The 71790-nt window shown below is 48.0% G+C and overlaps 1 protein-coding gene across 1 annotated transcript; it reads left to right on the top strand.

Annotated features, from left to right (window-relative positions):
• The first annotated feature begins 14116 nt into the window (after window positions 1-14116).
• Window positions 14117-70634, top strand: LMCD1 (LIM and cysteine rich domains 1). Its single transcript, XM_068982374.1, has 6 exons — window positions 14117-14238; window positions 43289-43377; window positions 49507-49762; window positions 54352-54681; window positions 67841-68056; window positions 70150-70634. The coding sequence occupies exons 1-6, from the start codon at window positions 14197-14199 to the stop codon at window positions 70306-70308; spliced, it is 1092 nt and encodes a 363-aa protein (XP_068838475.1). The 5' UTR covers window positions 14117-14196; the 3' UTR covers window positions 70309-70634.
• Window positions 70635-71790: the final 1156 nt, after the last annotated feature.

Here is a 71790-nt window from a genome sequence, read left to right as displayed (position 1 = left end):
TTTCTGCAGAAATGACTGACTCACTTTCTTTTTCTGATCATCGAAAAAGCAAGCGAGTGTGTGTAATAGAGTGTTTTACAACCAAATAAAGATGTCATGTGGGCAGTAGGTTCTTACTTCAGTTTGTATTACTCTAGCTACATTTAAAATGCATGCGTGAGCATAAGATTGATTTATTTCTGGGCTGGATTGCCTAAGGTCTTTCTGCTGTTACAAACAGCTTCCCGTAAAGACTTCTCAGGTTCTCTGGGATGCAGGAACACAGCTCACCCCAAGACGTTCTCTGACTTGGTCACCGCAAGTCCTTGCTCTTATTCTTATGGGCTGCCAGCCTCACTGAAGAACACTTGGCTCTTTGGGAGTAAGCCAGGAAGGGTCCTCTTTGCCTTGGGTTCTCTCCCTTTGTTACAGGATTCCCATTACTGGGCACAAGTAGGAAAAAAGCATCTGTGGTTAGCACCATGTGCTCTGGAAGCAGAGAGAACAGGGCTCAATCTTGGCTCTGCCACTCCACTCTCTGCAACTACAGACAAGTTGCTAATGCTTTTTGAGCCTCAGCTTCTTCATCTGTGAAATGGGGATACTTTAGAGTCCCTAACCCATAGTTATTGCAAGGATTAGCTATGACCATCTTTGTTCATCTTAGTTCAGGGCCTGACCACATATCAAAAGCTTCACAAATGTGAGCTCTAATTCTTTCTAGTGGAGGGCTGTCTGGAGTTATTTATTTAGATACCCTGGAAGTTAAGTCACGGGAATCTGATGTTTTAGATGACAGAGAACTGTAATATCCAGCCAAACTGATCATCCTTTCCCCCAGGGCCCTTGCTTTTCCTATTGCAGTGCTCCTCATTCATCACCTTTGGCTGTAATTTCTTGTTTAATGTCTGCCTTTCCCAGCAGAAGATCCTGTTAATTTTTTTTTTTAATCACTGTGGGCTGCCCCACACCCACAGAGCTCTTGATACAGAGTTCTGCAATGGCTGTTTGTTGAATGACTGAAAGACTGAAAAATCAATGGACCAATGGAATGAGACCAAATGACCAACTGAACCATAGACCAAATGATTGAATGATCCATCGATTGAATGAATTAATAGACAAATGACTGAAATTCATCATCTCCATTCAACTGGATGATCTGAAAATACTTCCCAGCATGACAAAAGACAAGACTGCTAAATACAGCATTTTAACTTGGAAAATCAGGGTCTTTGGGGATGGTACAGAAAAGCTGGTTTTGAGTATTTTAAAGAGTTCAATTCTATCCCCTCCATCAGTGATGGGACGGGTGATAATACCCTACTGGAAAACATTACTCACGTAGCCCTCAAACTGCACATCCCTCCCACCCTCCATCATAACCCAGGACCTGCTTGACAGCTTCTGGCTGTGGCATGTCTATCTGTGTCAGATGACATCATGGCCAAACCATGTGTCTTGGGCTGTGAGAACAACTGGGAAAATCAACAGAAAACCCTAGATCTTTCACTGTCTAATTTCTGACAAGGAAGACTCTTCCTTGAAAACACCCCTATCCCTTTTTTTCTAAGTGAACTCATCCCATCTTTCCAAAAAGGCCAGTCAGGGGCAAGGCCTTGCTAGACTCCCTCAGGGGGATTTAGTGTCTTCATACCTTGTTCATCAGCCACAGGACAGGCTCATCTTTCAGAAGCTCTGGAATTCTGCCCACAGACGTCTGGACATTGTGTTGCATTCTCATGGAGCCTCTTAGGACATACTCAGCCAAAGAAGATGCAAACTGTTCTTAAATGATAACCTGCCTCAAACTAAGGTACTTAACATGACCATCAGATGGTATTTTGATGATCCTATCCTCCTAAGAATCTGTGAGTATAAAGAAAATAACAGAAACACTTACTTAAGGTCACTTTCCTGTTGTAAGGGAGGAAAGGACACCCACATCCAGACTGGGCAAAATCTTAAGGGTCCCTGGGAAGACTTTCTAAGAGAACCAAACATGATAACTACCTACCTGAAACTGAACAAACAATAACTGCCTAATAATTAAATAATAATTACACAGCCACCAGGTATCAAACACCTTCTCCATTCCATGCTCTAGACTGCACGCTTTCTAGACAGCACACTTTCTAGACAGCAGAGCATTTAACCTGCATGGTAGTACTATGACATTGGTATTACTATTTCCACTTTACAGACAGGTAAACTGAGGCTTCCAGTAGGTGTCAAACACATATGTGAACCAGACCTAATTTCAAAGCTCGTGCTCCTACCCCTGCAGAGGCTGAACCACAGCCCACTGAGATAGGAGGGAAAGGTGACTGCCGACAAAGCGGAACAGAAGAGTGGAGTGTAACTTAAGAAGGATAAAGTGGAGCCTAAAATCTAAAGGGGAGAAGGTGGAGAAGACCTCGTGAACACATGACCAGTTTGCTAGCTGATCTATTGCCAACACGTGAGTAAAGGAGAGCCTTCCAAAGAGATTCCAAAGGCTGGAAAGAATAGATGAGTGACAGCCCAGAAGGCAGATGTCAGCCCAAGGTAGCAAGACACCTTGTAACAATGAGAGTTGTCCAAAACTGCTGGGTCTGGTCAGAGAATGGGCTCTCAGACACAGAAAGAGTCCTCGCAGATGGCAGCAAACATCCTGTTAGGTGCCAAAGAGGAGGGGATGGGAGATAGCTCAGAGGTCCTGTCCAACTCCCTCTGTTAGCTTTGGGGAGATGCTTAGTAACCATCTGACAAAGTTACCCTCGCAGTTATCTGCCACAGGCATGCAAGTAAAACAGCCTATGCAGAATTGGCCCATTGTGACACTTTCATCGTCCTCAGGACAGAGGAAGCAATGATGGGGAACTGTTATTCTGAATCTGCTTGTGATAAACAAAGAACAGGGTGGACATTAGAAGGGACAAAATTCTTGAGAGAGGAAGGAAACTGGGGGTATTACTGTATTGCTTGCAATGGATTGGCTACATTCCTCTATTAAAGGCAGGTATCACCCTCTCAAAGTAGGGTCATCATCATTATCTCACAGCTAGACCAATCTAAGAATTAATTTGCCCATGGCTGCACAGCTCATAATTGGTTCATACTCAGATATGCCTCATTTCAAAATCATCTCTTTTCTCCAAAGTTTTTTCTTTTTCATACTGTGCATGGGAATAACTAAAACCTTTATTAATATGGTTTCCAATAACAATGTGAAAATTGGAATTATCAATTCAATATGTGCTCAAACTACATACTGAACTCAGGGAAGGGGGGATTGGGCACAGCTCTGAAAGCACAGTTCTCAGGACAGGTAGGGTGTGATGAACAGAAAAGGAAAGATAAGGCTGCTGTGTAGAGGAAGACATGGGGAGTAGGTCAGAATGGGCTGCTCAGACAGGTCAATGTAATCACTGAAGAAAGACAAGAAACAGGAAATGGATCAAACCAGACATCACCTCCTTCACAATTCAGTCTAATTTTGGCCTTGAGACCAAGCTATACAACTGGTTCCAAACTGCCCCTCACACAGGTTCACAGACGGGACCTCAGACATTTCAATCTGAATGAAGCCTGCATATGTCAACCTTGCTCCTAAAGGTAACATATAAAAGAACAATTATCTTTTTTTTAAGAGTATGATTTCAACATGCCAAGAGAAGATATTAACAGGAAATAGGTTCACAAGGCTTTGGAAAATTAAAATGCCAATATGGCAAACTGAAAGGAAAACATGATGATGGGAAAAGATGTTAATGGCAGCTTCAACTATACTGATTTTTATCTCCTCTCTGCTCCTTAAGTTCTCCTGGGAAACTTGGGTGCTACAAGGCACCCACCCAACCTCTTGTTCATTAGAGACTTCCTGATGGGCTGAACAGGGCTGAATTTCCCCATTATCCTTAGTGTGTAAAAGTTATTCTAAAATAGATTTTAGGGACTTCCCTGGTGGTCTGGTGGCTAAAACTCTGCACTCCAAACGCAGGGGGCCTAGGTTCGATCCCTGGCCAGGGAACTAGACGCTGCATGGCACAACAAAGAGCAAAGATTCCATGTGGAATCGCAACGAGGACCCAACACAGTCAAATAAATATTTTTTTAAATGGCTAAGTCACTCTGCTGTTCACCTGAAACTATCACAGCATTGTTAATCAGCTGTCAGTTCAGTTCAGTGGCTCAGTCATGTCTGACTCTTTGCGACCCCATGAACCGCAGCACACCAGGCCTCCCTATCCATCACCAACTGCCAAAGTCTACCCAAATCCATGTCCATTGAGTCGGTGATGCCATCCAACCATCTCATCTTCTGTCATCCCCTTCTCCTGCTGCCCTCAATCCTTCCCAGCATCAGGGTCTTCTCAAAAGAGTCAGCTCTTCGTATCAGGTGGCCAAAGTACTGGAGTTTCAGCTTCAACATCAGTCCTTCCAAAGAACACCCAGGACTGATGTCCTTTAGGATGGACTGGTTGGATCTCCTTGCAGTCCAAGGGACTCTCAAGAGTCTTCTCCAGCACCACGGTTCAAAAGCATCAATTCTTCAGGGCTCAGCTTTCTTCACAGTCCAACTCTCACATCCATACATGACTACTTGAAAAACCATAGCCTTGACTAGATGGACCTTTGCTGACAAAGTAATGTCTCTGCTTTTGACTATGCTATCTAGGTTGGTCATAACTTTCCTTCCAAGGAGTAAGCATCTTTTAATTTCATGGCTGAAATCACCATCTGCAGTGATTTTGGAGCCCAGAAAAATAAAGTCTGACACTGTTTCCACTGTTTCCCCATCTATTTCCCATGAAGTGATGGGACCGGGTGCCATGATCTTCGTTTTCTGAATGTTGAGCTTTAAGCCAGCTTTTTCACTCTCCTCTTCCACTTTCATCAAGCAGCTCTTTAGTTCTTCTTCACTTTCTGCCTTAAGGGTGGTGTCATCTGCATATGTGAGGTTATTGATATTTCTCCCAGCAATCTTGATTCCAGCTTGTGCTTCCTCCAACCCAGCGTTTCTCATGATGTACTCTGCATATAAGTTAAATATGCAGGGTGACAATATACAGCCTTGATGTACTCCTTTCCCTATTTGGAATGAATCTGTTGTTCCATGTCCAGTTCTAACTGTTGCTTCCTGACCTGCATATAAGTTTCTCAAGAGGCAGGTCAGGTGGTCTGGTATTCCCATCTACTTCAGAATTTTCCACAGTTTATTGTGATCCGCATAGTCAGCTGTACTCCAGTATAAAATGAAAAGTTTTCAAAAATTTTAAAAATAGATTTTGTTCTAAACAGTCGTCATAATTAGATCATGAGGGTTACTTACAATTAGACAACCACCAGTGTTAAGTGTGTGTTGGGGGTCAGGGGGCTGAAATGCTTTTTACATCTATGCTAGGGATCGAGGCGCTACACTGCAGTTATTAAACAAGATGAAATTTAGCTTGACATATGGGGAATAGTCCAAGAAATGGTTGCTGGTTGTTGTTTTGTAGTTTCCATTCCTACCATCTTTGGAGTTTGACATACGTGCATCCAATTTAAGACTCTGCAACCAGCTACATGACCTTGGGGAAATTATATAACATCCCTGGGACTCAGTTTGCTCTTTGGTCAAAGGGTGACAAGACCAGCACCTCAGGAAAGTGTTGTGAGGATGCTGTGGAATGGCTCAGGGACAGAGTCTGGCAGAGTCTTGTTGATGGGAGCTCAAAAAGGGCACTTGGGTTCCATTATCCTGAGCACCTCCCTTGAAGCTGAGCAGCTCCTCCTTGGGTAGGCCATGGCAAACCCTCCACTGCACCCCCTCCAAGTCCACCCATCACCCAAAGATCAAAATCATTCTCAGGCTAGGAACCCGGAACTGCAGGTTTGCCTCTTCATCACATTCAACAGCCCTTCTCTGGAGTGAGTCACAGCAACACCTCCCTCTCAGTGGGCCAGGCGGAACACAAGTATTTTGCTACCACGCGGTTGCAAATTCCATCGAGGTCAGCGAATTACAAGGATTTCATCTTAGGAAGAGCGCCCAGATCCGCAAACTGCCCTGGGTTCCCCAGCGTCTCCCGAAAAGAACCTCATCTCCAAAAACTCAAGGCTAGAGTCACGTGAGCTGGGCGGGCATGGGAACAAGGCGCCTTTGGAAAGGCGGTGCAGGCCGCAGCCCCCCATCCACGGCCCACGGCCGCCGTCTTCACACACCAGGTACCGGAGGCACAGGGGAGCGAGGGACCGCGCGCGTCACTGTCACCCGCCAAAGGAGCCCTGCACGCTCAGTCTTCTCCTCAAGACTCCAGAGCGGCCGGCAGACTTCCCGGGAGAGGGCCGCCAGCTCCCTGTCCTGCTTTTCCAGCTCTCTGGGTTTCCCATCCTAATGAAGTGCCAAGCCTCAGCGCCTTTTAACTCACTCACAAGCAAAGAGCCAAAATCACGACGTGAGAAACCGCAGGGCGACGCGCATCTCCTCCAGGGGAGGAGTCCTCTCTAAAGCCCACTTTCGCTCCCGGACGCGTCAGGGTCCTGACTGGAAACACTCGAAGGAGTAACTGAAGAGAGTTTAACGAAAGGGCAGCCAAGAATGAGGAAACAGCAGCGGCCCTGAACCCACTCGGGACGGGAGGAGGACTCACCCCCGGCTAGCGACCGCGGGATTCCGGGACCCCGCCCGGCCTGAAGGGGCCGAGGGAGACAGCGGCCCCCAGGCCGACAGGAGCTGTGGCGACAGGTGGAGGAAAACGACCATCCAACGCCCAGGCCAACCGGGAGGAAGCCGGGAGATTAAAGACACCCACCTCAGGCCTCAGCCCCTGCCTCCCAGGCCCAGAGCTGGAGGGGGTCACCGGGAACATCCAGAACCATCTCTGACGGCCGGGAGTCCTGTCCCTCCGCCGTCGTCCGGGCTGAGCCCTCTTTCCAAAGCCAGCCATCTCCTGAGGGACCCCACTTGGGTGTGGATCCCAACTAGCTCTGAAGCTTGAGCAGCTCACGTTACACAGCAGAGCTTCACTTTCTCATCTGCAGATAGGATTAACAACACCTGCTACCTGGGGGTGGTCTTAAGGCTTATCCACGTGAAATGCAGACGGCACGGAGCAAATCCCGCGCACCTGTTCTAGTCTTCCCCTGCTATTCAGACATATGCGCGCATGCACGTGCGCAGAAGCGCATGTGCCTGCAGAGAAACGCACGCACGCGTCCAGAAATGCACGTGGGTGCAAACACACGCACACACCGAGGATAGCAGTAAATAGTACACCTAAAGAAATTAAATGTGGATATGGTTCAGTCCTCCAAGACAGTAACTAGACACCTGTCCACGGTAAAGGCTGCTTCCTAAAGGACTCACCCAACTCCTGTAACTTAATGCTTCAAGAAGCGCTAAGAACTGAGGGGAGAAGAAGTATTTCTTTTTGAAAAGGGATACCAAACATCTTCACCCCAAGAAATAGCAGATAAGTAAATCTTTTAAACAGATCCAAGAATGAGGATGACAGAATGTAGTTTGTCAATACACTGCATGATAAATTACCACAAGCTTAACAACTTAGAACACTCATTTATCATCCTGCCACGTGGTTGTTGGCAGAATTCACTTCCTTACAGATATCGAACTCGTGGCAGCTCACTTCCTGAAGGCTAGCGGGTCAGAGGTAGAGATTTCCTGACTGCTGGCTCCGCCTGTGAAGGGCTCACCTGATTAGGTCAGGCCCACCCAGGACCTTAATTACACCTGTAAAATCGCTTCACTTTGGTCACAATACTCAGCAAAATCACAGGAGCAGAATCCCACAATCTTTGCCACATTCTGTTGGTTAGAAGGAAGTCACGAGTACCACCCACATTCACAGGGAGGGGACTATACATGGGGCTGGGTAACCTGGCAGTAACTTAGAATTCTGCCCAGTACAGACATATATAAATGAATGTAAGGATATGCTTTGTAAGGTAAGAGGAATAAAGATGGTTAACCTCATTTTTTCAGGGACTTAGAGACTCTTACATATATTACCCAAATCATAAGCTCGCCTCTGTGACGAAGCTGAAACACACAGGGAGATCTTCTGCACCTAAAATAATGTTCTCTCTCCTCCACTTTTCAAACTGGCAAAGAAGGGAAGCTCTGTTGCACCATCAAGTGGGACACGTAGCTGATGTTCAGAGCTTATTGATCACTTGATCCCAGTAAATGATAAATGAGTTGCAAGTGGCCTTGTGCACGATGGCAGCCACATGGCTTTTAGCAGAGCTAGAATCAAATGCAGGGCTCTGGACTCCTGACTCAGTGCTCCTTCACAATGGACAGATCTTATTGTGTCTTTCACTGTCCCTGTCAAAGACAAGCTCGAAGGCAAGAGAATAGCTGGGTCCAGGAATCATGTTTTGTTCTCATCCAGATGATTTGGCCTCACAGGCAAAGCCTTTCTTGATCTAGGAGGCCATCCAAAAATCTGGAGAAAATTAGATAGTTTTTCTAAAATTAAAGTTACTGTAAGAATGGCAGGAAAGAAATAAAAAAATTCAAGTTGTGAACAATTCACATATATATTGTACAAATGATGGGCCAAGCTGATACAAAGTAGAAGGTATTCTGTGGTTCATGGTATGTTTATATCAGTTAATACATATTAAAATATACTATGTGGTTCAGGGATTATTGATATCTACCTACTCTTAAGTGTTGGTTGTTTTAAATGAAAACAGTATGCTGAGAACAATCATAACCAAATAGAAGCCATCACTCATGTTTGTGTATTAAAACAACTAAGCCACGCTTGCAACACAGTAAAATCATCATCTTCCTGAGCCATGATGATTGCTGATTTTCTAAATTGGCCTGAAACTAAGAGATCTGGGTTCAGGGTTTTGCTTGGCCGCGTATCTAGCTCTGTGATTCTGAAGGAAGCACTCTCCCCTCCCAGCTCACTGCCTGAAACACATGTAGGACACCAGACACTCAGTTGTGGGCCCCCTGCCCCTCAGCCTTACTCTCTCATAAGGAGAGGTTGTTAGTTACCAACTGGGTTTCTCTTAGAACCTCCTGGGTGTCCTTCTTGTGAGTTAACTAGTAAATCAGGTATCCGCACACCCCTGCTTAAAGCTCTGTATAACACCGTGTCACATATGGTAGCCACAGTCCACACAGAGCTATTTTTTTTCTTTTTAACACTTTTATTTTTTTTAATTTATTTATTTTAATTGGAGGCTAATTACTTTACAATATTGTAGTGGTTTTTGCCATACATTGACATGAATCAGCCGTGGGTGTATGTGTGTTCCCCATCTTGAACCCCCCTACCCACACAGAGCTATTAAGCATCTGCAGTGTGACTGACCTCAGCTGAGATGTCCTGTAAGTATAAAACACACACCAGGTTTCCAAGATGTAGCATGAAAAAAAGAATGGAAAACATCTCAATAATATTTTATAGGGGCTTCCCTGATAGCTCAGTTGGTAAAGAATCCACCTGCAATGCAGGAGATTTGATTCCTGGGTCAGGAAGATCCTCTGTAGAAGGGATAGGCTACCCACTCCAGTATTCTTGGGCTTCCCTTGTAACTCAGCTGGTAAAGAATCCACCTGCAATGTGGGTAGACCTGGGTTAGATCCCTGGGTTGGGAAGATCCCCTGGAGAAGGGAATGTTTTATCGCATGCACAGATGGATATGATACCATTTCAGATATACTGGGTTAAATAAAATATAAACAGGTTACCTTTCTGTAACTGTTTTTAATGTGACTATTAGAAACTTAAATAGTGTATGTGGCTCACATTATATCTCAGAGGGAAAGCACTAATCTACAGTTTCTCACTGTCCTCAGAAAAGAATTTAACCTGCTTAGCAGTATCCAAGGTGATTTGGTCCCCCAGGTTTCGTCACAGACTCTCCTTGTCCCTCATTATTCTCCAACTGCAGTGGCCCTATGATCCCTCAGACACATCAAGCCCATGCCCACCTTAGGGTCTTTTCATGCATGACATCGTCCTTCTGGAATGCTCTTTTCATTGTGCTCGACTCATTGCCATGCTGACTCAAATTCCCTCTTTCTATTTCATCTCACACATCACCTCAGCCAGGCCTTTCTGGACCACCTGATCTCAAGGGGTCACACAGTCAGTGACTCACTCCTCGTTTCCTGCAAGGCCCTCTCTGCCGCTCTTAGCTACCTCATACGATGATCTGTTCCCCTGCTCTATGTCAGCCTCCCCCCCAGGGAACAGCAGCTGTGTGAGGGCAGGACGCTTTCTGGCCTTACTTAGTCAGAGTTGGATCTTCAGATCAGGGCTACATCAGTTACAGTTCTCAGCTCAGTGCTTGTTGAATGCATGAATGAACAGGGAAAAGAGCATGAAACTCAGAGTCAAAAATTCCACTTAGGACAAACCCAGTGACGTGGAGGATGACACCACCATCTTGCTCCGATTGCTAACTCTTAACCTGTAATCAATCCTCTACAGTCACTATAGGAGGCGGTGTAATAATTAAAAGGACACAGTCTGGAGCTAAAAGCCCTGAGTTTCAATTTCAACTCTGCCACTTGCTGGAGTGTGACGCTGCATGAAGCCCTTGACTGTCCCAAATCTCTTTTTCTCCCAGAGGTATACTTAGAATTATTAGGAAATAATTATCATGGTTGTCTTGAAGATCAAGTAAGATAACAGCAAGACATTCTTGAAGGGGAAGGATTCTTTTATGTACGTGGGTACCCTCAGCACCTAGAACAAGGATTGGTTTAAGGCAGATGCCCCAAAACTACTTGATGGGTGAATAAAATTTCTAAAAATCCCCAGCATCACAAAGCAATGAACCTTGGGGAAATCAGATCTTTCTATTATTCCAACCTGGAAAAGATACCCTATTTTCTGATACCCCATTTTCCTCCAAACAGAAGTAAAAGGATCCTAGCCATGGAGTGAGGCTTAAGATGTAATAGGTCCTATTTCCTCCATCTTCCAGAAGAATCCCAATTACAATGGCACCCCACTCCAGTACTCTTGCCTGGAAAATTGCATGGACAGAGGAGCCTGCTAGGCTGCAGTCCATGGGATCGCTAAGAGTCGGACACAACTGAGCAAGTTCACTTCCACTTTTCACTTTCCTGCATTGGAGAAGGAAATGGCAACCTACTCCAGCATTCTTGCCTGGAGAATCCCAGGGACGGGGGAGCCTGGTGGGCTGCCGTCTATGGGGTCGCACAGAGTCGGACATGACTGAAGCGACTTAGCAGCAGCAGCAGTCCAGGTGTCCAGACAAAACTGACTATAGATCCCCTGAAACCTTTGTCTTGAGAGTAGCATTTAAAAAGTCAGAGTCAGCATCTTCAGCGGGGGACAGAACAAGTCCCAGAGGAGCAAGGAGCAGCTTTCTGCCCATGACAGGTTCTTTACTAGGAAAAAGGAAAAAAAGACAAGGCCAGAGGGCTTCACAGATAAATAATCCCCCTGTCAATGCAGGAGACATAAGAGATACAAGTTTGATTCCTGAGTCAGGAAGATCCCCTGATGGAAAGCATGGCAATCCTCTCCAGTATTCTTGCCTGGAGAATCCCATGGACAAAGGAACGTGGTGGGCTTTGGTCTATAGGGTTGCAAAGAATTGGACACGACTGAAGCGACTTAGCAGGCACGAAAGGCAAGGCCATCCAAGCAGTAGCTTTCGAATCTTACATTCTCAGAAACAGCCACAATATCTGCCTCCTTGATTGAAACTGGGGCCAACGATAAAAATAAGGAGAGGGGAAGAGGGTCTTATTTGGAGCTAATCGTTGTTAAAGCTCATAAAAGTCAAATTATTCCATGAAATGATAATTTTTCAAGATGGGGCAAGGAGTGTGGCTGGGAAGAGAGCGGGAAATGACTTCACTGGGCAGGCTTCTGCCTAGTTTGCAAAGGATAAAGCTTGCCTTTGTTGTTCTCCTGGCTTCTGTTCCCCGTAGCTCTGAAGTATAAAGGCTTCTGGCAGAACATCCCAGTTTCAACACCATTGTTCCTAGGATTTGCTACTGAAAGGGCTATTCACATGGAAACTTCTCCCAGGCCAGGCTTCCGTTGGCTACCATTTACTTACACCCTGGCTTAATCATGCAGCCCACCTAGGAAGTTTGGACAAACCAGACCAGGGATGGCACTTGGCCATCTCTCCAAGTCCCACCTTGCCAACTCACTGCTGATTAAAAGCCAGAAGCCAACCTCCATTCATTCCACTGACATGCTCTGAGCATTGCTCGTGTGCTAGGTATTGGAGCTACAGGTAGGGGCAAGTGAGACAAACATTGACGATAGCAGAAATCTATGAAAGAAGAAAAAGATCATTCTTCATGTTGCCAAAGAGGAGTCATACATAGAAAGCCCTTTCTAGAAGGTGAAAAAGGAGCCACAAGCAGGGATCATGGGATCCCAAACTCAGATTTGGGATCACTAAAGATGATGATGTGTTAAGATCCAATTAGAGGCTTCCGTGTTGGCTCAGTGGTAAAGAATTCGCCTGCCAATGCAGAAGATACAGGTTCCATCCCTGATTCGGGAAGATCCCACATGCCAATGAGCAACTAAGCCCATGAGCCACAACTATTGATAGAGCATGTGGTCTGGAATCTGGGAGCCGGAGCTGCAGAACTCCAAGTGCCCTAGAGTCTGGACTCCCCAACAAGAGAAGCCACCACAGAGAACAGCCCCTGCTCACCACAACTAGAGAAAAACCCACGCAGCAATGAAGACCCAGCACAGCCAAAAGAGAGAGAAAGAAAAAGAAAAGAACCAACGGAAGGTGTCTTTAAGGAAAGCACCTCCAAGAAGAGAAAAAGCCCTACGTAGTGACCTGCAGCCCCCCATTCCGTTCACATCAGGCCACGCCATGCATCTGAAGCCACTCTGCAGTCTCCTTACAACCCAGGGTTTAGTCCACTTGAGCCCTGGTTTCCAGCAGAGGGTGACAGGAAGAAAACTTCATGACAGAGTATTCTGTCTGTGAAAAAAGGTGAAAAGGGACTGTATTTAATCCTCTGTCTAGGCTAGGATAATGGCTCTAGGAACCCAGGTCTGTGGAACTGGCTTAATAGATGTGGGTTTATAGGAACAGTGAGTCCTAGTAGATTTTGACTTATAGGACTTGTGAGATGTTGCAAGAGACTTCATCCCAAGGATATGAGAAAACTTGCTTGTTCAGACCTGCATGACTCAATTAATCTGCAAAAAAAAATTTTAATTTCTTAGTTTATGGCTCGCTATCCTGAGCACCTTCTACCCAGGTGAAATCTCACCCTCCCTCTCCCTGGTTAAAGCCTCACTGAAAAGCCCAGCTTTGGACCAATGACCCTCTCTGATCCTATTCCCTCATCTCTTAAATGGGAGTGATCATCATCAACATTATCATGTTATAACAACACTTGTGATAATTATGAGATTGTCATGAGAAAATAGGACTCCAGGAGTGAAGATGTACATGTTGGTATTTATAAAATCAGGACAGTGTTCTCTCCCTCCCTGAATCGGGACGATTTATGCGAAAGCAAGTTATAAAAGGCCGATGAATATTTTAGAAACATTAATTTTAAAGAAATCACCACTCACTCGAATCTCACCTCCTCTCTGGTGACTGGAAAAGTTGCTCAGGTTTGGGAAAGGCTAACCAGCTGAGTCAAGCTGCCGCCTACACCACCTACCCACCCCCGCTCCCCTCGCACCCCCCAGGCGACAAGGCAGAAAGGGTGGGCAGGGGAACACAGCTCAGCATTTATTTTTGGACCCAGCTCACTAAAAATACCCCCAAGCCTCCCTGTTTGATCACTCTCCCTTTTGACCTGAATGGATCGCGGGGCCCCGGCGGCCCGCCCCACCCTCGACCCGTTGTCCTTTAAAGGAGAAGGGCGTGGGGACGGATTCCTGCCGCTCAGGGACAGATGTGCGCCACCCGGACAGGCGGGGCCGCGGCCTCACTGACGTCAGGAAAGCGCTCAATCGGCCGCAGCCTCCCGGCCGGGCCCGAACACCCGAAGGGTGGGGGGGACCCGCGAGCTGGGATTGGCTGGCCAAGTGCGAGCGCCCGCGCCGATTGGCTGGCGAGGTTTTAGAGGGAGTCCCGCTCTCCAATTAAAGGGCCCCGCCGCAACCGGCTGCGCACAGAGCTCCCCCTGGGCCAGCGATCTTAGCCATTCAAGCACAGCTGTCCCCACTGCACGCCCTCGCGCCTAAGCCTGAGCAGCCAGGCGCTGTCTGTCCACCCCAGAAGAGGATGGCAAAGGTGGCCAAGGACCTCAACCCGAGAGTTCAGAAGGTGAGCTGAGATCTGTCTGTACTTAGGCAGACTCCTTTTCCCATTTCCCTCTCCTGTTTGAAGAGGCTTTCCTAGATATATGGAGAAGAAAATTCACTGAATTCCAAGACTTTATAGAAAATAGAATCGTTGGGAATACAGGTTTGAGCCAACAGGCACATACCCCAAATGCTACTCTTAAAAGCCTTTGTGTAAAGTATTTGCAAAGGATCTTGGTTCTTTGATGATGCTAATTAAAATTTAAATAAGGTAAAAAACTTTTTTCTTAAATGTTAACTCTGTGCTTTTGGAGGAGTGGGGAAGGAACCCTACCCTCCTCCTCCAGTGATTGAGGTGAAGGTGGGAAGGGGTAATATTTACTCACAAGGAATCTACCCCCTTTGCTCTCATCCCACCATTTTCTGTTTTTCACACACACATACAAAGAAAACAGTTTCTTTAGTTGGTGGTGTTGGCAGTGGCGACAGTTTCAGCACACGGGAACTAATTTCTGTCCCCAGGGTCTTCACTTTTCCCTTTCAAGAAGGGCTGGCTGGGAGCCCAGAAGTTCATGGGTGAATGACTGCCTGAGGGGCCTGCAGCTGTGCCTTTAGCCCCAATCCCCGATGGTTACTTACCTGTAGACAGTGGGGGGCGGGGGCAGGGTGAGGAGAGGTTGTCACAGGCTAGGGCTAAGAGGACCTGTGAACTGGAAGGAAGCCCAGAGACAGCCTAGACCAGTGAAGAAACTGAGTCTCAGGGTCACAGAGAGTTGGTTCTGGGAGGCTGTGGAGCCTATGGAAAAGCCTTAGGCATGGAAACCCCAGCTGTGCCACTTTCTAGCTGCACCACAATGACCAACCACATCCATCACCTTTCTGAGCCTCAGTTCCCTTGTCTCCCATAGAGGGATGTTAGGCCCCGCCTCCCTCACAGCAGCAATAATAGCTACGGTACCCCTTAGTGTTCTCTCCCAAAGTAGTTATGTTTAAACTTAAACTCTGATTTCAGGGAAAATCAGAGTTTTGGTCTTTCAAGGCAAAGTCCCCTGTAAACATTTGCTATTACCTGGGCAAGGCGGGATGGAATGAGAGAGGGAAGGAAAAAGAAAAACTATGTCAGAATCAAAATGCAAGTCAGCCACTTAGAGGTGCAGGATTTATGCATCTGATTTACGACTGTACCACTGCAAGGCTGACCTGCCCCAGACTCCCACACAGAGTCCATCGGACCTCTGAATGTGTACACCAGGGCAGACTTCATCCAGAGAGCATCCCTCTGGAATGTTCCTGCCCCCCCCACCCCCACCCCCGCTTCACAGTTGCCAGACTGTTCGCAGAATCCAGTCATCTCTCCTTCTCTGGAATTCTCACATGTTAGACCTTGGTAAGCTACCTGTCCTGTTAATTTCTACCTACTAGTGAGTCAGGCACACACTGCTCTTTCTTTTCTACCCATCTTTCTAAATTCTCTGAGGGACAAACCTTTCTTGCTCATCTCTGTTCCGACGCAGGCTGCCATGCACAGCATGACTCAATAAACTATGAGTGAACCAGCTAAGACCATAGTGTTTGCAGACAGTACAGTTTGTGTGTTACTGTTTTCTAACTTGTGGCCGCTCCAACATATTTGTGTGTCTGAACTGCCTCCCCAGATTCAGCCAAAGGAAAAGAGTTCAGAGCGAAAGGGGCAGTGTCTCATTGTCCAGTGGCACATCAGATGATTCAGGATTGTTTTATTACAAGCTGATGGACAGTTAATGTGTGAAGGGAGACAGGAGACACGGAACCTCTCTCCTCAGCACAGCCCAGGTCCCAGCTAGGAGGAAGCCTTGTTTTTATTTTCCTTTGCATGGGAGAGTGTGATTATCCGGATTAGAGGTGGAACACAGTCTCCTACTTGTCACCCTCTAGTGCCAACTTCCTTGCCCTGCAAAGGGTTTATTTTCCATTTAGATCCAATTACAGGCTTAGTGAAAGAATGTGGTGGGTATAGATGAAAGGGCGGATATTTTTTACCCCTTGGGACTGTGACAATCAGGAGGAGGGTCACCGTATGGGTGATGAACCCAGGTCCTCCACTCAGAAAGCCGAGGTAAGGGAAGGGAATGGGGGGAAATCTCTCCTTGCTGAGGTGTGTATCGGCGGTTAAATGCTGGGTTGTATCAACAGCATGCTGCAGAGCTTTTATGGCATATTTACTTTTTAAATCTGCAACAGTGGTGGGTTTGCTAACATTTGGCTTCAGGAGGCATAGTCACACTTAGGCATTTTGAAGCAATTTCAGAGATTCTTAGAGCTGCAAGAGACCGATTTACAAAATGAGAAATGGTTTCAAATGGCCTCCACGAGGACTCCGCTGCCCTGCACCCAAAGGGAGGGGGGCCACAGGGAATCCCAAGAGCTGGAAAGTCAGAAAACAGTCTTTGAGAGAGAGAACATTAAAATCCCCAAGTTGGGGCAGCCTTTGAGATCATCTCCCCAATTCCAGGCAGACAGGGGTACTGGCCATGGGTCCCATCCTTAGTTCATGGCAGGGTATAGAAACAGTCCCTTCCCTCCTCCCATCTACACTGAGCCAAATGCTCCCATTGGCTACTCTTGAGCCCTGGTTTGTTTTTCAACTGGGAAAAAAGTTTCCTAGCATGGAGTTCTTGTTCCCTGAGAATCAGGAACTAGCCAACATTCCCTGGTAACAAAAAGCCTGGAAGATCAATTGCCATTTCTCTTGGTGGAATCAACCACTACAGTGGGTGTGTTCTTCTATGGTTTATTAAGTCATCAATATTCTTGTAACCAGACTGGGGTTTAAATCCCAACTCCACCACCTACTAGCTGTGTGCTCCTGTGTAAGCTGATTAACTTCTGAGTCTGTGCCCTCATCTGAAAACTGAGGAGACACTAAAAGAATCTCCCTCCCAGTTCAGTTCAGTTCAGTTCAGTCGCTCAGTTGTGTCCGACTCTTTGCGACCCCATGAATCGCAGCACGCCAGGCCTCCCTGTCCATCACCAACTCCTGGAGTTCACTCAGACTCACGTCCATCGAGTGGGTGATGCCATCCAGCCATCTCATCCTCTGTCGTCCCCTTCTCCTCCTGCCCCCAGTCCCTCCCAGCATCAGAGTCTTTCCCAATGAGTCAACTCTTCGCATGAGGTGGCCACAGCACTTAGCTTTCCTTCCAAGGGGCCCGTAGTCATTAAACGAGTTGCTGTATACAAAGGGCTCAGCACCTGAGGGCAAGTAGACTTGGCCATTGTTATGGTCCGTGGTGGTGGGTGTATATTTCAGTGAGCGCATGATTGCTGAAAGGAGTCTTTTGGTGAATGAGGACACACTTCTTCAGATGACTGGCCCATCTGAAGAGCAACTAATTTTCATTCAGCTGAACAGAAGCCAGCGGCATTGATAACCTAGAACAATGACCGATGACCTTGTCTTCGTTCTAGCCTAACATACAAAATCTGCTTACACAACAGAGATCATCAGTCAGTGAGCATTTCACTCTGGAGTCCTGGAATAGTTAGGCCTGGAAGGAGACATGGAGCTCTTCTCACTTGATAGATACAGAAACTGAGACCCAGAGCAGTCAAGTCCTTTCTCTGAGACTGCTAAGAAGGTGGGCCGGGGCCCGGTAGGCTCTGCAAGAATATAGGATCTTGGCTGCCAAAGAACCATTTGCAGGAATTTAGAAAGGACTAGAACAAAGAGATCTGAGAGCATGTTCACTGCTGCCTGTGTGCCTGCCAGTGGACCGGCTCCAGAGGGTTCTATTTCTCACCCCTCAGCACAATGTCCAAGGAGCATGAAAGGATGGCTCGTCCAAGTGCATTACCAGGGTCAGCTGGGCGTCTCCCTCCACCCTTCTCCACATCACGTCCCTCTTGGCTTTCCTGTCCTCCAGCTTCGCCCTCCCCCCCTGTACTCAGCCCTTCCTGCTTTCACCTCCAGTTCCTGCCGTGTGCAAAGCTGCTGGCACGCTGCCTGGGTGAGCCGATCCAATGTCAACACGGCTCCTCGAGAATTGTCCTTGGCTCCCTCCATCTTAGAAATATATTAAGCTGTCATTTAAAGACTTTAATAGCCAAATCATTGGAGACATGCCCATAGGTGTATAAGCAACTTGGCCCAAAGAGAGCCATATTAAAAAAGAAAGAAAGAAATTATCCAAGTCCTGAAAGCTCTCCCCAGACAGATGGCTGAAGCCATTACTTGTACACTGAAGATGCTTGTCATGCCGTACAGACGTATTCGAATATGTGGGGTTAGGGTTGACAATTGATTTGCACCGATACATCTGCCCCCTGAGGTGGTGGAGGGCAGGGAAAGGTATCTCGCAGATCAGCTCTAGGCTTTACTCTAGCCATCTCTGCTCCAAGACCTTCTCCTGGCCCAGAGCTGACCAACAGTTCTACAAGCAGGACATGGAGTGGCTTTGGCATTCCCCTCTGAAGATCCCACAGTTTGATCTCTCCATGTTAACTGGCCAGAGGTGACAAGGGAGAAAAAGAATGAGCTGGATTTAGCAAAGGCTGGGGACCAGGAGGAGGGGCAGATGTGCAGACTCACATGGGTATCTTCCTTTCCTTCCCCTGCCCTGGCTACTTCCGGGGAGGGTTAGATCAGGAGCAGAGAAGTCAGGGAATAGTACCTCTTGTAACCCACCCTCTAGGGTCAGCTGGGCTCCAACAGAGAGATGCCATTTGACTTTGCAAGGGAGAATCTTTCTTTTCTACTTGCACATTCAAAATAGTGTGTTTATAATAAAGTGGAAATCAGTCCTGAAAGCACAGACCTTGGCAGTTCTTATCTCCCCCATGTTCATCCAACACCACTGAAATATGTATGATAAGCAGAGTTTTCTGGCAAGGGGTCAAGCTGTCACAGTAACTGAAAGCACTTACTGGTGACTTTGGACAGGTCGCTTTTCCTCAGAAGGGGCTGACTTTGAATGACGGCTGGAAGCTTCGTTCCTCCTGCCGTCCACTGACCTTTTCTGGACCCCAGACTGTCTCCTAAATAACAAATGATTATGGGAAAACAGGACACAAACACCATTCCATTGAGAGCAGAACTGGGGAAGAGCTTTCTGAGACCTCCACAAGGAAGAGACAGCTGCTGCTCTCTAAGTGCCTTCATTTGGAAATAGCCCCCTCTTCCCTTTCATTTGCTGATTAGGAAGATTTGGCTGGCAGCTGCTGCTGTGATCTCACCAGGTGCAGGGCCACCAACCACTTCTACAGGAGACTCTCAAAGTTGTACCATTTCCTTCATTTCCCATGCAGCTTTCAGTCCTGAACCCATTCTTGGAGCTCTGTTGTTCAGTCCCTAAGTCATGTCCAATTCCTTGTGACCCCGTGAACTGCAGCACACCAGGCTTCCCTGTCCTTCACTATCTCCCTGAGTTTGCTCAAACTCATGTCCATTGAATCAGTGATGCCATCCAACCATCTCATCCTCTGTTGTCCCCTTCTCCTCTTGCCCTCAGTTTTTCCCAGCATTAGTGTTTTTTCCAGTGAGTTAGCTCTTTGCATCAGGTGGCCAAAGTATTGGAGCTTCAGCATCAGTCCTTCCAATGAATATTCAGGGTTGATTTCTTTTAGAATTGACTAGCTTGACCTCGTTGTTGTCCAAGGGACTCTCAAGCATCTTCTCCAGCACCACAGTTGGAAAGTGTCAATTCTTTGGCGCTCAGCCTTTTTTATAATCCAACTTTCACATCCATACATGACTACTGAAAAAAACCATAGCTTTGACTATACGGACCTTTGTTGGCAAAGTGATGTCTCTGCTTTTTAATACACTGTCTAGGTTTGTCATAGCTATTCTTCCAAGAAGCAAGCATCTTTAAATCTCAGAGCTTAGAGTGTATCAATGGCCCAGATCTTCAGAAGCTCCAGAAATGCCTTCTATAAAGCTTTTCAAGAAACAGTGAAATAAGAAGTCTGGTCTCCTATGTGGACCTAGACTATTTTAGTGGCCTAAACTTGTGTTTGGTATTTAGGCCTAAATATTTGATGTGGAATTTCAGTTGGGCTTTCACAAAAACAGAAATAACAGTACAATCACAAAGCTTCATAAAACCCCTAAATCAACCCTTTGTTCACTGTCTGCTCCCCTATATGAGAAGTGTTGTTACATGTTTTCCCAGGTTGTGTTGGTCTTACTTTCATCATCCATTAGGACTTTTGTCCCCCAAGGATCTGCACAAAGATTCATCTGTTCTCTGCTAGGATGGACCAGTTTGGGGAAAGGCAAGGGAAAGGAAAAAAGAGAGACATCTTTTGAGTACACTCAGGATGCCTGATGTTTTCTCTCACTTGTCTCATTTAGTCTTTAGGACTACATTGCAAACAGAATGATGTCCTTTTTACACATGAGTAAATGAAGACTGAGGGTTTCAATGACTCGCCTAAGATCATATAATGACAGATTAAGAACTCACACCCATTCTTCTCTGACTCTAAAACTGAAGCTCTTTCCACTGCAGGAAGACACCCGAAGGCTTTTGTCAGAAGTACAAGTCTGGTGGAGAAGGACTAGGGTTGCTACTACAGGCTTCACACACAGATGAAGGTCAGCCCAGTGCTGACGGTGATTCAGGGATGGCCCAGCATTTGCCAAAGGTTACCAGGAGTCTGTACCTCTCTGATACTTCTTGGCCACAACCAGGTGTATGCTGTCATCCACACCAAGTCAAAGCCATTTCCCAGGTAGAAAAGAAAGACTGCCTAGATCTGTTCCTTCCTCATTTTCTAGAAGTCTGCTAGAACTGTCTAGAGAGGAGGCTGGTAGAGAGACAATCTAAGGAATCATATAATAGTATCCAGAAATTACTGAAGAAGCAAGGACACTTGACAAAAAAAAAAAATCCTAGAGATCCAAGCTCCAGAGCTTCCAGGAAATTCTATCCTGGGGATAAGCTTGGCCTCTGGAATGCATATTCTCCACATGCCTGGTCAGCCTGACTCACGGTCTACCCAATAACCCAGGAATCAGGACCAAGCAAAACACAGCCCGAGCCCCCACTAGGACATGCTTTAAAAGGAAATAAGATTGCTGAGGGAGAAGAAACCAGAGGCTCTATTTGGCAAGTCACTCTTTTTGTAGGACAAAGTTGGCACCAGGGTCCAGCCCGTGGCAGTTGTTTTAAATCCATACGATATGTGTATGTATTGATTTTTTTCCCCTCTTCTTATTTTAAAATATGGGTTCCTTTGCAAAATAAATCTTTGGAGAAAATGCGAAGCAATCATTAGATAAAAGAGCTGAGAAGAAGCTACTGATCTGCTTGGTCAGTCCCTTCAGGTGGCAGAGGGGACATGGGGGCAATGTTATATCCAAAACTTGCATGTGACGTAGCAGAGAGGCACTGACTCATCCTGAAAGAATGAAGAAAAGGATATCTTCTCTGTTTCATCACTTCCATGCCCAGGGTCCCCTGACTTCATGTCACCCTCATAACCTCAAAGCTCAGAAGGTCAGGTGAACATTTTGGCTGTGAATGTAGCTTTGGCCACACGGTTTAAAGGCCATTTTGAGATTTTCATAGGTCTGCAACCAAGTTGCTTACTCCTCTCTGGACCTCCAGTTCCTCATCTGAGAAAGAAAGTTAATAATAATTCTATATTTAAGCAATAGTCTAATGAGAAAGTATGTAAAGCACCTGGATGCATAGTATGTTCTCAAAATAACATTTCCTCCTGCTGCTATTGGTATCCTCTTTTCATCAGCCCCAGCACAGAAATCCTATAGGAAGTTAAGTGCTAGAACGTGGAAGACCAAGTTCATCTTACTGATGTCACAGGTGGCTTCTAAGATATCAGATTGCAGGACCTCTTTGTAGCTAAACTTAGACCTGGCCATAAATAGACCCGGGTCACAGCATCTGCAAAAATCAGGACAATGGCAACAATGTGCCCCGGGTGTCCGGTGGCTACGCTTCTAAAAAGTAGTCCTCCTTTTCACGGAGACCATTCGTCAGTCCCAGCTAGGTGATTTTACCCAGGCACTTAGCCACGCCAAGCCTCGGATGTCTTGCTTTTTAAAACAGCATAGTAGTCACCATTTCTTGATTTAGCAGATATTTATTTAATACCTATTACATGCCAGGCACTCTGCTGAGCGCTCAGTACAAGACAATGAATGAGAAAGTTCTGGTCCCTGCCTTGTAGACTTGAGTCCAGGGGAATGTGTTTCACATGAAAGTATGAGAAGAGGGAAGATCCTCTGGAAAAGGACATGGTAACCCACTCCAGTATTCTTGCCTGGAGAATCCCCATGGACTGAGGAGCCTGGTGGGCTGCAGTCCATGGGCTCACAAAGAATCAGACACGACTGAAGCAACTTAGCACACGTGGGAGAGAAGAGCCAGATAATGTCAGTGTTCTATTACTCTGTGTTTTCCTTGACCTCCTCCATCTCACAGACACACAGAGACACACAGACACACCACTCTTTTTCTCCTCCTTTACTGTCTGCCCTCAGATTTGAGCATTGCACACATCTGAGCCACTCCCAACCCCAGTCATCTCTACAGTATCACAGTGATGTACATATGACAATTCTGCTCCCAGTTGTTGCATTTTAACAGGGCATTGAGTGAAGAGAAGTCTGGGAAAGGCAATAGCCACTAAACAGTGGCCCCTTCCGCCCTGTTGCATACACACGGTGATAGACCAGTTGTCTGTGCTCAGCCCATGTCCTCTGAGGCAGCTCAGCACCCCATGATGTCCTTCATGATGCTGGTGTCAGGGGCACCAAAGGGCAGGAACACAGGGTGAAAGCTCTTGGCTGACTAATGCCCCATAAGAAACCTGCCTTAGGAAGGTAGCAGCTGTTTGGGCCGTGTGACTAAGAGGCATTTCCACGTACTGATTCACGGCTGACCACCAAGGTGACTGACCCAGCTAGTCCTCTGGCTAGAAGAGTTGGAGGGGAAATGGAGCCCAGCCCTGCCCTCATCCTGGAGGAGAGCCACCCACCTGCCAAGCACACCTGTGCTCCCCACCCCACTTTGGCCCTGTGGTCACCAGTGTCCTTGTTAAGGGGTCTGGCTCTGATGGGGGTAGGGGTCAGCATTTGAGGCTTATTTTAGAGAAAGTGTGGGAGGGAGATTTTGTTTTTACTCTTATTAGTATCAACAGAGGAGAAGGTTGTTTTTTTTTTAACAGGGATCTGTGGATAGAACTGGTGATATCAAGGAACAGAAATGAAGAAAAATAGCGCATCCCTTATATACCTAACCTCTAACCAAAATGAAACATTTCTTTTTTTCCATTATAAATGAAAACAAAAGCCCTGGCAGTTTAGCATCCTCTGCGCCTTTTTTTTTTTTTAAGAAAATAAAGCTATTGAATGTGACATATAAGTTAGAAAAAGATAACTGGCTTTAGGCCCTGTGTCCTTCATACTGACGGAAATCTGATATTTTCATATCCTATTACAGCCAAGAGAGATGCTAGGCATACTGCTCATACTCATCCTTGTTCTGAAATAACAGTAATTAAATCCATGACTGGTGTTGTTAATTAATTTTAACAAAGGCATGTATGTTACTAAATTACAGATTAGCTTTTACATATTGATATTATTTCAGTAATATTCATTTTCTTTGTAATACTATATATTTTCATTTGTGCTTTTAGAACATGGTTCTGAAAAGGGACACTTTCATATCAGACAAAAGGACGCAAACAGATTAAGACTTCTGTCAAAAAAAGCTCTGACAATATTCTACATACACACACACAAATATTTGCATACATGCACATGTACTCAACCCACATAGTGAGCCTCTTGTATGGAGTAGACAAACAGTTCAAATCCCAGCTCTATCACCTGCTTCCTATTTGGGTAAATCCCATTACCTCTGAGCCTCAGTTTTTTCATCTATAAAATGGGCCTAAAAGTTGTCCTCATGACAATAACCTATAAAGTTCTTAATACAGCATTTGACAGCTCCTGAGTGTGTGTTACACATGAGTTATCATCACTATTGAAAGACCCAATGAAAGTAAAATGTGCAAACATTATTCTGGTGAAACTCATCACCTCCCTCTGATTTGGCCAACTTTAAGAATTCATTCTGTGAAAACACATATTCCATGTAATTATTATAAGTCAGGGGTTGAGCTGGGAAGCAGAGAAGTAAAAAGGAAAGAAGTCCCAGAAGCTGATAGTTTGAGAGATGGAACAGCCAGCCTGGCCACCAGAGAATCAAAGCCTTGATCAGAGGTTCAAATGAGGGAGTGAGGGAGATCAGAGAGGAAGTACTTAACCCAACCTGGGGAGGTCAGGGAACGCTCACCAAGGAGGCGACATCTGAGCTGAATGTTGAAAGACAAGGATGAATGAATATTATACTTGGGTCACAGGCCAGTGTTATCAGTTCCAAGTCTTGACACGCATGTTCTCAGTTTTACTTGACTTCTAACTTGAGAAATATCATCCATCTTCAACTACAGAGAGATACACTCCTACATATCCATCCATCCATCAGGCACATCTTGTAACTTTCTCATCCGAGAACTTGTCCCTCTCGCCTCTCAGCCAACACCCTTGGGATGATAGGATAGCACAGCCTGCCAAGCTGGCATGCTTGAGACTCCCAAGCTCAGCAGAGGAGTTACAGCAAGCTCACCCTGACTCAGTTTGAATTTTTACAGGAAGATGTAGATTTGTGTTGTGATTGAAGGGAAAAAAAAAAATAACTGAGGATATGCAACATATATGGAAAGTAAGGAACAAAAAGAGAGAGAGAAACACACACACACACACACACACACACACACACACACCCTCCCTCGGTGAAATCCAGCATGCTTTGCCTGTGAGCAGAATGTGAAAACACAATTGTGAGGACCACAGGATGGTGTGTGCACCCCAAGTTTTATCCACCTTCCAATTCTGAAGTTATTCAGCTAGTAATTAGAGGAAAAGAAATTCCACAGAGAATTCCTTGATAAACTGTGAGAAGGAAAATCAGGAAACTTGAGTAAGAATGATCCCTTGCATCAGAACAATTCCTTTAGGTTTCTGACTCAGTCTGAGACTGTGGGGCCCCTTCCTGACATGATTCTGGGCAGGTAACACAGCACAATGAAAACCACATGGTTTGTATATCGAAATGCCACTGGAATAATTGTTGGCAGTTGCTTTGGGTCAGTTGCAGATGGTATGTTAAACAGGTTGGGGGGGCGGGAAATGATAGATGATTCCCTGCCAGTTATCTGGAAAATGAAATTATGGGGACAGTCCCTGGGTTTGCAAGGATCTGACAAAGAGGTGAGGTTTGACGGAAAAGCTGGATTTCCTCGTCTGCCCTCTTTCACAGCCTATAGGCGCAAACAGCCCACTGGGAGAACTTACTCTGTAGCAAGAGTCACACTAATTAGAAGAGCTGTTGCCGCTTGCCTGGTACCTCCCTTGAACCCTACTAGGTCTCCCGGCAGGTGGGAAGTCACCTGAGAAACACATGCTCTGACCGCAATCTTGACCAACATGTAGGACTTGGACGGTGAACCAGATATGAGAAAAAAGTGGCCACTGCATCCCTGAACTAACGAACTAAGGAAACAGAACCAATGGGCGAGAGGGAGGTTAGGTTCAGAGAGAGATTTTAGCTCGAAATAAGAAAGAGCTGTCCAATAATTAAAGGAATTTTTAAAAAAAACTTGATCTTTTGACGAGGTCTCAGTGCTTATAAGTGGCTCTCACAGCATCTGGCCATGTGTTCCATCTCCCATTTAAAGTTGTGGAGGGGTACTTGGACAAAATCATTTTAAAGTCTTTCTGAATCTGAAATGCTAAGACACCCTGAGTTCTAATCCTAGCTCTTCTACCAATGAGCTCTTTCCTGGCCATTTAACTCCTATCCCATGACATCTTTCTTATGCCTACATCCTCCATTCATGAGCTCCTTGAGAGCAGAGACCAGGCCTTACTTCTCTTTTGTGTCACCCTGGAAAGCCAGGCATACAGGAAGGGCTCAAAAATATGAATGGACTGAGAAGGAAATGAGATGGAATCAGGATACAGGAGAGAGAAGAGAGGCATCAAAAGAAGTAAGAGCAAGTGGGCTTTCCTTCCTGGCAGAGACAAGGAATCCTGAGGGGTAGACAGGGAGACGGAGAGGAGCAGGGCAGAGGACACGGAGAGACATGGAATAGAGCAGGCTGGACCGTTGACCTCTGCCAGAGCCCCATACACGCTGCTTAATCTAAAACCTTCTGATTCATGGACCACAGTCAGAACTGGCAAGATGGGAAAGTAGCCCGAAGAGTGGGAGGAAGACTCTTAGAGAGTATTTAGGAAGGATCCTAAGATGAAAAGGAACTGAAAGTGAGGGGGAATCAGAAAGGCTCCCTTCCAGAGCAGCCTGAATTTTCCATGTCTGGTGCCGAATTCAAACTCATCCTCCTTCAAACTCATCTACACAAGGGTACACTTCGAGGTGGCGGATGAGCCAAGCCTTGATTTGCTTCCTGCCTTCAGACAACTAACACAGACCCCCGTCTGAACCTTGAAGCGGGCCCCCTGTTTCTGGCGGGAAGCCTCTTGAGAACAAACTCCCATGATTTCCCCGGTCCGGGGAGACAGGTTGGCTGGGATCTCTAAACAACAGCAGCCACATCTCAGAAGGGTTGGCCCTCCAGAGAGATAAGATACAGCAGGACGACTGAAAACTGGCTGAAATTTAGTCCAAACCACTCATAGCTCACATTGATATCTACTTAAAGTTTCTAGTCCTTGATGAATATTTATACCAAAATAGGGCCAGTGGAAATGTTCCATCTGTGTGGATTTTTAAGAGTTTTGCCTTCCCTCAGCCACGTTGACCAAACTCAGGAAAGTGGTGGAATCAATGCCAAGTACATGCTCTTTGAAGTGCAAGAATAATTCTGAAAAGGCCCTGGACCCATCATATTTCTTCTTATCCTGCAGACTCAGAGTTGGCACTCCCTTCTTTAAAAATGCATAATATCAACACCTCTCAGTGCTTTATAATTTCAGCCAGTCTTTGACACCCTGCTGACTATTACCACTTTTTTGAAAGAGTGGATAAGACTATTCAAAGTTCTGCTGGGTGAGATTGTTTTGTTGGTTGACATTTTCCCCATCTTTTGAAAATCTGAATGGCCCAGTTCATCACTTTAATTCTCCTTTTTACTTTGCTAGTAGAGAAATGGCCCCAGATTTTCTCCTCAGTTTTTTTTAGTCATCCCATGCTCCCCAGAACCAAAACACCAGAAACTTGAACCAGTTATGCTCTTGGTATGACGAGCAAAAATAGAAGCCTTGCTCTTATACTTGGCATATGACCTGTACTTACCACACATGGGCTATGTGTCAGGCATTGTGCTACATAGGTTTTTTTCCCCTCGTCTTTACATAAATCCCATTTTACAGATGAGTAAACTAAGGTTCAGAGGGATGAAGTAAATTGCCACTGTGACAGAGCTGATGCGATGAATGGGAAGTAAATGTAGACAGTTCAGTCCTCAGCAACCCCCTTCCCTCTAAATCATTTCTCATCTATACCAAACATGTTTATAGGGCTCCACAATGTTGGGCCATGAACTTGTTGGTCACAAGATGAATGAAGTTGGTACCCAGACATGCATTAACAGTGCTGAACCATGTTAGTCGGAATTTGTCTCCATTTTCAGTTCTCTTACCTTTTGGATTATAACCAGGAGAAAGTCTCCGCCTGGTGCTCATAGGGCTTTAACACCTACATCACTTGCCCAGTGTCACTTTGAACAGAGAGAGAGCAGTCCTCAGGTTCAGAGCTTTAAAGCAAGAGTATTAGCTGTTGGTTCATATTTACTGCATTTTTATTATTACCTCTTATTTTTTCAAAACAAGCAACTTTTTAATGAAATATAGTTGATTTATACTGTATTAGTTTTGTGTGTACAGTGGTTCAGTTATACACACATACACATATGCATGTGTGTATATATACACACACACACATATATATATACTTTTCAGATTCTTCTCCATTATAGGGTATTACCAGATATTTAATATAGTTTCTTGTGATATACAGTAGGTACTTGTTATTTATCCCTTTTTATATAATAGTGTACATGTGTTATTTTCAGACTCCTAATTTATTCCTCCCTGCCTTTGTTAACCAGAAGTTTATCTTCTATGTCTGTGGCTTACCTCCTATTTTTTCTAAATTGTAAGGAAAAAGGGTTTTTCAAGAAATATGTTTTTAAAAAGTGATTTTTTTGAAGACAAATTAAGAGTAAATAACCACAGAGATGGTATACTGAGGATAGGACTCAGGAAAGAGGAACGTAGGGCTTCATAAACATCTAATACTTGATAATCCCTGATCTCTACAGCACTTTACAGTTAAATGACCCGCACTGGATTCTTACCACAACCCCATGAAGCTGGTAGGGATTGTGATCCATTTCAAAGATGAGCCATTTAAAATATCAAGGTTCAGAGAGCAGAAACGGCTCACCATGGTCACACAGACAATGAAAAAGCACCCAGGGCTCAGGGTCAAGTCCAAGATCCATGGTGCCTCCCGCAGTGTCCCCAGCACGTCATGTCAGGGCAGGAGGGAATAAAGGGGTACTTCAAGGCAAGTAACCAAGGCCCAAAATGCCAGAGAACGTCTGTAGAACTTGATGGCTCCCTTGACTCCCTGAGTTTCATAAGTTCCCAGTGATTGTGTACATTCTATTTCATGGACAAGCCTACAGTTGCTCCATTCTAGTTTTGTTTTTTTGGTTTTTTGTTTTACTTTATTTTGCTTTACAATACTGTATTGGTTTTGCCATACATTGACATGAATCCACCATGGGTGTACATGAGTTCCCAATCCTGAACCCCTCTCCCACTTCCCACCTCGTATCATCTCTCTGGATCATCCATGTGCACCAGCCCCAAGCATCCTGTATCCTGTTTCGAACATAGACTGGCGATTCGTTTCTTACATGATAGTATACATGTTTCAATGCCATTCTAGTTTTGCTAAAGAAGCCTGACTTTCTCTTGCTAGTGACTCACTTTTTAGATGGTTCCAAAACTGGTTCTCCTGTCAGGAGAACATGTCTAACTTTCTGGGGTACACTAAGGAAGGGATGACACAAACTATAAAAGAGGAAAAGCCAGCTTCTGCCCAGGAGGAAGAACATTTCTTCCAGCAGTTGGCCAGGGTTCAGACTGCAGGGCCAGGTGACTGGATGTGCGGGGAGTCCCTAAATGTGGGACAACCAGTGGGGTTGGATGACCAAGGAGGTGAGTTGGCATTGCCATCAGTCTATCCAGGAAGAGCTTGCAGGAGCTGAACACACTCCTGAGGGTGATGCTGTGAGCCAGAGGGAAGAGTTTGAGCAGATTGATGCATAAGACAGAAGCATCCTGAGAACCAAAGGGAGACCAGAGCCCAGCACTAGAACCCAGGAAAGGGGAGGGCAGCAAGTGAGGGAAGCACACAAGGGCTGGCCAGGCAGGTGGGGTGATCAGGCGAGGCTAGAATTCTGGAAACAACAGGAAACCAAAGTCGATCTTTCTTCTTCCAACTCAAACTACAGACATCAGCTTCAGGTAGAAGATCACGATTATGTGTTAACTTTTAATGCATCAAAAAGCAGTGTGCTGTGCTTAGTCGCTCAGTCAAGTCCAACTCTTTATGACCCCACGGACTGTAGCCTGCCAGGCTCCTCTGTCCGTGGGGATTCTCCAGGCAAGAATACTGGAATGGGTTGCCATGCCCTCCTCCAGGGGATCTTCCCAACCTAGGGATTGGACCCAGGTCTCCCACATTGCAGGCAGAGTCTTTACTGTCTGAACCACCAGGGAAGCCCAAGAATACTGGAGTGGGTAGCCTATCCCTTCACCAGGGGGTCTTCCCGACCTAGGAATTGAACGAGGGTCTCCTGCATTGCTGGCAGGTTCTTTACCAGCTGAGCCACCTGGAAGCACCAAAAAGCAGTGCTCAAAGGAAAAACTGAAATTGTTGTCGAGGAAGCTATTGATCCCCATGTTTACAGAGGCAACACGAGTGCAAGGCACTGCCTTAGGCACTGGTGATGGAGCTATGACCTAGGCACACAGGGACCTTGCCCCCAGAGAACTGACAGCCCAGCAGGAAAAAATGACATCAAAGTGTATATACTCACGGGTATACCATCATTAAATAATGATAATCACAATAGATACAACAAAGAAGTGCAAGATGCAGGCTTTTCTAAGACCCTAAATACCTGCGGGACGAGTAGAAATTTGTTAGGTGAAGGGAGGAGAGAAGGAAGATGGTCCAAGCAGAGGGAAGTGCCTATGGGCTAGCTTAGAGGTATAGAGGAATTTGACATCTTTTCTAGGGCATACAGTTACATGAGTAATTCTAAATTTACCCCAGAGATAATTTGCTGGCAGGGCACTTGGCTTCTGTATCTCTAATTCTACATTTTCATTCTGTTCCATGAGCTTCAAAGGTGGGACCTGGAAAGTGAGTGACTTGCAAAATGAATGACATCTGCTAATTTCTGTTTCATAAACATGAAAAACTTGGCCTACCTCCTCTTTAAGGTGTTTTCCTTTCTCAGAATCTGTGATTTTCTTGTCTCAGGTTTTCTTAAAGGCTGCATTCAACTCTACAGAGTGTGGACAACTGGTACATTATGCAGGGTTGGAAAATCAAGGAAAGGATGAAATATTTGAAAGTGTATTGAATGTTAGTTTTAGAAACATATGATAGCAATAAAGACAGAAGAGGGAAGTCGTTTATAAAGAAGGATCTTGTTTTAAACCAAGAAAATGTCCTGTGAAAGACACCACCCTAAAACACAAGTGCTTTTTTCCATCAAGGCCCCAGTGCTGGCTGAAGGAAACGTTTGTGTCTCAACGCTTCCCTTGTCCTATACATTAACCGTGAGATTCCCAGCAGAATCACTTATATAAGTAAAGCCTTCAGACTTTTAATAACAGAGCTATACCTTTACACCACACATTTCCTTTTAAGATATTAAGATTCAGATTGGCAAGATAAAAAAATTCTCCAATATGAGTTGCTAAGTCCCCCCCCACCACCGCCACACACACACATTTCCAAAATGAACTCCAATAAAAGTGTATTATCCTTGAAAAGCTCAGTGATGCTGCCATTTCAGGATTCAGATGCACACAGTCACACACACCAAGTTACATCCTTATAGAAGGCTGTTCTTATTTATTTATATTTGGCTGCCCAAGCAGCATGAGCGAAGTTAGTTCCCCCGCCAGGGATCAAATCCATGCCCCCTGCACTGGAAGCGTGGAGTCTTAACCACTGGACTGCCTGGGAAGTCCCGGAAGCTGTTCTTAAGACACCAGGCCACTAAAATGAGAGATAATAAGTAAACATTGCCAGCCTCAAGCTTACAGTTTTATACTTGAGAAGGAGTCTTTTAAGGGTCCAAACCTGAGAACCATGTAACCAATGAGATCTTCACTTCCAAGTGTAACCTCGGGACACCAGGCTTGTTCTCCTTTAGAAGGGAGAGTTGGTAATAAATACTCTATTCAGGGACTTCATTTTCTTTGATCTTGACTCCCCAGGCTACTTGGTAAACCTCTAGATAGGATTCCCAGCAGGACAGGATAACTCCTGGTGGCTTTACTGCCATCTCCCCCAAAGCAGGCAGGGCCTTTCCAAGAAGGAAAAGAGACAACTACAAAGGGGGGGGGGAAATTGTTGGAGCTTCTGGAAACACTTAGTTGGAAAAGAAATGCCAGGTCAGCTCCTCCTGCTCTGTGGAAATCCCTTTCACAGTGGATGAAATGGTGCCCATGTTCTGGGAACCTGAGTGTCTCAGACGATCCATAAAAGTCTGGGGGTGGCAGAGCAGGAAGGCAGGAGGAATCTCTCCCCACCACACACACTGATTAAGCAGGTGAGCGAGCTGCTCAGATGATGGGCAGGATTTTCTAAAAGTGGGTGATTCTCAAAAACAGGAGAGAAGGGCTGTGCCCCCTGGGCTGTTTTGACCTCTTTGCGCTTTGCGGTGAGCTCTTCACAGTCTCCCGGGCAGGTTCTGCAGCTGGTGCAAAGTGAGCCGGTGTCAAAGGGAAATAAGAATTCAGTCCAAAACAAACACCTATCACTTGAGTCCAGGTGGGTTCCTCATACTGGATTGGCCGAAAAGTTCATTCAGTTTTTCCGTAAGATGCTACAGATGGAAAAACCCAAACGAACTTTTTGGCCAAGCTAATACAAAGACTTGTGGACCTGCTTTGGATACAACGTCAGCTATCAACAAGAAGCTGGCCGCCCAAGAGGCTGGTTTGCTTTCCTCCCGGGTCGTCATCATTGTCTCTCTGCCAACAGAATGTTAAACAAAGGAGTCAGAATCCTGGGTGGGGGCTGACAATGCCCTAGGTTTTCCGTAGCCATCAAGTAGATCCAGCTACCCAGCCATTGGTGGCTCAATTTAGGAGATGGGACTTTTTGCCCCAGTCAGTACTCCTCTTTCTCAAAATGACCCCAAGCCCCATCTCCTTTGAAAGGTAAAAGATACTCTGCAAGTATTTCGAGGCTGCCCCCTTACCAGGGCTCTGGCAGTGCCTGCTGGAGAGGAGCCCGGCCACACCAATTGTTTCATAGCATTCCTGCAGCCGTTCCTTCTAAACGGCCCTCCTGTCAGGCCCTCCCATAAGCTGCCAACCCTTGGGGAAAACGTCCTGATTTCCGTCTGGTGCTCTCAGCTGCTTTTTTGATGCAAGTGCTAAAAATACAAGAGAGTCAATGTATGGAAAAGGCAGACAGAAAGAAGGAAAAGAAAAAAGGGGTAGATAATCCGCCACCGTGGCTGTCTGAGCACTCGGTGTCCACCCTGCGCTGCCAAGTGATGATGTGGGACAGGCAGACGTTACACACAGACTCGGCCCGGCAGGCCGATAACCGGCACCCGCGACGGCAACGTGTTGTGTGCGTGCTCCGTCACTCAGTTGTGTCCGACTCTGCGACCCCTGGACTGTAGCCTGCCAGACTCCTCTGTCGGTGGACTTTTCCAGGCAAGGACACTGGAGTGGGTTGGCACTTCCTTCTCCACCATGATGGCAATAAGACGTTTCTAATCAGGGGAAAGCTCCAGGATGCCGCCGGTTGAGCATAGGGCCAGCTAGGGCGCAGGGGTGGCAGGGCAGCTGCAGTATCACCAACAGAACCAGCCGCCCCAAAGGCAGGTGGTCTCGGCATTCCTGCTTTTCTGGAACCAACCTCAAATCAATGAGGCTTGTCCGACAAGGGTGGGGGCAGGGGAGGCAAAGGCCGGGTCTTAAACAGAGAAGGCTTTCATTTTATATTTCCCTGGCCACATATGGATTTGCTTTCCGACTTGGTTTTCCTAGCCAGATTAACCCTTGTTCACACGTGATGTGACCCTTGGGAATCTCGAATCATGTCTTCCCCTGGAGGGGAACAGAACCGTATAAATTATTACAACTATTAAAAATGTGCTATAAAGGGTTGTGTATGGTGGTTAGGAACTTAAGGGGGGCAGGAGGGAGGACCCAGTCTAGGAAAAGAAGAACCTCCCTGAGGAAGCGATAGGAGGAAATGGACAGTGGTTTCTAGAACTTTCCTGGCACATGCTCATCAAGGAGCCTGAACAGACGACTGGGACGCGCTTCAGGGACAGCTGGTGTGGGAGACGCAGAAGCGGCAGGCCCCTTCACCCCACAAAGGGTGTGGACCCACCATGGTTTTTGCCTACCTTTCACGTACTTTAGAGCAGGGGTCCCCAACCTCTAGGCCTCAGACCGGTACCTCCTATCAGATCAGCAGCAGCATTAGATAAGGAACAAAGTGCACAATAAATGTCGGGTGCTTAAATCATCCCCGAACCATGCCCCCCACACCCCTGGTCTGTGGAAAAACTGTCTTCCACAGAACTGGTCGCCGGTGCCAGGAAGGTTGGGGACTGCAGCTCTGGAGCATCTGTGAATTCAATTCTCCTTCCTGGCCACCCTGAGTTAAACTTAATTTTACCTGTTAAACATGATGTATTGAGAGAGAAAGGACAGTTCCTGAGCATATATCCAGAGAAAACTCTAGTGCAGAAAGATACGTGGACCCCAGTGTTTACAGAAGCACTGATTCCAACAGCCAGGACATGGAAGCAACCTAAGCGTCCGCTGACAGGTGAACAGATACAGAAGGTATGGTCCATATATGTGATGGAATATTACTCAGCCAGGAAAAAGAAGGAAGCAATGCCATTTGCAGCCATGGGAATGGACCTAGAGATGATCACACCAAGCGAAGCGAATCAGAAAGACATGATATCACTCACACAGGGAATCTAAAAAGTGATGCCGATGAGCTTATTTACAGACTCACACATATAGAAAGCAAGCTGACAGTTACCAAAGGGGGAAGGGGAGGGGGGTCAATTAGGGGTTTCGTTCTAGCAGAGAAAAACCACTGTTTATAAAAGAGATAACAACAAGGTACTCCTGTGCAGCACAGGGAACCACGTTCAGCTCTTTTAAAAAGACAATAAAGGACAACATGGTATGTTTTGCCCCAAACCCAAATTCATCTACAGCTGAACCCATACAAACTATCTTAGTGGACAAAACCCAAATGAAACACCATTTCTCACAGGGAGTGAAAAGTACTCTTTAGGGGCATCTGTAAAACCATCTTTGGGACGCCAGACACTCCTAACATCCTAAACTAAAGCCATCAGACTAACTGTCCCAACCACAGCCAGTCCAAGGAATCAATTTCAACACACATATGTAATAGGAAAAATAATTGAGTCTTAACCTAGAATGCAAACTACTCAGCCACTTCTGCAATCAGCTTGTCACCCACCCAGTGCTTTCCTTTACTGTCACTTTAAATAGGATTGCTCTTTATAATCAGAAAGAAAAAAGAAAGTTTTCCATGCACAGAATTCTAAGCACTAGATCAGTAGGGCTCATCTCAATTTGTTTAGTCTGTACATTTTTAGCTTCATTACACAATTTAGGAAAAGAGGGTCTAAACCCAAGAGATTTCTTCACATTTGTGCTTGTCCAGACAGAGGAAGAGAAATTCTCAAGGAGCAAACTTGGGGGAGAAACAGTAGATTTCGATACAGCCCCCTGGAGAACATCTCTGCCCCCAGATATGACCTCTAACGTAGACAAGGATGTTGCTTTAGCCTGGGGGGACTCTCTGTGGTTTTAGAAAGCACTTTATCCAAAGTTGTCTCCATGGTTGATACACACGTCATCATAGAGAGCATGGGTGGGACGGCACAGGATGGAAATTTGGAAAAGGGAGCAGCTGCCAGCATTTGGTTCTGCACACTCTCTGCTGCTACCATGTTCTGAGCCAGTCCTCCTAAGGCGGAGGAGGGGATAAAAGACCCTGCCAGTGTCTGGGCTCCACATCCCTGCCTTTCCTCTCCTACTTGGGGAAACAGGGTTCTCATGGCCAAGATCTGAAGCCACAGCCAGGCTGGGCTCCTCCGTCTGGCACTGTCACCCGCTCCCCACTTTGGCCCCAGGGTGGGGTAAGGGGAGGACCACCCCTGACCTCAGGCCTGGCAGAGGGTCTCAGGATCCCTGAGAGCCCCTGAGGGGCGTTGGGCCGCCAGTGAAATTTAAAGGAAGAGGAAGGGTGTGGTTTCCCTTCCGTCTGGCTGTGAAGAATGTTACTGCTTTTGGCACAGAAGCCTGTGAGGCAGGCCTGTGCCGGGGCAGATGGGACCAAAATGAAGGGACAACAAAAGTCAGGCAGCCCATAAAACCTCACCCTGGAGGAGTGGTGGTCTGCAAGAGGAGTACAGGATGAGAATACGTTAAGCCAAGGAGCTGAGAGCCTTCAAGTCCAAGTTGGAATAGCCGAGGGCCCAGTACTGAGGCCCGGTTGTTCCCAAACTTGTCTTCATGTTAAAATCCCCGGGGGAACCTTCCGAAATGCCTACAGCCTGTGGCCCATCCCCCAAGATTGGAGCTAAGTTGCTCTGGGATTCAGCCTAGGCTTTGGAAGTTTGAAAAGATCTCTAGCTGATTCTAGGGGCTTCCCTGGTGGCTCAGATGGAAAGAATCCACGGTGCAGGAGACACGGGTTTGATCCCTGGGATAGGAAGATCCCCTGGAAGAGGAAATGGCAACCCACTCCAATATTCCTGCCTGGAAAATCCCATGGACAGAGGAGCCTGGTGGGCTACAGTCCATGGGGTCTCAAAGAATCAGACATGACTGAGCAACTAACACTTTCATTTCATTACCGCTGCTGCTGCTGCTAAGTCACTTCAGTCGTGTCCGACTCTGTGCGACCCCATAGACGGCAGCCCACCAGGTGATTGTAATATGCACTCAGGTTTGGGAACCACTGATGTGGCCCCTGGCTACTCAAAGTGTGGCCCCCAGACCAGCAGCACTGGCCTCCTCTGGGAGGTTGGGAGGACCATGGAATATCAGGCTCACTCCAGATCTGCTAGATAAGAATTTGCACACTGGCCAGATCTCAGGGGATCTTTCTGCTAATCAGAGAGTCGGGTAACTTGAGAAGCGCTGGTCCACGAGACACAGCCAAATCGTCTTACTCAAGTGCAATCTTGTGGCACACGCCTTTCCTCCTTCCTGGCATCGACTGCACTTGTAATTGTATCAGTATATTCAGGTGAGTTATTACAGAAGCCAGTGTTGTCATTCAGTCACTAAGTCGTGTCCAACTTTTTGGGACCCCCATGGGCTGCAGCATACCAGGCTTCCCTGTCCTTCACTTTCACCCAGAGTTTGCTCAAACTCATGTCCATTGAGTCAGTGATGCATCCAACCATCTCACCCTCTTTTGTCCCCTTGTCCTCCTGCCCTCAATCTCTCCCAGCATCAGGGTCTTTTCCAATGAGTCAGCTCTTCACATCAAGTAGCCAAAGTATTGGAGCTTCAGCTCATGTATGTGAGTTATTACGGAAGTCAGTGTAAGGGCCCCAGAATACCTAGAGATAGTTTCTTGACACTGCCTATAGTGTATGGGTTAAATTGAAATGTAAACGTGGGTCACAGCATAAGCACCAGCTCCCTGGCCTGGTCCTAGCCATTTGTGACCTGTAGTCATTTCAGGCTTTCAGGACAGGGCAGATAAACTGGGGGAAGCCAGTGCCCAGTGCTTCACTCACACAGGCACTGCCCATGGTTCTGATCCACTTTCTCCTCTGGCTGCCACCTCTCCCACTGAAGCCTATCTGATCCCCTGAGCGTCTACACTTTATTTCGCAGAACAAGGTTGGCTGGTAGAAATCCTGGGACCAGGGTGATCATGACCTTGTCTTACTGCTCCCCGCTCCTAACCCTTCCAGGACATCCCACCCCTACAGAAGTGCTGTCCACCTCTTTGGACCCACGTAGTCCAAGGCCCCGAGTCAAGGCGAGACTCACAGGAGGCTGTCTGGGGTCTGGAGACACCTGGTGTGGTTGGAAGCTGCAGGATCTGAATCCAAAGACATGAGTGTGGATCATGTTCTGAGTGGTGTATCCTAACAGTTCTGGGAGCTTGTTTTGCTCATGAGCCAAATGCTAAATCTTGACATCTTAGGCTGGTTGTGAAAACCGTGTGAGAGAAGGGATGTGAATACACTTTGCAACCTGTAAAGTGCTGTGCCTGGGCCATAGAACATGAGATGAGAGTGTAGTCAAGAAGTGAGGCCTGCCTGGTTTCATGTCCAAGCTCCACCACTCATTGACTGTTAGATTTTGAAGGGGAGGTGAAACCTCTCTTAGCTTGTTTCCTCACCTGGAAACAAGGTTACGAAAAGTGCCTCCTGTGGGTTCATCAAGAAGCTTAAATTAAATATTATGCAAATGCTTGGCATATGCCCCCACATAAGGTGGTAAATGCTAGCTATAATCATAGTCATTAGGAAATATAAAACAGTTTTTTTTAAGGTATATATCTTTTTTTTTTTTTTTTGGCCATGCCACATGGCATGTGAGATCTTAGTTCCCCGACCAGGGATCAAACCCACATCCCCTGCGTTGGAAGCACAGAGTCTTAGCCATTGGACCACCGGGGGAGTCCCAGAAAAATAAAACAGTTTTGCTTGAAGTTGTAATTCAAATAAGGATCGACTGAGGACACCAGCCTTCCCCAGAGGGGCATTCTGAATGGGCAAGGTGCTTCTCCTCTCAGACTCACGGCCCTCGCATCACCTGATGACTGGGAATAATGACTATCCCCCACAGGGCTGGCATCCCTGTTAAGGAAGACAGTGGTTTCATAAGGGAAATCGCTTTGTGGGCCGTCGAGCTGTTTTTATTTGGAGGTTGTTGACGGTAGTCGAGTACCTTTCTGATCATGTTCCTGTTTATGATCTCAGTTCTTCCGGACCTTCTCATAGCTTCACCTTTGCCCCACTCATCTCCATCCTCTCTCCACCTCCTCTCCTGGGACCCTGGGGGAAAGGGATGTTTTTAACAAAGCACGTTGACAGTAATGTTTTATAACAACACAGGTATGCTTATAGAGTTTACCTGTAAAAGACAAGTCAGAGGAGTTGCTTTGGAATAGAATTTAGTATCAGTTCAGAACATCCCTGCTCAAAGAGCAAGCCCACAGATAGTCAGGAGGGCATGTGATGGTTTTAAGACATAGTTTTCAAAAAGGTAAGGTCAGCAATCTTGTGCAACTATAAAACGAAACTTAGCAAAGACTATATTCAACTCATGATATAGTGAAGGAACCAGTAAGATATTTAGAGCAGTCCAAAAAGCATTTGAGGAGCTAGGGGTTAATGAGCAATTTAATGTTAGGACAAGATTGATAGGTACAGAACTAATTGATATCCTACATGACGATGAGCCATAGCCTTTGGGGCTGTCTTTTTCAAAATGACAAAAACTATCTGCATGCGTGTCATTACTGGACAAAAATCTACAAGTTAACATGGAACTTGGCCAAGTGTAAGAAGAGCACAGAGGGAACCTCCCTAGATCCTCGCGGAGGCGGGATGGAGAGGGAACACTCAGGCTTCACCATGTGACATTAAAGGGTGTGGCACCCCCGTTTCTGCCTTACATCCAAGTTTTGGATTTTTTTTTTCAACAATTTTGGTAAATACTTTTTTCACTTCACTTACATGATGCTTATAATGGCCCTGTTGGGGCAAAAAGGTCAGGGAAAACCTGTTTCCAGAGGAGAAAACTGAGTTACACAGGAGAGAGAGAAGCTGGGCTAGGAGGAGAATCCTGCTTCCTAATTCCGAGTCTGGCGCCCATCCTGAAACTCCATCTCACACTTGGCCTTCTCAGTTCCCCCTCGTCTCAGCCCCGTGTTACTCTCAGTGGCATTTGTCTCTTTTCAGACTTCCTTGGGCTTCACTAAAGGTAAAGGAGGGAGGGAGGGAGGCACCTGCGGCCCCCCACCCTTTACACCCCAGAGGGCTCCTGGTCTCATCCCAGTCCTTTTAAGTCCCCGACACAATTCAGTGGCACAGCATCAGGTGAACCACATCCTGCTATCCTGAGCCAAAGAAAATTGTCCAGACACTTCATCCCCTGCTCAGGAAAAAGGACAGAAAGGAGGCCGCATTCCAGGAACCCATTTTTTTAAGTGGTGGCTCCTTTCAAGCTCTGCTCTTCTCAGCTACCGTGAGCTACTTTGCTATCTTTCATCTGCAGCTGCATCCACATCAGAGGAACCTACTGTTTACAAACCAGAATGTCTCATTTGAAACACTTGCTCTTCCCCCACATCAACAAACAGGAGACTCATTTTCTGTGTTGGGGGTGAGCTGGATCTGTCTGGCCCCTGGCTGGATGGCATGCCTGCCCTGGACAAATGACTGCTCGCTGTGTTAAACAGGCAGCCAGGAAATTGGCAGTGAGTGTGGTCCAATGGCCCAAATTGGTTTCTTCCTTGCAAGGCCATTTATTTTTCTCACCCACGGACTTCTGTTGCCATAGAAACCATCTCACTAGCAGGATGGAGACACAGGCCAACCCTGCTTTCTGCACCGTCAGAGAGGCAACATTTATAATCATGAACCAAAGGAGGGAGTAAGAAAGTGTATGGGGTGGGGGCTTCCCTGGCAGTCCAGGGGTTAAGACTCCACACTTCCAATACCAGGGGTGTGGGTTCGATCCCTGGTTGGGGAACTGAGATGCCACATGCTACACAGCAAGGCCAAAAAAAAAAAAAAAAAAAAGGCAACTATACTCCAATAAAAATTAATTTTAGAAAAAGAAACTATATGAGGTATGCAGTTTAAAAAGTAGTTCCTCTATAAAGTTTCCAAGAACTCTGAAGCAGGTAAAACAATTTTTTGAGAATGTCTGATTCAGAGCACGTTTATACAGGGGTACTGACAACAGCAAACATTCAGAGTATAATAAGTGCATGCTAAGCCCTTGAGTGCATGGCCCATTTAACCCTCTCAGTGACTCCACGCACCTGAGGGGTGCTTACTGTCCCCGTGACACAGACAATGAAGCAGACTCTGCAATGCAGTCACTGACCCAAGTCCAGCAGAAGAAAGGGACAAGACTGGGATCAAAACCAGCCCTCTGACCCCAAAGCCTGGACCTCCTGACTTGAAACAGCTCCCTTCACTTCATCTCTCTTCACCTCTCTTCACGTCTCTGTTGTAGCCTCGCTCTTCAAAGGCACTGGACCCCACTGTCATCCAGCGTCCGCCATTTTTGTTTGATCATTTCATGCTTTTTGCCTCCAGCCATAAGCCCCTCTGTAACATCCCACACGATGAGGGTTCCACAGAACAGGATACAGGCCACTCCGATCCAGGCCAGTTTTCTCATCTCACAGAGGACTAATGTAGGCTGGGCAGGGAAGAAGTCGCCTCTAGCTGCACAGCTAATAAATGTCAGAGTTGGCACCAGAGGGCCAGCCCCTCGCCCTGCAGGCCAGAACCCGGCTGCACTGAGCTGCCTTACACCACTGTTTCTAAACTAGACCTCGAGCCAGCAGTTAGCTCTCCTGGCCAAGCACTAGGACTAATCCCCTTGTAGGATGGCTGGTAAATCAGCCAGAATAACAACAGTGCTCAAGCGGGCAGGGTAATTTCACCAGAGAGGAAACACTCCCACAGAGCTCTCCTGTTTCAGGCTTTGTTGCCTCGGGGGTCGATCTGAAACCATCCAATGATGAAGCCTGATTCATAAATTGTTTACCTCTGCCCAAAACTTCGAATGACTTAAATATTAAGTGTAAGGGGACCATTGTATTTCAACTAGTAGAATCCAACAGGTCAGAAATGAGAGGCAAGGTTTTCTATGCCAACAGCTTTAGGGAGCAAAGTTACACCCATGAATCAAAGTTCCCTGGCTCAGACAATGAGATGGCAGTGAGCATCGTCTTGGTTTTCCATTTTAACATGAATCTAACACCAAATAGGCACAGACATGAGCATGCAACCCTCCAAATACATGCCACATGACTCTCACTCCCTAAGTTGGGAAGGTGTATTAGAACAGCATAGCGTGTGAAGACATGGTGTGTCAAGTCACCAAGCAGGTGGTGTGGAGCTGGGTGTTATTATGAGACGAACCAGTGGGGGAGCAGAGAAATAATGTGAAGAGTAACTGTTTCTTTCCATGTCCATCTTTGAATTCCAACACTAGCAATGATGGTAGCCTCACAACTTGTCTTTTTTCCCACTTAGAAGCAGAGAGGGTAGAGGCATCATGCCCTAAAGAGCATGCTTAGACCGTGACACCTTGCCATCCAGCCCTTTTGTACCTCTCTGCCCTTTCACACCTCCTCCTTCTGCTAGGAATTCTCTTCTCCTTTCTCCTGCCTGCATACATTGCACAGCCCCAATTCTGAGCCACCTCCTCCAAGAAGCCTCCCTGATTTCCCACTCAGGTTAACCTTCCTCTGTGCTCCTAAAGTCTATGTGCAAAATAATAGCAGCTACCATCTGTGGTGCCTAAGGTGTTCGGGCACATCACATGCATTATCTCTGTACCCATTTGACAGGTAAGGAAACTGAGGCTTAGTTTGTCCAAGGTTAGGCAGCTGCTAAATCATGAAGCTGAGTTTGAAATCCAGGTCTCAGGCTCCGAAGCCCATGGGTTTCTACCACACAATAGACAGCTGTCCTTGCCTCAAACTTACCCCTTCCAGGAAGTGTGTGTTTCTTCATCTCCCACTAGACTGTGTGTTCCTCCAGGGCACCACAAGTCTCATAGTGTATCCCTGTGCCTGGCACATAGCAGATGCTAAATAAATGCTTCAGTGAGTCAACAGTTCGTGGAATGAGAAGCTTATCCCTTTATCTTACTGGCTGATGGAGCAATGCTTCTATAAAATCCTAGTACACATGGCCAGTCCCCCCAAGTCAGTCCCCATCCCCAGCATAGAATCAAGTCAGTTTCTCAGCCGCCAGATCCATTTGCTAACCCACTGCTTCACGTCCTATGAACCTCCTGGAAATTTCCTTCCAATACAGATTCTGATTCAAAAGGGCTGAGACCCTCAGAGGTAGGGCATTTCCTGCAAGCTTCTGGTGATGCAACCAGTTTGAAGATCACATTTTGGAGTCTAAATGCATCAGCCAACAGCAGTCAATGCACTTTGGTTACCTTTGGCTGGTAATGAACAATAAAACCTGTCTCCCGCTTTGTTCTCTTTCCAAAGGATGACCAGATTTCAAATGCTTCTGACTGTCCATGATTTAGCAAAATATTTAAGTTATGCTTTGAGCTATAAACATTTGGCAGCTTGAACATTTGTTTGTGCCTGTAGCTTTGGTTTAATCACACCCTATCAATAAATCACAAATAAATGAGAGAAAAGAAACTCACTGGAAGATTCCATTCCAGTGACAAGTGGATCAAGGGAGTGGGTGAGGGTGGGAGAAAGAAGCCCATGAACCCCCAGTGCATTTTTATGAGAAGGACTCCACCCTTCCACACCTGCCTACCCTGTGGCCACTTTCCCGGCTGGTCTCCTCTGTTCCTGGTAAACAGTAAAGCCATGGCTTATTCATCTCGAGCCCTTTGAACCCCACACAATTGCTTTACCAGCATGCCAAGTCTTTAGAGGTCAAGCATCTCCGGTCCAAGACGTTTGGAAGGAACACACCCTCTTCTCTGTCTCCTTTTCCAGATGTCGCTGGGCCAGCAGCAGTCAGCAAGAGGTGTGCCTTGTCTGAGATGCAAGGGGACGTGTTCGGGCTTCGAGCCACATTCATGGAGGTAACGGAGTTTGTCAGGAAAGGCTCTGCCTGCCTTCATTTCTTGGCTGTCCTTTCTGGGAACCCTGGGACTGCTTAGGGTGCATGGGTTGTTGGCTGACTGGCTTGGGAGTGAACGCATTCTTGCTTGGCTTAATTCAGAAATGACAGAAAAGCTCTTGAGGAGCCAAGATGAAGAAGGAGTTCAGGCTTTATAAACCATTTCCAGGTGGAGGCGAGGATGCTCGGGGAAGTGGTGGGCAGTTGTTAGCTGCTGCCTGGTCCACGCTGGGTAGACCCCTCTCTCCTGGGGTTCGGTGTGTGGGCTTCATCCTCCCCTCCTGCACCATCAGCCCCTCGGGATTCTGATCTCAAAGCGCCCTGGGGACCGAAATAAAAGTCCCTGTGTCTGCAGCACTTGAAAGCCAGGGCCTGGTTTCACGTCCATGCAGGAGGGTGGTGAGATCTAGTTTGGACTTGGATTCACGGCATTGTTCGTTTTGTTTCATTTTTTTTTCACTGAGGACTCACAACAAGAGGTGTTGCTGCCATTCTGCACAAGCCTCAGGCACTGTTCACATCAGCATCTGTGTAGCTGGCACCCCCTGGAGGTGTGCAGGGCACAGTCTGAGGGGGCCATCCCCCTAGCCCTGGGAGAGAGTGGCTAAGCTCTGTAGGGCATGACAGCTTAAAAGGAGCTTTGGTCTCCACTGCCAGAGGGTGGCCTTGGGCCCTCAGAGAGGGAGCCCATCTCAGGAGGCGTTTGTCTCAGAGAAGTTGATTTCCACCGTGAGATGGCAGTAACAAAAATATACACTGAGCTGAGCTACATCTCTTCTACTTGAATGTTGAAGTAACCCTGAGCAGGAGGTGTTAGTATGTCCATTTTACAGATCAGGAAACTGAGGGTGGGTAATGAGCGCCTGGCGACTATGGAGCAGACTTCAAACTCAGGTCTGTGAGTAAAGCCCCATGCCGTGCTGCCAGCCATTCTGCACAGAGTCCTGACGTCCAAGATTGTTCCTGACTCTCCTCCCAGACACTCCCCCACTTCAGAGGTGCTCATATGGGCTTCCAGATGCCAGGGACCATCTAGGTCCTCCAGTCCCGACTCCCGTCCCCTGCCCCAATTCCCCCCACAGCTAGACGTCCTCTCCCCACACATCTGTTTTGGCCATGTGAGCTCTTTCTGGCCTTGAAGAGGGTCTGCCTGCCCATCGTCTCACCCCGCCGGTCCTGACCCTGCCATCAGGGTGTCAGAGGACGAGGTTGGCGCTTTATCAGTTCTCCCTGAAGACAAGAGATGGTGCCTCCCTTTCAGAGTTCTTGGGGCCAGGGGATAGTGTTCCCTAAATGTACACATGGAGTCAGTTCCTTCCCTTCTTTCAAGGTGCACAGGCCCACACTCCCTGTTGTCAGGCCTCTGAGAATGGGTGTTTGGCATATTCTCTCTGGTTTCCTAGTTGTTTATAGCAGGAGGGCAGTTCTGGACACTGTTCCTCTTGGCTGGGAGTGGAAGCCTCTCAGCATCGTTTCCATCCTGACATTTTCTCATCATCCTACCGGTTCCCAGAACATCAAGTGAACTTTAATTGAGAAATACAGACTTCAGCCTGTAGGTCCTGCCTGTCCAGGACACAAGCCACATGGCCTCCCATGACAACTATTTGACTTGGCCCTGGAGACAGTCTGTCCTGAATGAATGTCATTGTGTTCCAGTCAATCTTCAGTGAGGGCCACTGAAACTCAACTTCCTCACCGTGCTCATGTGTCCCCAAGTAATCACCTGCTTCCAAATCTTGTATAAAAACTGTTCATAGGCCATAGGGAAGCAGCTGATGGACTGAATTTGCCCAGTGGGCTATACATTGCCAACCCCTGGTGTAGACAAAGCCTGATTTTACAGATAAGAAACTTGGCAGGCGCCTGTGGTAGGCTCGTGTTCAGGCTGAGATTATATCCCAATGTCATGCCTCTTCCGCAACTTCACGTTACCTGCGACAGGCTGAAGAAATGGCCATTGTGGCACTACTGAGGATCTCTCTAGATGCGTGTATTCCTCCGCAACCTGGGTGCCTGGAAAGAGCAGGAATGGGACCAAGGAGGTGTCCTTCTCATCTATAAAGTCCCAGAAATGAGTCTGGCAACAAAAACAGCACAAATAAAGGAGAAATAATGTTGACACAATCAAAGAACATCTCATATTTCTCCGCATTTTCCATTTCAAGGTATTCTGCATCCCAACACCTCTCATAGCATCTACATGAACCAAAACTGCCAAAGGGCAGCTTCCTCCCCCAGGCCCAAGTGTGGAAGGTGTGCGGATGTCAGAGGAGCCCGTGGGACTCCGGGCTTCCCTTCCCTTCCTTCCTCTTCCTCCTCTCTCCACTTCTGACTCTGCTGCTGCCTCACCCCCACAGACCAAAAGTGCCCTCACCAGTCTCCTTAAAGAAGGCATCTCCGCCATGCCTGACGCTTAGAGAATACTATTGGTCACGCATGTGCACACGTGCGCATTCGCTCATCATGTTCGAGTCTGCATGATCCCGTGGACTGTAGCCCGCCAGGCTCCTCTGCCCATGGGATTTCCCAGGCAGGAACGCTGCAGTGGGTTGCCGTTTCCTTCTCCAGGGGATTTTCCAACTCAGGTCTCACATCTCACTCAGGTCTTTCCACGTCTCCCGCGTCACTTGCGTTGGCAGGTGGATTCTTTACCAGTGAGCCACCTGAGAAGCCCGTTGGTCATGAAAAACTGCTCCAATTGCATAAAACAAGCAACCCGTTCTCATGAGAATGAAAAGAAAAGGCTTCTTGTATTTGCTACCTACCATCTTTAGGGTGCTAATTTATCTTTAGAGATAATTTCCCTGAAGTTATCATTGAGCGTGTTGATTTTACGATGTCCCAAATGACATGCAAAATGCCGGGCTGGATGAAGCACAAGCTGGAATCAAGATTGCCGGGAGAAATATCAATAACCTCAGACATGCAGGTGACACCACTCTTATGGCAGAAAGTGAAGAGGAACTAAAGAGCCTCTTGATAAAAGTGAAAGAGGAGAGTGAAAAAGCTGGCTTAAAACTCAACATTCAAAAAACTAAGATCATGGCATCCGGTCCCATCACTTCGTGGCAAATAGATGAGGAAACAATGGAAACAGTGACAAACTGTTTTCTTGGGCTCCAAAATTACTGCACCACCGTCATGCTGATGGTGACTGCAGCCATGAAATTAAAAGACACTGGCTCCTTGGAAGAAAAGCTATGACAAACCTAGATAGCATATTAAAAAGCAGAGACATTACTTTGCTAACAAAGATCTGTATAGTCAAAGCTATGGTTTTTCCAGTAGTCATGTATGGATGTGAGAGTTGAACCATAAAGAAAGCTGAGCGCCAAAGAATTGATGCTTTTGAACTCTGGTGTTGGAGAAGACTCTTGAGAGTCCCTTGGACTGCAAGGAGATCCAGCCAGTCCATCCTAAAGGAGATCAGTCCTAAATATTCATTGGAAGGACTGATGCTGAAGGTTAAGCTCCAGTACTTTGGCCCCCTGATTCGAAGAGTTGACTCACTGGAAAAGACCCTGATGCTGGGAAAGATTGAAGGTGGGAGCAGAAGGGGATGACAGAGGATAAGATGGCTGGATGGCATCACCGACTCCATGGACACGAGTTTGAGCAAGCTCCAGGAGTTGGTGATGGACTGGGAGGCCTGGCGTGCCACAGTCCATGGGGTCACAAAGAGTTGGGCATGACTGAGTGATTGAACTGAACTGACTGAAATGGCAGCCCACTGAATGCAAGCTGGAAGCTTCTCCTCAAATAATGCTTAAAAGGCTGTCTTTTCTTCTCCTGAACACCACACTGTACACCATGTGTTAAAAACAAGAAGCAAGCCTTGCACTGAAGAAATGTGTTTAACCTTCTATAGCCCGCTGTCCTCCAGACTCGTCACTGATGAGCGCTTCCCACGTGCCACATCCTGACTCCCGGGGGAACCGGTCCAGGCAGCAGAACCACCCCAGAGTGGATGCAACTCGCGTGGCCCACCCTGATTCTACCTTGCGTTACAGTTTCCACCTGCTCGTCTTTCTCTCTCCCATCCCCACTGCAGTTGCCTTGAAGGCTGCGATGGGGCCTCCTTCTCTTCATCTCAGGCTCCACCTCAGCACTGCCAACAATGGGGGCTGGATGGTTGTCTGCCATGGAGGGAGCTGCCCTGTGTATTGTAAGATGTTTAGCAGTGACCCTGGCCTCTACCCAGACGCCAGAGCACCCCACTGGGACGATCAAAAATGTCTCCGTGGTTAAGTCGCTGAGTCATGTGCGACTCTTCCGACCCCATGGACTGTAGCCTGCCAGGCTCCCCTGTCCACAGGATTCTCCAGGCAAGAACACTGGAGTGGGTTGCCGTTTCCTTCTCCAGAATGTCTCCATGCTCAGCCATAAAAAAGAACAAAATAATGCCATCTGCAGCAACAGGGATGGACCTAGAGATTGTTGTACTGAATGAAGTAAATCAGACAGAGAAAGACAAATATCGTATAATGGTGCTTAAATGTGGAACCTAAAGAAAAAGGTACAAATGAACTTATTTACAAAACAGAAATAGAGTCACGGATGTAGAAAACCAACTATGGTTACCTGGGGATAAGGTTGGGGGAGGGATAAACTGGAATACCAGGACTGAGATGTACACACTATGGTATATAAAATAAGTAACTAATAAGAACCTGTATAGCACAGAGAGCTCTACTCAGTACTCTCCAATGGCCTATGTGAGAAAAACTCTAAAACAATCTTTAAAAAAAAAAAGAGTGGATATATGCCCATCCACATGTTGAAACTGATTCACTTTGCTATACAGCAGAAACACAACAGTGTAAATTCACTATACTCCAATAATTTTTTTAAAAAGTGTCTCCAGATATTGCCAAATGCCCCCTGGGGACAGTTCTGACCGTAGTTGCGAACCACTGATGGAGAGCATCAGGGCAAGCTTCCCAGAGCCCCACAATCAAAATTTGTGCTAACTGATTAAATGCATCAGTCTCCTGAGTTTTGAAGAGAAAAGGAGGCTTCCTCTGAGCAGGCCTGGCTGTGAAGCGCTCAGGCCACTGCCCTGACATCTTCCCGCCGAGCCCTGCCCCGTCCCACCATAGGTCGTGGTTCAGCTTACTTGACCTAACCAGCTCTACATCGCGTGTGTTCCAGCATCTGAGATGCAGCCTGCCTAAGGGGACCCGGCCAGGAAGGGAGGGGAGCGCTTTTCCTCTCACTCTGGGAATTCTGGATAGCTAAACCTTAACAGCATGACACAAAGCTGCCAACTGCTTTTGTTTTTAATTGTCAGAGGGAACCATCAGGCTTTCAAGTCAGCCTATGAAGCCTCCCCAGGACACTTTTTCTTCTTCCAGCCCCAAGACGAAGGCTTGCCAATGGATGTCAATCTCTCTAGCCCGAGGGGTTTAAGCTCATCCTCTTTCCCCCCAGGTCCTGTCCACCAGTTTCTTGAAGAAAATTTCCAGCTGTATTTTAACTTCAGGATGAGTGCTAAAGTGTTTACAAATTGCTGAAGCTCTGAGACTCATGAATCTTGGGAGACAATTTCAATAATTCTTTACGGCAAGAATCAGCAGACTTTTTAAAATAAAGAGCCAGATAGCAGATATTTTAGGCTCTGCAGGCCTCTGACCTCTTTTGTAATTACTCACTTGCTGTTGCCACCCAAATGCAGCTACAGACCACTAAATGAATGGGCATGGCTGTGTTCCAATAAAACTTTATTTACAGAAGCAAGTTGTGGGCCAGGTTCAGCCCACAGGCTGCGAAGATTCCTGACCTAGAACATCTCCAATGATGAACCAGCCTTTGCCACCCCAATGTGGTGGAAAATTTCTCAAGAGAAAAATTGTGCTGTTCTTTTTACCAACAAAAGTCATACCAAATTCCCCAGAGATTGATAGGAAGACATTGAGGTGCTGATTCCAAAGGCCTTTTGGTCTCCGGTTACCATTTGTCTGCTGCTAACCTTTTCAAGTTACTAAAGTTAAACTTTGCGCTTGCTTTCCAAAGCGTAGAGGCTGCCAGCGGGAGACTCTGCCTCTCTTTTCTGGAGGTTGATCTCACTTGTCCCCATCCCACCCCTCAGGAAAATATGCAAGTCATGCAGATGCAGCCAAGAGGACCACTGCTTGAGCTCTGACCTGGAAGACGATCGGAAAATTGGCCGCTTGCTGATGGACTCCAAGTATTCCACGCTCACAGCCCGGGTGAAAGGCGGGGACGGCATCCGGATTTACAAGAGGAACCGGATGATCATGACCAACCCCATTGCCACAGGGAAAGATCCCACCTTTGACACCATCACCTACGAGTGGGCTCCCCCTGGAGTCACCCAGAAACTGGTAAGACAGCTTCCTGCAACCAAGTGGTTATTTCCCTTCTCTTGTAAATAGGAGTCATGCCATGGGTTCCTGAATGCCAAAGACAAGGGAACACAGGTGCAAGGTTATAAGAATGGTAGGAGTAGCTATGGTTTCATAGCTGCTCCTACCTCTGGGATCTTGAAGTGAAAACTATCTGGGCCTCATTTTTCCTCATCCATGAAATGGGTAGAGGTGTTCATGGGAATTCCAGCTGCAGTACACAGTTGCTTATGGTTCCCTTTGGGCTCTCTGCTTCTGAATGGAGGATGCTTTATCCTTCAGAATTCTCAGAGTGCTTGTCTTCATCTACAAGTTGTTCATTTTCCCTCAAAGTGGGCTGTGATGTGCCTTTTGCAAGCCTAGGGGAGAACACAGGAACACTCCTCTCTCCTCCCTAACCCCTGGGCTTGGAAAGGAGTTATGCCAGTTTACTTTACATAACTCTGGGGAAATGGCACTCAGAGAAGGACAAGGCCTAGAGAGAGCAGGTGACTTGCACAAGTCACCCCCCTTCAGCTTCCAACTAAAAGGACCCAAGGGAAGTCCCCATGAACAGGTCTCACCCCAGACAATTAAGTTGGGAAGCTCCAGACAGCAGGGTCAGAATCATCAGACATGAGAATTTAAATGAACATCCCACGCAGGTCCCTTCAAGACCCAGAGCAGTGGACTAGCGCCCCTCAAATTTCCACAAGTGCAGAAACTATCTGGAGAGCTTGCAGAAACACACCCAGCAGGCTCGGGGCTGGCGTGCCAAGCTCCCAGGTCATGCTGAGGCTGCCAGCTCCTAGACACACCTGAAGTAGCAAGGACCTGGGTGATTTCTGCAGGTTAATGAGATTTTTAGAAGCCCTACAAGGTTAGCAATGCAGACCCGCCACTGAATCCCATCCCTCCTGGGAGAAAAGAAGTGCCTTTCCAGTCCTGTGTGGCCTGGCCCTGCAGGCTCCTCCCGCAGCTCCTGCCATGCCCCCTCACTCAGTACCGGGCAGTGTGCTGACCTGCCTTCCTGCTCTGGACCACTCTAGGCTCCTGCCCTCCTCCGGGTTCGCACATGCTCTTTCCTCTACTCGAAACATCCTTTCCTGGCTCTCTGTATAGCTGGGTCCTTCTGTCAATCAAGTCTCAGACGGGCCTCACCACACTACCCCATCTACAGCTGATGTCACTCATCCCACTAGATATTTTTCTCCCTCTCTCCATTCTCCATGGTCTCCTTAGAAGATCTTGTTTTAAATTTATTTATTTTTTATTGAGGGATAATTGCTTTACAGAATTTTGCTGTTTTCTGTCAAACCTCAACATGAACAGCCATAGGTATATCCTTAGAAGCTCTTATTTCAAGCTGTCCTTGTCTCATGCAAGCCTGTGCTTCATTATCACCCAGAGCATGCATACACGTGTCCTGTGCATGGTGCATCCTTTGCCTCACACTGCGCAGAGCGTGCAGCGGGCTTGATGAGTATTTGTGCCCAGGTGACCTCCCAGCCAGTTACACACCATGTGTGGTCAGTGAGTGGGCTGGACCTGCTCCATAAAAATCCTTGTGACTGGCCCACAAACAGAAGCACAGGAATTGAGAATAAATATCGGGAAACCTCTGTGGCAACTGACATCCAAGTGTGTGATGGCCAAACAAAGCTCTCGTGGGCACAGCCTCCTGTGGCCTGAGAACCATCTCACCAGGCACAGTGAGCCCACAGATTGTCCTGCAATTCAAACCACCCAACAGAACCCCCAAGCAAACCTTGATTCTTTACCATAGAAGGTTCAAGTGTGGAGTTTAAGGGAGGAGGGGTGCAGAAATCCCTTCTAGATAAAGCAAAGAGAGACAAAGTTCTGGTTTTTTTTTTTAAGCTTTGCTTTTTGAGAAGCATACTTTCAAAGAACACTTCAGAGATGCCTGAGCTTAGCCACCTGGTGAAGCAGGGGTCAGTTTACCTGTGAGGGGACACAGAATGGTTCACTGCCCTTTGCCAGCACGAGGGGATAGGCAGAGGCAGGTCAGGGGCCACAGAGGGAGGCATTGAACAACAGCAGTGCTGGGTTCCGGTGGTTCTGAACACAGGTCTGCCTCCAGCGCCCGGGCCCGGGTGAGCCATCACTGGGTCTCCAAGATGTTAGTGGAAACTAAAGCAAGAATCTCATAAAAGAGCCGGCTGTGGGCGACAGGAACTGGCTGGTGAAAACCTCAAATGCTTCAGCCCCAGCCTAATCAGAGGAAGGCATCGTCGGGCCGTGATTAATGCCGGCTCATAAAACCGCACGGGATAAAGGCCCTTCTGTCTGCCCTGTGTCTGGCCTGCCTGAGCAAGTCGCATTTCTGAGATTGGATGACTCTCCTCCCACTCACCCTTCCAACTTTTCCTTAAATTACCAAGTGATCGGGACTGACTACATTTTGGAAATGGCCTGAATCTTGCTCTTTATCACCCTTCCCAACCAGAATAAAAACCAGAGAAATTCTTGAGCTTTTAAAGACTAAAGTCATGATAAACCTAATTGCTAGTATTTATTGCGTACATACTGTGTGCCAGGCGCTATGCTAAGAGCTATACATGCACGGAAAGTGTTAGTTGCTCAGTTGTGTCTGACTCTTTACAACTCCACGGACTATGGCCCACCAGGGTCCTCTGTCCACGAGATTTCCCAGGCAAGGATACTGAAGTGGATTGCCATTTCCTACTCTAGGGGATCTTCCCAACCCAGGGATAGAAGAACCCAGGTCTCAAGCATTGGCTGGTGGATTTTTACCGTCTGAGCCATTGGGGGGGGGGGTGCATTACTGCTCCCATTTTACAGAGGAGCAAACAGAGGCTGGGGAGGAGTCCATGCAGGACTGGCACTCTCATGTGCCATCGTCTACCCCTGAACCCAGGGCAGACACCACTGCTCAGCCTCCCACTGCTCAGTTTCCCACTGAGCCCTACTGGGCCTCAGCATCCTTCTCAGCACCGCAGTCTAGGCTGCCAGGACTGACCAGGACCGCGTGGAATGTGAAGCCCATTTACTGTCCTTGTCTGACAGCTGGAGAAGATAGAAAAAGGAAAACCGGGACTGGGTCTTCTGACCTCGGAGTCCATGTGTGTCCTACTGCCCAGCCCTGGGAAAGAGCACCTTTCTCCTCCACTCTTCTCTCTGATCTTTTGATTTCTCTCCTGGAAAAGCCTGATTCTGGGAACCTCTTCCCCAAGAATTCTCTACCAGAGAGCAAAGCACCAAATGATTCAGACAGGTCATCCAGTCTTAAACCAAAGATTGGTTTAGGACCTAAAGCAGTCTTCCCAACTGACCTGAGAAAAGGCCTCTTGCTAAAGGTTTTGGGAACGTGACCTTGGTTGGCTTCCTGGAGACATCGCTAATTCTGACCCAGTCTCTCTTTCCATTGCCCCCTTCCCACGTCCATGCCAATTGATGGCAACTGTCTGAGAGCTATGTTGAGGTGGGTTCTGAGACCCTCATTGGGGTTGATTATTGATGTCTGCCATGTGTGAGTGAGTAGGGAGTGGTAGCATAGGCCTCAAGCCAGCCAGGATCACGAAACACAACCAGATGCTGGGGCCTTGTCAATGCAGAGGCAGAGAGCTGGTACCCAGCTGGGGCTTTAAGCTGCAACAGGAAAAGTAGGTCTCTACCTCCAGGATGCCAGCCAGGCACCCCTTAGCTTTGCAGGTCACACACACAGTCTCAACCACAGGGTTGATTTATAAAGTCAAGCAGGGAGGGGTGCAGGCCCTAGAAGGTGGGAGCCATACAGAGATCGAGGGCCTGGGTCTCCTGGCACCAGGCAATGCTTCCACAGAAGGCAGCAGCCACGGCCATGGGCATCAGGCCATCCGGCGGGAGGGTTAGGGTCAGGGTTGGGCACAGAGGTGGAAAACAGAGGATAGACAATTTGCGTTTCACACTTTCTCAAGCTGTGTGGTCTTGACCTTTATCTCACCATACCTGGGACCCACCCAAGTGTAAGATTTCTACTCATTTTAAAGAAAAGCAAGCCAGCAAACTAATGAAAGGCCAATCAGACAGTTATCCATGGCCATATGTATAGTTAGATGGCCTACCATCTATCCCAGCCATATCAGTGTGGAAATGTTATTGACCTGAGACCTTGTAGATTCTACTGTTAGAAGGGGCCTTTGCATATTTTAAAATAAATAAACCATGAAATGCCTTCTGCCTATAAGGATTTAATTATACTTTGCTAAGAAAAGCGATTTTAAATGAGTTTTTTTTTTTTAATGAGAAGCATTGCCATGAGGTAAATGAGGTAAAAATCTTCAGTTTTTAAGGAAACAAAATCCCTGTTGCAGAGCCAGCAGATGTGAAATGAAAGTCTACTGAAATTATCCCATTCTCATCAAGCATGTGAAGCTGTAGTTACGACTTGGGGGAGAGTGGAAGCTTGTTCAGGCCTCTCGTGGCTGTTCCCCAAAGATTCACCCCTTTTCTTCCTTGAGACTAATCCTTGGGTTCTCCAAAACCTGGAGGAGCCCAGGTCTTGCCAGGGCTCAGATTTCCCATGCCCGGCTGCATGGGAATCACGGTGCTGGGCCTCCCCTCCGCAGGGCCTGCAGTACATGGAGCTCATCCCCAAGGAGAAGCAGCCGGTGACCGGCACCGAGGGCGCCCTCTACCGCCGGCGCCAGCTCATGCACCAGCTCCCCATCTACGACCAGGACCCCTCTCGCTGCCGCGGACTTTTGGAGAACGAGCTGAAAGTGATGGAAGAGTTTGTGAAGCAGTATAAGAGCGAGGCCTTGGGTGTGGGCGAGGTGGCCCTCCCCGGGCAGGGCGGCTTGCCCAAGGAGGAGGGGAAGCAGCAGGAGAAGCCTGAGGGAGCCGAGACCGCCGCCCCGACCGCCAACGGCAGCATCGGTGACCCGTCCAAGGAATACGTAAGTCTGTCCCACCCCTCCGTCCATCCACCCATGCATGCCTCGGGTCTGGATGAAAATGCCCAGGTCGGGGCTGCAGGGTCAGGGCCCCAGCTCCAGGCCCTGTTCCTTCATTCCTGCGTTCATCTATGGTCATGGTCCAGAGGCGGTCACAGACAAGCAGAGCCTACCAGCTCAGAGAGAGGGCATCTCTCCTTGCTCGATGGTGAGGGTGGGCTTGGGGGAGGAGGGGAGGCCCCCTCTGGCCTTGCAAGAGTCACTAGGAGTCCCCTGGGCCTTTGGGCTCTTCATGGGAGACCTGTGTTGCCTTCAAGAGGTAAGCATGCCCTATAAGAGGTGAGAGTCTCAGAGCACGGCAGTCAAAGGACTGAATGAAGTGCCAGGTGGCGATGGTGTGGTACTGCGGGGCTGGCAAGGTCAGCGGAGGCATGTTTCCTGAAGAGTCACGCCCTCCATCCATCCATCACTCAGGGATCCATTAGCCTGTACTGTCTGCCAAGATCCAGGAAATTAAACAAGCAGAGGACCCTGTCCCCATACTGGGATCTCATAGACTTAAGACTTTACTCCAAGGGCCATAGAAAACAGTGGTGGGCTTGAGACTGGGGGCCACATGGGGCTATCTGCTAAGTTTCATAGGACCCCAACCCTAACCCCCATCAGTCAAGAGGCCCTGTGACTCTACGTGACATTTGGAAATACAAGTCCCAATCCATCAAGCAAATCACCTGCCTTGCTGGCAACAGGCAAGAGTCACCCACATGAGCCAGGAACCCCAGGGAAATGCCCACCCAAATGATGCTGTCACTACGTCAAGAAGGGGGTCTCTCTTCTCTGTAGTAACTCACATTTGCTATCCAAAACCTGCGTTCTGTCTTTCCAACGCCCACCCGATGGGCACATTCATTTGGGATTGCTATCCAATGAACTCGAAGACAAAAAAATGAAACTGATTTTCACTAGCACAAAGTAGTGCTGGTGTTGAAAAGACCTGTTTCTCAGGAAGAATTCACACCCCAGGAGTTGATTTTTAAAAATTACATGCAGTGACCATGTTTTCAGAAACCAGCCCCCTCTCCAGCCCTGCTCTCTATCCACCCTCCAGTAGCCATCGCCTCTTAACAGCTAAGTACTGCAGAATTCCAGATTGAAAGGCAGCTTCTTGAAGTCTGTGACATCTCCCAGTTGCCATTCCCAGGAGAGAAATGCTGATCTGAGAACGTATTTCATCCTGGATTCCACATGTTTGGACAGCGTGGAAGTAGGGCAGAGGCAGCCTAAGATCCCAGGTCCTTGGCAACAGTCAGCTCTAGAAAATAGCTCTGACACTTTAGAAGCTTTTAAACAAGACCAGACAGTAAATAGGGAATCCACAGGAAGGTGATATTGGTGGGTTGGGCTGGTTAGGGAAGACAGACTTTTCCTTCCTTAGTAGTTGTTGTTGAGTCGCTAAGTCATGTCCAGCTCTTTGTGACCCCGTGGACTGCGGCACGCCAGGCTTCCCTGTCCTTCACTATCTCCCAGAGTTTGTTCAAACTCGTGTCCATTGAGTCGATGATGCCATCCAACCATCTCATCCTCTGTCTCCCCATCTTCCTCCTGCCCTCTATCTTTCCCAGCATCAGGGTCTTTTCCAATGAGTCAGTTCTTCACATCAGGTGGCCAAAGTATTGGAGCTGCAGCATCAGTCCTTCCAATGAATATTCAGGATTTATTTCCTTAGGATTAACTGGTTTGATCTCCTTGCAGTCCAAGGGACTCTCAAGAGTCTTCTCCAGCACCATAGCCCCTTCCTTTTCCTAAACCTGATCTTTATTAGGTAACTAGTTGTGTCACTAGTAGACTCACTTCCGTCACCCCCTCTAGACACTGAGGCCCTGTCTTGTCCGTCTCTGTAACCTAGGGCTACAAATCAAACCACCCCATCTCTGCAGCAGGTACCACTGATATACAGAGAAGGTGCTTGATAATTAGGTGATGCATGAATGAACGAATGCTGAAACTAAATTGATCCTCTAAAGATGGGGACCACTTGGGTGGCTGTTTTGCTTGAGAGGACAATGAGATTTCACGTTTACATGCCTTAATCATCTTCTGTGTGCTACATGCTATGTTCAGTACTTTCAGGTCTTGGATTAATTCAGACCGTTACCTGGTGGGTGGACCTCACAAGCCCCCTATTATAGGTGGGACTTCCCAGGTGTCACAAGTGGTAAAGACTCCACCCGCCAATGTAGGAGATGCGAGAGAGGCGGGTTCAATCCCTGGGTCAGGAAGATCCCCTGGAGGAGGGCATGGCAACCCACTCCAGTATTCTTGCCTGGAGAATCCCATGGACAGAGGAGCCTGGCAGGCTATAGTCCACGGGATTGCAAAGAGTCAGACATGACGCTTTGCACACATGTGTTGCAGGGGAGGACTCAGGGATTCAGAGAAGATAGGTAGCTTGTCTGAGGCCCCATTGTTTCTGGCGGGGAGGGGGTGGGCAGACTCCGGATCTGATACTCTTTCTACTGTGTGATGCTGAATATAAAACCCTGCCTGTTATCTGTATTTAACTCAGTGTTTATCTCCTCAAAGCCAAGGAGCAAATTCTATTAAGGTAACTAATATCCTGCCAGGCTGTAGACAGTGGGTCCCTGGCAGCCCCAACCCAGGGGGCAGCATATCAAGGGGACGTGGGTGCTGGCCGGTCTGTGTGCCGGGCTCCTCTTGTTCTCATAAAAGGGCAGCAGGACAGCCTCCAAAGCCAAATGTCAGGCACAAACCTGACTTTCACTCCCCTGAGGAGGGAAGTGAACTTGGCTAGAAGCCATCAGGGCATTCAACCTAAGAACCCGGGTACAGGGAGGACGCATAGAACTGACATTCGAAATCAGTGATGCGTGAAAGAGGAGGCAAAAAGAAGGACATGTGACATGTAATACACTGGAGCTACAATTGTAACATACCACGCTTTGTCAGCCTGACAGTGAGCGTCAGGACTGTTGCTGGCAGCTGCCATTCAGTGGCCTTTGCTGAACCAAGGACAGTGCTAAGCAGGGGAGCATCTGACATAGAGCTCCCAGCCACCCAGCCACAGGAGGTGAGGCTGTGGGGTTCAAACCAACCTCTGTCAGCCCCCAAGCCCATCTTCCTGTTTCCCAAAGCTTATTGCCCAGAAAGCTCATGGATATGAAGCTATTAAAGGGCCATGTGGCCGTGTAAAGGGGACGTCAGAGTGGACAAAATGAACTGGGTTTCTTTCAGGCTGGACTTCTCAGAGCCTTCAGAAGACTATGGCAATGTCTAAAAGCACCTGGCACCCTGGCTAAAATCCAGCGGCCTGGGTCCCACCCCAGACTAGCAGATGCAGGTGGGGCCTGAGAATCAGCATTTCCAACAAGTCTCCAGGCTGATGCCAATGCTGGACTGGGGGCCACCCTTTGAGAACACTGCTATAGAGGGTTGAAAATGACCTGATGTATAAACTCAGCCAAAACGATATCGCCAATCTGTTAACACAGTGAGGGTCCTCCAGACGCTAACCTAGGCGTGTTCTAGACGTGTGCGGCCTCCCCGCCACGCCCGACTTCAGGCGTCCAGCTTTGAGAACACTGTCAGCACTCTCGAGTTCCTTGAACTGCCCACGGGGAGTTCAGGGAACACTTGCAGATAATACAGGCCCCCACTCTCTCCCAGCCCTGATCGCCCCAGCTGGGACCTCACAACACTCTGCTCTCAGCAGCCAGAGGCCAAGAGCCCTGCTGTCTGAGCCCCCGCAGCCTGCACCCCAAGGCAGTCCTCCCCGGCACTCGCTGGGCTCCATCCTGAGGCTGGGCAGCCTGTTACAGTGACGGCCTTCCTCGGAAACCTTGGGAGGATCCCGGACCGTGGCAACCCCAGGGTCGGACTGCCGACTCCTCCCTCCACCAGACTGACCAGACCAGAGGAGCATTCCCGCCAAAGCCTGTTCCAAGTCATCCTCATCCGTATGGAATCCCCGCCCACGGGCTGAGTGCTGGGTGAAGCCGGAGAGCGGCGGCATGGCGGGAGCAGCAGGTCCCTGGAATTGCCACCCTGACCCTGTGCTTAGGAGAGGTGGCAGCACGGGAAATGCCCATGAGAGTCAGCCCTCTTCGTGAGGAAAAGTCACACAGGAAAATCCCAGGTTCCAGCTTGCCCGCTGTCGCTCTCAAAGCAGGCCCTTTAAACCACTGAGGCCAAGTAACCCCCCGCCCCAATATTCAGCCTCCCTCTCTCTCCCTGAGTTGCCCCACTACGTGTGCCTGGAGTGGGCAGGAGGGCTGTCATTGCACAGCAGTCTCATTCATCTCTTTGAATCATCCGAACAACCGGTGAGAGAGGGTGGGGTTGTTATACCCATTTTACAGATGTGGAGTCTGAGGCCTGGAGAGGTTAACTGGCTTGCTAGTGAGATCCCAGCCCAGGTCCTTCTGCGCCACCACCCTGTGGGGTCTCGGCAGGGTGGGGACAAAGCAAAGGCGCGTGCACTTCTGTTTGTTGGTGTGAGTGGTGATGTGTGGACTCACTGACAGCCCAGCCAGCAAAGAATTTGGGGGCAAGTCAGGAACAAGGGAAGGGCTTGTCTGGCCCACTCGAATCCCACCTGCAATGGGTTCCCAGGGGTCTTGGGGGCTTTGAAGCATCCCATGGTCAGGAAGCTGCCCACCCCAGCAGCCTGGACTACTCCACAGCCGCAAGGCATGGCCCCACATCCAGCTCCCAACCCCTCCCACCTGGATGGATCCCACAGACACCGGACCTTGATGTGCTGACCGTGAACGGCTCTACCAGACCATTGCCCTGCGTTTACAGAGCCTACTGGATATGTTCTCAGAAATTAAATATACAGATTTCCTGGGCATGGTCATCCTGCCCAGGAATTTCCTCTCTTCTCTACACCCCGAACTTGTAACCAAAGAAAGAAGCAAGCAAGCCAGGACATAGCATTTAATGTCATCTCCGCCCTTCCGTAGTTTTCATTCTTGCCAGGAGCCCCCCAGCTCCTGCCTCACAGGCCAGGCCATGGCCCCAGAGAAGATTAAAAGGAGAACAGACTGAAAGAAGCGAAGACATTTCTGGAAGTCGTAAAGATGTGTTCCTCAGGTCCCAAATGACAGTGGACCTCCCCCGACCCGGTTTCCCCACAAGAATGCACAGAGGAGGGACCGGAGGCCTGGTCCCCTCCCTCCCGTGGGCCAGCCTTGCAGATGGAAACTTACAGCAGCTGGCAGCTCAGCCCAACTCCAGCCCCGATGGGGACATATTTGTGGGCAAGGGACTTCCAAAGCTTGGTCAGAGCAGATGTTTGGCTTGTGGGCTGGCAGGAGAGCCAGTCTCTCTCTGCACATTTGAAACCACCACCCCATGCCTGAGAGCCCCATCTGAGCTGAGGACTGAGGGTCAAAGGCCCAAGAGGCAGCCCTCCCAGTTGCCATGGTTACCAGGCTCCTCCACATCCGCCTGCCTCCTTCTTTACGGCGGAGATATTTTAATGACATTAAAGGAGATTTTTCTTTTCCACAGAAAATTCCTTTCATCCCACTTTTGATACTATAAATACTTCTCCGTGTTGCCACATAAGGCTTCACAAGTATCTTGCCCCGCCCTGCCCCCCTTGAAGTGGGCTGCGTAATAGTCCATTGACTAAAACAGGGCTTTTATTTTCCTGTTGGAGGTTACTTGGTGACAATGATGACACAGAGGGTGGTGGTGTCTGCCACTCACTGATGACCTATGTCGTGCCAAGCACCACACCAGGGGCTTCTCATGGCTGTTTTATTCAATTCTAAGAATTACTCGACAAGATAGACTCCCCCGCGCAGCCAGTCGTCTAACTGGTGACCACTGAAGCCGGAACTGGAGCGCGGGCCAGCCTCACTCCAAACCCTGCACAGACTCCAAACAACGGAAGCTCCCGCACTTCCAGAGCTCCCAGGGGCCTGGGCACCACGTGAGGCTGCTGCAATGGAGATGGCCCCATGTGAGCCTCGTCCCCACTCTCCCCCTGTAAGGACACGCTTGTCAAAGGGGGACACAAGAAGACCCCAGGCTGACAGTCTCTCTTCCAGGTGTGGCATTTAAGAAGGCTCTGTGGCTCCCACCTCCCCCTTCAGCAGACCACCCGTGAGGGAGACTTGGTTACACGCCTGACATTCTACCTTGCTTGGCAAAGCGCCCCCTCCCCAAGGACCTGGCTGAGAAGATGCGGGAGAAAAAGCACGGGGTGGCTAAGCACTTCCCAGCATCAGGGCCTGCCTTGTGTCACAGAGGAGGACACTGAGGCTCAGACAGGTGGCTGAGTCATCCAAGGTGCCCCCAAGATGAACCGATGCTGGGACTTCGTACAAAAGCCCGGGACCCTGACCACCGCGCCTGCACCATCCCAAGCAGTCTGCACCTGAAGGAACCCGGGAAGATGCCGGTGTGGGGGCCCGGAGCACAAGGGGCTGAAGATGCCCGCCACAACACCGGGCCAGGAAAGAGAGCAGAGAGATGGGGCGTGGAACCAAACTACTCTGGGATGCACGAGGTTGCAAAGCCAAGATGGTGAATAATCGCCATAAGAGGACATGGGGAGATGCTGTTTATGAATAAATTGTTGAGTATTTGTGTTGGAGGGAACCCAGCGCCTGGACTCAAGGCCCTTGTGTTAATATTTACTGTGTTATAGTGGCGAGCTTTCCACGAGGTAATCTGAGTTTAGACTGGGGAGGCCTTTGGATAAGAGCCTTCCAGAAGGGAAGGGCATGATTGGGGCAGAACTGCTGACCACCCTGACAGAGAGGCTGTGGCTGGCTTGGAAGGTTCTCGGTGTCTGCAGACTCGTCTTCGAAGGCTAGTGTGCCTCGTCCCTGGAGGTAGTTCTCTGGCTGTAGGACCCGGGGCCACTGGCCTGGAGCTGCTGTTTGCTGAAACGCTTTGTGTGCTGGTTACTTCCACTTCAGAAGCCTGAATGACTCTGCGTGCCCATGTGTGCTGGTCTGTTACCTGGGGCCACACAGCAAACCCCCCCAGGAGGCAGCAGCTCAGAGCACTGATGTCTGTTTTGCTCACAAATCAGCAGTTCGGGCAGGGCTCAGTGGGCTAGCCTGTCTCTGGCCATGATGCTGGGAAGACGGAGAAGGCTGGGGCTGGACCATAGCAGGGGCCTTGGCCTCTCCCTCTATCTCTGTGTTTTCTCTGCGTAGTTGCCCTAGAAAGGGGGCCTCAGGATTTTTTCCCAGTCCCCCGCCTCTGCCCCGACCAGAACTCACAAAGAAGAGTTGGCGGAAGCTGAGCTGCCTTTTATGTCCTGCCTCGGGAATTGACAACATCCCATCTGCCACATTCGGTTCTACAGAAATGAGTCACTAAGGCAGGACCCGTGTGAACAAAGGAAACAGACACCACAGGTGGGAGGAAGGTCCACAGAGCTGCCAGCATCGTTTCCACACATCACAGTGGATGGAACCCAGCCCTACAGGGTCTGAGCTTTGGAGGCAGCTGAATCTAGCATGCTCCTGTGCTTTCTCAAAGCAGGTGTTTACAAAGACCCAGAGTACAGAATAGATAAAAGCCTTTCATTGAGACCCTTGTGATAAATACTTTCACCTTTTGAACAGGGACAGGGCGAAACTTTAGCGTGAAGAGACGTTCACGGGAGAAACGTCATGTGTGTTCTACTTATGACAGGTCTGGGGACTTCTCTGGTGGTCCAGGGGCTAAGAATCCATGCTCCCAATGCAGAGGGCCTGGGTTTGATCCCTGGTCAGGGAACTAGACCCCCCATGCTGCAACTAAGGGTTTGCATGCTGCAACTAAAGATTTCAAGGGCTGCAACGAAGACCCAGAGGAGCCAAATAAATAAATATTCTAAAAAAGAAAAGAAAAGAAAGGTCTGTGCTACAGCTCCTTTCCCAAGGGATGACAGTCTGAAAACTAGGTCACATGGCAACCAGTACATGGACAGATTCCCATGAGGAAGCTCTGATTTTAGCCAGTTGGGAGTCTGAATGAGAACCCACTGACATGCCAATGATCAATGTTCTTCTCTGCTCCTTTTAACCCAGTCCCAAAGGACTTCTACTGGACCACGCTGTCTCCTCCAGAGGGGACATCGCCTGGGAATGACTATTATTGAGCTTTCTTCAGAACAGTGTAGAACTGAAGCATCCCAGGAATTCAAACTGGCTTTTGCGCCAACTGAACCGTACTGGTGATGTCATTTTTGCTGAGTTTATATATAAGGTCATGTTTAAATTCTCTATGACAGTGATTCGTGAACTGTGGTCCCCTGATTACCCCAGCATCCCCTAGGAGTCTGCAAATTCCTTCCCCACTCCCAGATCTACTCATCAGACCCTGCAGCATCGGGGAGGTGCCACACCTCCCTGTCTGGAACCGGAGAGCACGGTCTTAGAGGGGGTACGATGGGAGAGGGAGACGAGCAGGCCTGCCAAGCCAGGGACTGGTTGTAGCCACGTCTGGGGTAGTGACAGGATGGAAGTCGCCTGACTCAATTCTCTGGCCTTGTACAGAGAAAGAGAACAGACATGGAAAAACACAGAGCCCACAGGTGGGAGGAATGACCTCCTCACACTCCATGTGCTCATGGTCCTACTGAAAGGAACCCAAGCCTTCAAACCAGAAGCAGATCCTGCCTGAGACATCATTGTCATCTTAGGAAATGGATTTAGCTCCTCCAAGCCTCAACTTTTTATAAATAGGGCTGGGTAGGGATGACAGTCGGAGAAGGCAATGGCAGCCCACTCCAGTACTCTTGCCTGGAAAATCCCATGGATGGAGGAGCCTGATGGGCTGCAGTCTATGGGGTCGCAAAAAGTCGGACACGACTGAGTGACTTCCCTTTCACTTTTCACTTTCATGCATTGGAGAAGGAAATGGCAACCCACTCTAGTGTTCTAGCCTGGAGACTCCCAAGGACGGAGGAGCCTGGTGGGCTGCTGTCTATGGGGTCACACAGAATCAGACACGACTGAAGAGATTTAGCAGCAGCAGCAGCAGGGATGACAGTAGATTTTTAGCTAATTAGTACTAAACCCTTATAAAGTTCATTATTCGAGGATCTCACTTAATCCATGTAACAGACCTATGATGTTCTGAGTATCATTAGTAGTATTTTCCATTTGACGGATGGAAAAAACTAAGGCACAGAGAGGTTGGTTAACTTGCCCAAGGTTACACAGCTAGCCCCCCGCCTCAGGCATCCACTGCAGTTTAGAAACTAATCTTCAGTGCCATGGATGATAGAATAAGTTTATGCAAAGAAAGGCAGACCCCGGATCACAGGACCCAGGCAGGCTGGGCCTCTGGACTCTTGGGTGCCAGGATGACCCTGGTGGCTGAGGGGCCGCCAGATTGATAGCGCCAGGACACTATCAGATCTCTCATCCTTTGAGACCACAGGGAAGGGGGCATGGGAAACAGTTCAGAGGCAAGAAGAAGTTGGTTCCTGACGCATGTTGACAGGACTTACTAATCAAACATCATGTTTTCATAAAATGGCAGTGACACTGTTTGCTTTAAAAAGGATCAGCTTAAAAGAAAAAGGACTGGCTACTGGTAATAATGGGGTGCAGAGCAGGAATGCTGGGGGACAGTGAGAGAAAGGACACTCCCCAAAGAGGCCCTGACAGAGCCCTTTCAGACAGTGCTCCCAGAATTCTCTCCCACGGCATGAACCAGAACTCGGCACTCTTGGCTTCCAGAAGCAGCACGGGCTCCCCATTACCTCCAGAGTGAGGTCCCAACCCACAGTTCAGAGTCACCCGTGATCACCCCAGACTGCCTCTCTGACTCACATCCCTCTGCTTCCTTCGGTGGGTCGCAGGCACCTGCCAGTACCACCACCTCCCCCCGCCCAGACACACCCAGGTGCATTTACATCCCTTCCTCTTCCCACCTCTGTGTTAGCAAAACAGCTGGAAATTAATTTGAAGTTGGGAGCCCCACTGATGTTGCCTGGTGATACTTGACCAGGCATGATGGATGGACAGAAAGCCCTTCTGTGTGGGAGAAAAGGGGCTGGAAACTTCATTCTGTGAAATATGGAAAGACAGATGGATAGGAAACTCACTTGGTTCTCAAACAGCCCTCACCAGACAGCTGACACTTCCCAGCCTTGCTTAAGAGATGTGACAGTCAGTGAATGTGGGTCCATTATCTGGGTTTCCTGTGAGGCCGCACAGGTGGCTCAGTGGTCAAGAATCCACCTGCCAGTGCAGGAAATGTGGGTGCAGTTCCTGGGTGGGGGAGACCCCCTGGAGGAGGAAATGGCACCCCACTCCAGTGCTCTTGCCTGGAGAATCCCATGGACAGAGGAGCCTGGCGGGCTACCGTTTGTGGGGTCGCACAGTCGGACACGACTGAGCGGGCATGCACAGGCAGGCTCTGATGAGTTCCAGGTGAGCTGGGGCTCAGTCACGTGTGAAGGGACAGGGTTTCACTCTGGGGAGGAACTCACACACATCATTCTTGTGAGCGTAAATGAAACCACAAAGCCAGTATGGTCCAAGGCACGTCGTCAGGCAGCCAGGACTAATTAATCAAACACATTCCTATCTGGGCACGCGTTCAGCCACGGCTGTGCTTAGGGACCACTCTCAGTACATGAGCTTATTTTTGTCACTTGGTTTTCTTTCCCTGATTATCACCATTTTAATTTTGTTTCTTCTTCATTTAAAAGAATATATTAAGCATACAATTAAAGCATATAAATAAGACAAAGTGTTTAGGCTTTGAATATATGCCTACTCATCTTTACATAGCAAAAAAATAAATAATCTCTATTTGGGCTGACATATAATTAGTGCTTAGTAAGACAGTATGTTCATTTCAAGCCATGGGTCAACAAGCATTTCTATAGAGGGCCAGGTAATCAATTAATTAGGTGTTATGGGCCAAGAGTTAAAATCAGTGATATCACATAAGAACTTTCTGTGGCAAGAGAGAAAATAAATGTCCACAACTTTTTGAAATTCAAAATAAAGTAGGATAATTAAGACAGGCTTTTACAATACATGTTGTATTAGTCAACTCAGGCTGCTATAAAGAATATCATAGACCAGGGGGCTTAAACAACAGAAATGTGTGTTTTTACAGTTCTGGAGGATAAAAGTTCAAGCTCAAGGTGCTGGCACAATTGGGTTCTGGTGAGAGCCCTCTTTCTGGCTTGTAGAGGGCTACAAGCCCGCCTCACATGGCTTTCCCTGTGAGTACTCCCAGAGAGAGAACAGCAGAAAGAGAGCCAGCCATCTCTGCTCTCTCTTCTTCTAAGGACACAAGTCCTGTCTGATTAGAGCCCCACCCTAATGAGCTCGGTTAACCTTAATGAACTCCTTAAAGGCCCTATCTCCAAATACAGTTACACTTTGGGGTTCAACATATTAATTGGGGGAGGTGAATCATTCAGTCTGTAACACAGGTCTGCTCATGAAAAATGGAATTCTTTGGGGGCAGAAAAACATGCCACTAAATTGGAGTTCAAACGTAACATGCATTTGAAGCTGATGGTTCCTACAAGAGCAGGGAGAAGCCGTGTTTGCCGTAGTTGGGCCAGCACTGATGGAAAGGCCACATAGTGGAGTAGAAGGAACCTCGGGTTTGGGGTCAGGCTGGGCCTGTGCTGAAATCCCAGCTTTGCCTCCCGTCAGCTGTTGCTGCTCGACAGTGACTGAATCTCTGTGAACCTGGGTTTTGCCGTGTTTGGGGGGTGAGGGGACGGGAAGCAGGGGAGCAGGACATACAGGTCTCCCTAAAAGGAAAATAACTCGAGAAGGGAAAGTAACTCTCTTGGGTTTCCATAAGGGTGTCCATCAGGAGAGAAAACACCTAAGCATAATACTGGATAGACACCTGCCCCAGGGAGATGACAACCAGTATCACCCTCATCACTGGAGTTCTGGGGAGTGGGCGAGAACTCCAGAACAGCTGGAAAGATGTTACAGGTTGAGGATGCCGTCTGGATAGGATGTGATGAGGACAGCCGTTTACCTCTGTGGTAAATACCAAATATTTGACCAGAACCTCTCCACGGTTATTAAAAACAAGGCGAGTCTGAGAAACCGTCGTAGCCCAGAGGAGCCTAAGGAGACAGGGTCGCTATCCGTGATGCAGGATCCTGGATGGGATCCCAGAAGAGGAAAGGGACCTTAGGTAAAATCTAAGCACATGTGGAGAAGGTTTGGACTTTAGTTAATAATAACATATCAGTACTGGTTACCTGATTGTGACGAGTACACCATATTCATGTAAGAAGCCAAGCAAGCAGGACAAGTGGGTGTGGGGTATGCAAGAATTCTCTGCACTAGCTCCACAGTTTTTTCTGCAAATCGAAAACTTCTAAAATTCTAAGTTTATTAAAAGGCAACCCTGCACAGGTAAAAGATTCATTCAAAGTGCAAGGTGGACCAGTGGGTTTTACTGTGTTGAAAACAGGGATGAAAGGCTGGTTGATATGGTTTCAGACTCTGCATTAACTTGCTTCTGAGGAACGACCACTTGTCAAATTTTGATTAATAGCAAAGAAAAATAGTTCAGTTATCTGGAAGGGCTATTTTAAAATGCCTTCTTTTCTTTTTCAGTTCCTCAGAAAACCATATAATGCAAAAGATGAAAAGTTAAAGTCGTCACAGGAAGTGAGAAATTCTCTACTGAGCCAGTCATTAGAGGGCTGCAAAAGTGTAAACAAGGCCACACTCTGACTCCATGTTCCTGTTTTGGAAAATACAGTTATTTCTAATTACAAATATTTATATTGACATGTTGGTTTTCTATTTTTAATGAATTAATAAGTAGTTATTTAACTTTTTCCTAAGTTATAATTTCCCATATGGTAAATACCGTGAGCTGCTAACGCATATGAACAGAAACTCTTGGAGGTTCTCAGTAATAATTTTATGAGTCTAAAGACCCTGAGAACAAAATATGTGAGAATCACTGCACTAAACAAATATTCCAGTCCTCACAACTCCCTGCTAGGCAGGCAGTATTATCATTCCACTTTGCACATGAGGAGACTGAATAGCAGAGAGGCACCATAACCTGCTCAAGGTCACCCAGGAAGCAGGGGACTGGGGTTGACACTGGCACCCGGGTCATGATGCACTCCTGACGACCTTGTGTCCTGGGGCTCCGCCCCCACCCTTCCTTCCAGGTCTGTGAGCTCTGCAAGGGGGTGGCGCCCACCGACAGCCCTGTGGTCTACTCAGACAGGGCAGGCTACAGCAAGCAGTGGCATCCCACCTGTTTCGTGTGCACCAAGTGCTCCGAGCCGCTGGTGGACCTCATCTACTTCTGGAAGGACGGGGCGCCCTGGTGTGGCCGTCATTACTGCGAGAGCCTGCGGCCCCGGTGCTCTGGCTGCGATGAGGTGAGGACCTGTGGGGGGTGGACGGTGGGGTAGGCGTGCCTCTGACTGCAGGAGAGGACCCCGAGGCCCAGGAGGGTGTGGTTTCGCCAATGATGTGATCCACAGGTAGGAAAACGGGCTCAGAGCCCCCTTCACACTCTTGGCCTCTGTTTTCCCATCTACAGAATGGGAAGAAATTAGTTCCTGCCCCCAGGTCTGTTGGGATGGGTGGGACACAGAGCACCTGTCAAATCTTATCCTTGGCAAGGGCCCCGGCACTTGGTGAGTGCTCAGAACATCATGGGGTGCGCCCTGAGGCAGACAGAACACGTTCACACCTGGCTCTGCATATGGGCCCCTAACTCCTGTGTCGCAGTTTTATCACCTACAAAATGGGAGGGTAACAGTGCCCACCCCGTGCAGTTGCTGTGAGGGCAAACGAGATCATGCCCGAAAATGCTTGGCACGGGCCCGACCTAGTGACTAAAAAACAGAAGCTGCCGTGAGTCTTAGAATCAGGTAATACACGATGAGACGACAGTACTATTGTAACATGTAGTGTCAACATAACACAAGCCAACAGTCAGAGATGCTAGGAAAGGGGTGCAGCTCTCCAGTATGGGTTTAGACTAGAGGCACTCACAGGTGTGTGAATAGTGACAGTAGCAGTCATGACGGTAGCAGCTACTGTCTGCATGCCCTCGGTGACGGCAAACTTGCTACCTTCGCCTTTGGCACACATGAGGGTCAGAAATGCCTTCTTCACTTTGAGCTAGGATCTCCACCTCCCACCTTCCACTTGTTGCTCTCTGTGAGAAGTTCAGTTCAGTTGCTCAGTCGTGTCCGACTCTTTGCGACCCCATGAATCAGCACGCCAGGCCTCCCTGTCTACCACCAACTCCCAGAGTTCACTCAGACTCGCGTCCATTGAGTCGGTGATGCCATCCAGCCATCTCATCCTCTGCCGTCCCCTTCTCCTCCTGCCCCCAATCCCTCCCAGCATCAGGGTCTTTTCCAGTGAGTCAACTCTTCGCATGAGGTGGCCAAAGTACTGGAGTTTCAGCTTTAGCATCATTCCTTCCAAAGAACACCCAGGACTGATCTCCTTCAGAATGGACTGGTTGGATCTCCTTGCAGTCCAAGGGACTCTCAAGAGTCTTCTCCAACACCGTGAAAAGTTAAAACCCTGTAATCCTCCTACATCGTTAACTGTGTGAGCAAGAGCATTAAGAAGGGAAAAGGGCTGTGAGCAGGCCTGGGCCCCAGCTTACATTTTAAGGACCACAGTATGCTCGCGGTAACCCCTCCTCATCCTAATGTGCTGTAGACTTTTACGTGATGTGCTGTTAACATCTTACAACAGCCCTTTAGGGGGAGGGAATCACTATCTGCGTTTGACATCTGAGGAAAGTGTAGCTCAGAGGGGTCAGTGCTAATCACACAGCCTTGACCTTGACTCTGTTACCTTTCTGAGTACTCCATCTGCAGCAACACTTGGAACACTCATAAAACCCCCTGGGCCGGGTGGTATTTATATCCCCATCCTGCAGATGTGGAAACTGAGGCACAGGGAGGTTGAGAAATTTGCCCCTAGTCATGCAGCTGTTATGTATTTAAATGAACATTCACACCTTGTCCCTGTTTGACCACGAGATGAGAAGGCACATTGAACCAGTTTGCTGTTCCCCTCTCTGGTTCCTCACCAGATCGCACAGATGTTCCAAAGTTTACTTTGTCCCAAGCCCAAGTAACGCTGGGTGTGCCTACTCTTGCAGACTCGCCATTGGCCACTTGGCTATAGTGAGGTGGTCTTCACCAGCTCAGAGCACAACTGGGCTTTGGATTTGACCCACAGAGCATCACAGATGCCAGATTCATAAAACCTGCCAATAGTGGAGGATTGTTGTGTTGTTTTTTTTTTTCCGTCCGAGATGCTAAGATGCAACCATAATCTTCATCAAATACCATACTTACTGCCTGAGACTTATGTCAGGTTTCTCCACTGAAGCATTTAAAGGACAAAACAGTAATGGGGGAGGAGGGACCACCATCTCACATGCCCTGTCTCCTCGAGATAGAACCTGAGTTGTACGTCTTCTGCTCCCCCCCGCCAGATAATCTTCTCAGAGGACTACCAGCGTGTGGAAGACCTGGCCTGGCACCGAAAGCACTTTGTGTGCGAGGGCTGCGAGCAGCCGCTGGGTGGCCGGGCGTACATTGTCACCAAGGGTCAGCTCCTGTGCCCGACATGCAGCAAGTCCAAACGCTCCTGAAGGGCTGACTGCCCACAGCCGGAACCCACAGGATCTTGCTGACGAGGGGAACCCAGTGCACCAGGGCCATCCTAAGGGTCTGGCGAGACAGCCAGCAACAAAAACGTCATCTTTTTTTCAGTGGGAATATATATATACACATATGTTCTAGGTTGGGTGGTGATGGATCCTTCAGGGTCAATAGTTTCAAAGCCAAAGATGTTCTGAGAAGTCTTAGGATGCAGTTGTTTTGTCGTTGTTGTTTCCTTGCCACCAACAAAAGGCATCCTGCCAGGGCTCTAGGAGGAGTTTCCCAGAATCAACTCTGAGTGATCAAATCCTGTGGCTGTAGGGTGTGCGTGCTTCCTCGTGAATGTGGAGGCTCCTCCAGGAGCAGCCTGGGACCCCAAAGATCTTTTGCTGCCTCCTTTTCAAATGGAATTGGAATTTTAAATAAAAAAATAATTTTGGCATGATAAATACTCCAATAAAAGTTTTATGAAGTTCGCATACACCTTGATCTCATTATTTCCACGTGGCCAGCATTTCAGGGTATCTGTTTTGCCCCAAGACCCTGAATGCTGGCGCTGGTGGCAAAAGCCTCGGAAATGCTGGCGCGCCTCTTCTTCAGCTGTGTCTCGTCAGACTTCTTTGGGGACTGTAGGTCCTCAAGGCAGGACCCCCATGACCCAGTTCCAGGTAGCCCCAGGGCACTGATGGAAATGAGAGTGCTGTTTCACGGGAACCTAAAAGCAGCCTCCTGGAAACTCAGGAGCAGCAATTCAGTGCTCTCAGAGCTGAGGCAGGTGATGAGTGAGCCCCTCTGGGAGTGAGACCAGGTAGAGTGTTCAGAAAGGGCCACCTAAGCTCAACCGATGGGTGCCACGTGGGACGTGGTGACCAGTGCAGGCCGACCTGAGGAAATGAGGACTTCATGAGAAATCACTCCCTGTTGTAAATGCTGCCAACCAAACAGACTAGCTCATTGGCTAGTCTCTCTTTTATGACCTCGGTGCACTTACAGCCTCCAAATTCATTTCCTTCCCACAGTTCAGTTCAGTTCAGTTCAGTCGCTCAGTCCTGTCCGACTCTGCGACCCTATGAATCGCAGCACGCCAGGCCTCCCTGTCCATCACCAACTCCCGGAGTTCACTCAGACTCACGTCCATCAAGTCTGTGATGCCATCCAGCCATCTCATCCTGGGTCGTCCCCTTCTCCTCCTGCCCCCAATCCCTCCCAGCATCAGGGTCTTTTCCAATGAGTCAACTCCGCATGAGGTGGCCGAAGTACTGGAGTTTCAGCTTTAGCATCATTCCTTCCAAAGAAATCCCAGGGCTGATCTCCATCAGAATGGACTGGTTGGATCTCCTTGCAGTCCAAGGGACTCTCAAGAGTCTTCTCCAACACCACAGTTCAAAAGCATCAATTCTTTGGCGCTCAGCCTTCTTCACAGTCCAACTCTCACATCCATACATGACCACTGGAAAAACCATAGCCTTGAC

The sequence above is a fragment of the Capricornis sumatraensis genome, chromosome 10, assembly GCF_032405125.1.
Source record: "Capricornis sumatraensis isolate serow.1 chromosome 10, serow.2, whole genome shotgun sequence".
Classification (NCBI taxonomy): Eukaryota; Metazoa; Chordata; class Mammalia; order Artiodactyla; family Bovidae; genus Capricornis; species Capricornis sumatraensis.
Note: the sequence above shows the minus strand (reverse complement) of the source record. Positions and strands in the feature narration are given on the sequence as shown.

Coding starts and splice junctions, on each gene's coding strand:
- LMCD1 (XM_068982374.1), top strand. CDS start 14,197: ATGGCAAAGGTGGCCAAGGACCTCAACCCGAGAGTTCAGAAG. Junction 14,239..43,288: donor TCAACCCGAGAGTTCAGAAG/GTGAGCTGAGAT, acceptor CTCCTTTTCCAG/ATGTCGCTGGGCCAGCAGCA. Junction 68,057..70,149: donor GGTGCTCTGGCTGCGATGAG/GTGAGGACCTGT, acceptor CCCCCCCGCCAG/ATAATCTTCTCAGAGGACTA.